The sequence below is a fragment of the Lagopus leucura genome, unplaced genomic scaffold, assembly GCF_019238085.1.
Source record: "Lagopus leucura isolate 7727_CA_CO unplaced genomic scaffold, USGS_WTPT01 Super-Scaffold_100022, whole genome shotgun sequence".
In the NCBI taxonomy this organism is placed as follows: domain Eukaryota; kingdom Metazoa; phylum Chordata; class Aves; order Galliformes; family Phasianidae; genus Lagopus; species Lagopus leucura.
The window spans coordinates 4,898,050-4,963,729 of NW_024962275.1; the positions used below are offsets into that span (position 1 = coordinate 4,898,050).

Sequence of the window (65,680 nt, forward strand, 5' to 3'; positions counted from 1 at the left end):
GCGGGAGGGCAGCGCGATGTTTTATAAATTGTACAATAAAGAACAAAAATCTCAGATCTTGGGAGTTTATTTTTGCAGAGAGAGGGGGGAAAAAAAGAAAGAAATTAATAATAATTAAGCAAACAAACGGAGGGGGGAGGAAGAGGAGGAACGGGGGAGGGGAAGGAGGTGGGGGGGGGGAGATAATAATTAAAAAGCAAACAGAAAAATGCCACCCCCGGAGCACCTCCAGGCTGAATCCTCTTTGTGTCCGCCCGGGGCGGCCGCGGGGCCACGTGAGAGCCGGGCGGCGGCGGGGGGCAATTCGGGACCCCCCGGCAGCTCCGCTTTGTGCGATATATTTAAAAAAAAAAAAGGTAGAAATGAAAACATTTCAACTTTGTCGTTCCCCCCCAAACCCTGGAAACGCGTGCGATGTGACTTCAACCCCTCCCCGGCGCTGCTGCGGGGTTATGGGGTCACACGAGCGGGGGGAGCAAAAAGCGGGGCCGCCCCGCCCCCCCCCCCCCTTTTGCTTCTTAAGTTCAACTCTTCTGGTGCCGGCCTTCCAGCACCGCAAACCCAGCGTGCTTTGGGAGGAAATTCGGCTCCTGTAGGTTCGTTTGATTCCTAATAGTGTTTCTTCTATTATTTTTTTTCGGAAAGAAAAACCTTTTGTTGTAAAAAGGTGGGTTTTCTGGTTCCCCCCCCCTCCCACGTGTGTGTTTCTGCCCACTCCAACTTCACGAGATCGGCACTGTGTGTAACTGACGACGTTGTGTTGGGGTTCGGTTCGGGGTTTTTGTTCGTTTGCTTTCCTCCTCTTTTTTTTTGTTGTTGTTGTCGTCGTCTTTTTTATTATTATTATTATTATTTCCTTTGTTTGTAACCTGTATTTCTGTGCATATGGCATTGTATATCACCGGGTAAAACTGTTCAGATTTGTTTAAAATTTATAATCTTAATAAAAAGTCGATTATAAAGTTGCTGCGCCCTCATTCTCCTCACCACCCCGCATTCCTCTCCGCCCACCCCCGACCCCCAAATCCCCCTTTATCCCCTCCCCGAGGCCCCCCCGGACCCGCAGAGCCCCGCGCAGGTTTGGGCCCCCGCCGCCCCCGTCCCGCACCTCTGCGCGTTCCCCGATGCGCAGGGAAGTTTTTTTGGAGTTGGAGTTTGTTATCCCCGCGCGGTGCCGCTGGGTGGTGCGTGTGGGTGGCGGTGGCGGTGGGTTCCCCCCTCCCCCTTTTTGCGTGCATCTCTCTTCCCCCCCCCCATCTCCACTCCTTCAAACCAAATGAATGAAAGCCGCGGGTTCTCCCGTCCCACCCCCGCGCTGACCGCGGGATGCGCGAATTACCGTCAAGATCTCTAAAAATCCCGTGCAAAACGCTCGCAGTTCCCACCCCCAACCCCGCACCGACACACGGACACCCGCAGAACCTCCAAACCCGCACTCTTTCCCTCTCCAGGAGATGGGGAGAGAAGGGGCGGCCAAAATTGGGGTTACGGAGGTGGGGGCTCTGGAGCTGAGCCTGGAGCGGACCCCCCCTCCGTCGCTCCGCGCCCACCGCGCCCCCTGGTGCCCGCAGCGCGCCCCGCAGTGCCGGGAGTGCGGGTGGGGGGGGGGGGGGGGTGGCAGCAGCCCCGACCTCAGTGCGGGGCAGGGAAGGGACCTCAGTCCGTTTGAGCCGGTAACGGACGGAGCGGGGCCGGGGGCTCCCGAACGGCACCGTGCGATCAGAACGGTCGGAAAAGACCCCCGGGATCAGCGAGTCGCACCGTCAGTCCCAGCATCGCCCCGACGGGGAAAGCGCGGCCGCAAACGGCGCGTCGGGGAGTTCTGCCCGCGGATGGCGATGGGTCAGCAAAGCCCGCAGCACCGCATCTCCTCCCCCAACCCCCGCACAGACGGAGGGGCCGAGGCTGTGCTCACTGAGCACACGATCCTCACTTCGCCCCACTCCCCGTATGCAGCCATTGGGGTTCTCAGGGGGACACAGAGCCCCGTCACTCACAGAGCCCCATTCCCACTGCAAACTTTCTGGGGCTCCCATCACAGTTTCAAAGCCCAAAATGGACAAACCCATCCCCGTAGGACAGATAACCAGCGGGTGAGGGACACTCCATAGGGACGTGGGTAAAAATCCCTGACACCGAGGAAGGAGCAGAGCTCTGAGCTCCGCGGAGCTGCCGCGACCCCAGCGCTGTCCGTTACTTATTTATTCCCAGCCCCGGTACATGACATTTCTCTGCTGAAGAGGCAGCAGAAAGCCCATCACAGCCTCTCCTGAAAGCAGAGCCTGGAAACCGGTACCTCATCTGCATATTCATAAGCACCTGATAAATTAATCATGATGGCAGAAGCGCTCGGGCTGGCAGGGAGGTGACAGGAAGGCTGCACCCCAACAGCCGCATCCCCTGCGCCTCTGGGCTCCAAACACTTCCACCCCTCCATAACCCACAGCCCGGAGCGATGCTGAGTGCAGTGTGGTACCCAAAGTCTGGGGCAGCCCACCCTGACCGCCCCCCAGCTCTGCCTCAAGGCACACTGATTCTGCCCTATGGTGTCACACAGCCATGGCTGAGTGTGACAGCCCAAACCCCTTGGCATCCCATCTCCTCATACCCTGTGACACACAGAAGTGGTTTAAGGCTCTGGGAGGGAGCTGGGCTGGAGCAGAGCTGCAGGAGGATCCCATTCTCAGGACCAGGAGCTGCTTTTGTGCTGAGTCCCTCAGTTTGAGGGGAATGGGCCACCTCCCACCCAGAGAGATGCTGCCTCCAGGGAACGGGCCTCACATCCCATCCATTCCCCACTTCACTCAGGGCCACAGTGTCCCACAGCTCAGCAGAACCCTGCAGTGGTGTTTTGGGGCTGATTAGAATTTTTAGGGCTGAGTGCTGTAACCCACAGCCCAACCACTGCCAGGCCCAGGACAGCAGCTGCATGCAGGGACATCACCGCACACACATCAGCTCTGTGCAACCCCACAGGACCCACGGCCCCGAGCCACGTGCCCCCCCTCACATTGCCCCAGCTCAGTTAGGAACAAATAGAAGCACGTTTGGGGATGTGTGAGCAGATGTCTGAGCTCTGCTGTGCACAGAGAACAGCAGTAGAGCTATAGGGACACTCAGCTGTGAGATCCAGGCAGCACTCCTGTGAGCGGCGTTTGGTGCGTTGGGTTTGGGCCCAATGCAGGTAATTAGCATTGGAGTGGTAATTACTCACATTTGGCCTTCCTATGTCCTGCTCACAGAGCTGATGGTTGTGATGCTGCTCAAGTGAAACCCACCTCAGGAAGTTAACGGGGGCTGTGTTGTAACCAAAGGCACCATCCAACAGAAAACAGCACAGGGAGCAAAAGGCAAAGCAGCAACAGAGCAGCCACTGCCAGCACACAAACACCAACACTGCAAAGCAGAAGCAGAACCTCCAAGCACTGACATCTCAGGGGCTGCAACGGCACTGCACAGATACACAGCAAAACCCACGAGGGCTCTCTGCGACAAGAAGTCACTGCCTCTCAGACACAGAAACAACAAAACCTGGTGTTCCCTCCCAAAGCAGAGTTCAGAGCCCAGCACACCCTGCTCACCTCAGCTCCCCAGTGAGTGGCTGCACTGCTCAGGTCATCCCACTCCCTCCTGGAAGGACACAAGAGGAGAAAAGGGGAAAGCAACCAAACCCCAAACCCTGCTCTTATCTCCCCTCTGCCTCCATGATTGGGCTGAGGGAGCAGCCCCACACCTGCCAGGGGCCATCTCTGAAATTAGCCCCCATCAGCCCTGCTCTTAATTGTCCCCAGGTGGAGGGAAGCAAACAGCCCACCTATGAGGACAGCCCAGGGCATGCTCTACACACCCCCAGTTTGGTTCATGAATCTTCCCCCAGTTTCATTTCTTTGTTTATTTCTACAGTACTCTCACAACGAGGCAGTGGCTTCTCCTTTCTCCTCCCCACACAGTAGCATTTGTACCTGTGTACTGCTGCTTTTTTTGGCCCGTTTCACCAGGTTTTACAGCATGGAAGTGGACTTTGATGTGAATGGAAAAGCTCTGCATGGAGGCAGCTCCCTCCCCACACCCCCTGTTCCTGAGCTCCCCAATGGAATCACGGAATCATTAAGGCTGGAAAAGACCTTGAAGACCATCCAGTCCAACCACCCTCCACTGCTGACCGCTGTGCCGCGTCCCTCAGCACCACCTCTGCCCTTTCCTTAAGCACCTCCATGGTCAGTGACCCCATCCCTTCCCTGGGCAGTTTCATCCTGCCCCATCTCTCTCCTTACCCACCCTGTGCCCCATGCACACTCCATGCCATGCTCCAGCCTTTGCCCCCCCCCCCCCCACACCCCTCACTCCCTCAAGGTCTATCAGAGGGTTTCTCTCTCCCTGCGCTGACAAAGGGCAGCACTTGGTGACCCTAACCCCAAATTCCCCACGTCACGGATACCCCAGCAATTATCAAATGCTCCCAAGCTCGCTCCATAAACCCCTTTGCTGCCGCTATTAGTATGCATTAACGTTTTATTGGTGTTACAGGATGAAACATCCAGTCGTGCAGCTCCAGTGGGCTTGGGGATTTCCAGCATCCTGCAATATGTATCCGTGCAGAGGAAATTAAAATGTGGATGGATCAGCAAGATACAGTCAAATCCTCTACAGTAATTTGGAGAAGACTAAACTGTGCTGCTAGAGGAGCATATTCCAGGCGATCTAATAGACAGCTGATGGTCTCTGTAACAGCCTTTTTGTAAGTTTTATTCCTGCCTGCAAGGGAGTTTTATCCAAGGGGAGATGTAATACCTGAAGTCACATTTTTAAAGGTGTCTGAATGCAGAGAAAGGCCGACGCTTTGAGGAACGGCCACTTCCAGCAATCAGCTCCTCCCCACATCCAATGAGTGACACACTCCAGTATCATAAAATCTAGTTGGAATTTCTTCATGGCCACCACAGTTCATAGAGTCTGTAGCCCTGGTAGGACATAGCGATGCTCAGGAATATTGGAATGGTTTCTCTTCTATCTATAGCACACTGTGTATTTCTTTTGTTCTGGATGAAGCTCGAAGTGTTGTGCCTACATGGAGGCCGCAGAAGAGCAGCGCCATACCTGGCACCAACCTGGGAGAAATCCACATCAGAATGGCTAATTTGGGTATCCTGACTGTGCACTGCTTGGATTTCTCTCTCCCATGAGTTTTAGAAACAGAAGGACCGCATGGAACCTCCTCTCTGTTTTCTCTTCTTCCTCCCTCCCTAAGCTCAGCAGATCCCAGGGCACAAATGTAACTGTAACCCACCCACATTGGGATCCCAGCCCCAGTTCCAATGTGCTGCGCGCCTGCTGAGGGATTCGGATGGCCTTTATTGGTACCATTGCAACTGGGAACATGGGGAATGTCCTGTTCCAGTTTCAGCAACAACTGCACACCTGCCTGCAGGGAGCGCTCAGTGCCGGCGTCCCCAAGCTTGGACTTTTCAGAGCAACCAGAACCCTTCCACCCCACAAAGCCTCTCCTGGCTGCCCAATCCAATGATGCCTCTCAGGGCTCAGCCCTTGCTGGAGCCCATAGAGCTGGGGCAGCCCTCCTCCAGCTGGGCTCATTCCAGTTCACAGTTTGGCACCATTTTTACAAGCTCGGTCCCCAGGACACTCAGGAGTCAGTGAGAAAAGTGCTCACTGCTCACTGCTGAAGGTGAAGCCACGTTAATGAGGACAAACATCTCTTCTCCTTGGTATTGGAGCATGGAACAGCCTCCAGAAGCCCTGCCAGATTCCACACCTGGGCCAGGAAAGCCCTTCTTTGAAGCAACAGCGAGACACCCACGACCTGTTCCATTGCAGAAGGCTCCCACCAGCACGTCGGCTCGGGTTTGGATGAGAAGAGAATACAGCAGCGATGCCACAACACGGTTCTGGCTTTTATTCCTACCACCACCACGTGAGGCTGCTCCTCTCAACTCGTACTTCATTTCTTACCGGCTGTCATGAGCATTTATAAAAGAGGGCTGCAAAGACAGAGGCAGGAAGGCCGGTGGTGACCTGTTGAACACAAAGCAGCAGCAGAACAGCTCACCACCGGCCCAGCACAGCCCAGCTCTGAGAAGTGCACTGAAAATCCCAGCTTGCTCAATGGGGAGAAACCCACACTACGTCTGCTGTGCTCACCAAGGGAGGCATCCAAATGAACGCAAAGATGTTTGACCCAAGATAACATTCCCCACTCCCAGCTGGGCACTCACACGCAGCCGGCCCCGTGCTGACAGAGAAGATAAGAAACCTAAGCACAGCTATGGCGGCTCCCATAGAAGAACTGAGAAGTTCCAGGTATAATTTTCTACAGACGTCCAACAAAGCTGCTGAGCTAAACTGATGCTGGAAGTGCTGAGTCAGCACCTCTGGCAGGACAGGAAAAACATCTGAAGGAAAAGGGTTCCAGTTCTCAGCCTCAGAAACGCGGCTCAAACGGCCTTTGGTCATGAGAATCTCTGATCTTCAAGAGGTATTTGGTGGCACATCAGCCAGGTGCCAAACCCCAGCCGGGAGGGAGGGGCAGATGGAGCACAGTGGTTAAATAAATAAATCAAAGGCAGCGCACCACGGAAAGAAAGAGGCTCGCAAGGGAGCAGCCTGGGTGTGCTTGCTTCATGCACTTCAACGAGTCAGTTCTGGTGCAAGCATGCAGCCAACGAACAGGCGAGTGGCTCTGCAAAGCATCTTCCCAGCACCACAAAGAGGGAACAAACCCCACGCAGGAGAGATCAACACAGGCACTGGTGCAAAACAGAGACTTTAATTAAAACCACAATGTTGGGGGGGGTTAAGGGGGGGAATGCTCCGGCCCCAGGCACTGCTGATGGCAGAGCTGTGGGAGAAGAGCTGAGCCCGAGAGCCCATGCTTACTGCTGGGAGCTGGACGGAGGCGAGCAGCCAAGTGCCACCTACAGAGATCCATCTCGCACGGTGCAAGACAAGAATGAGCTGCTCCAAGTCCACAAAGCCCCAGCAGAACAGAAGCACAGATTCAGGCAAGCAAGAGCCACCCGTGAGCCTCTTCCCACCTCCTTGGTGGATCCCAACCCAAGGGACACCGTCCCTGCAGAGCAGCTGCAGGGGAAGGAAGCATCTCCCCACCCTTTTTTGGTGCTGTATTTCATATTCTGGGTGTCCCTCCCACTACACAGGGAGTGGATGTCGACATTTCCACCCATCCTTTTACGTGGAAGCCCCATTTCCGTAGGATTACTGGGAGAGATGCGTCCCCAGCCCTTGGGCAGGTTTGGGAAGCCACAGGCTTTAGCTCAGCCCTCACCAGCCAGATGCCATGCAGCCAGTTACAGCGTGGTGACACTTGCCAGAAGCCACACAGCAAGGAGAGGGGATGCAGAAGGAAGAGCCTGAGGTCTCCTCCACCAGAAGCAGGCTCCCAGCAAGCGCAGGGCTCCAGCCCTATTCCCACTTGTAAAGCCAAGATGACACACACATCTCGTTAACAATTTGAGATTAGAACAAGACTTGAGTCTTTCATTATTTAAAACGCACATTTATAGTTGGTTGAGGCAGCTCAGATCCGTGCCCTGTCCCACCCAGCTCAGGACAACGGCAGAAAGCTCTGCTTTAGCTCTGCAGCCACCTGCTCCTCGCTTCCTCTTATTTAGCAATGCATCAGCAAAAGGCAAGCAATCAGAGAAGGGACACAGCTGCCTCCAGCCCCAGCCAGAGCTCACCCCCTGCCAAACCCAGCCTGGGAACCCTAAGATCTCCCCTCCCCAGATTTGTAGGCCACCTCAGCCAAGACATATGGACACAACAGCTCCAGATATTTCTGCCCTCTGAGCGATGCTGGTGCTGATCAGGACCACGGCTCCATTCATTCCCCTACCTCAAAGCTGCTGCTGGCACTGGAAGTGTGGCCCTGCTGCCTGGGAAAGCACCAGCAGGGAATGATAGAGGGAAGAGAGCTTTCTCCAGATAAAACCTGCTGTCCTGGGCTAATTATGCTTTTTATTTCCAGCACAGGTACGTAAGTGCATGTTAAGCTGCATGCTTATCCCCATGCTGCCTTCGCTCCAGAGATGCCTCCCTAAAAGGGCAGAGGAACATGCTGCTTTATGGGGAAAGCCATTGCTATAAGGCTGTCGCTGTAATTTATGACCAAGCAGTAGCAACCATGGCCACCTCGTGCCATTGAGGCCAGCCCAGCCCCCGGGCAGCAAAGCACAGAGGAGGAGGAGGAGAGGAGAGCACAGAGGGCAGGTTGGACCCAGATGATCCCTACAAAGCAATGAATGTATGTGAACGTGTGATTCTTTGTGCCCATTAACTACAGAGGGGAAGGAGCCTGAGCAGGTACCACTCAGCAGTCCTTGCACAGCTGCTCCCACAGAGCCAGGGCTCTCAGCTCTAAAACCAGCTCAGACCTCACAGCCTCCTTGTTTCACACGAGAGGTGGTGCTGTGAAAGGAAGAGCCAGGCACCCTTGCAGAAGAGATGGCGGAAGGAGGGAGGTGGCTTTCCTTATTAGGGCTAAAGGAGAGGTGGTACCCTGGGCTCCCCGCAGTTCCCCTTTCCCACTTAAGAACCAAGCAGAGGTGCCCTGCTTACAGACACGTGCAGGCTCACACCTCACCCACTGCAACGGTTTCCAAACCAAACAGCAACAGGAAACTTCAACGAAATTCCAAAAGGGAAATTGCTGTTACCAGTGCATACACACGTGCCTTCCTCCCCTCCACACCCCCTTCCTCCTGGGAAGGAAAGCAGAGGGTTTTGCTGCCAGACAGCCCCTAGTGAACCCCCTTCACTCGCCCAGATCCACACGCGGCAGCAGAGCGGAGCACAGCCCCTCAGTCACTTGTGAAACATCCTCATGGCAGGGGCTCGCAGGAGGAGCTGCTCAGGTCCCGTCTCCCGTGCAAGGCCGAGTGCTCTGGGTCTGTGGTTGCCGATGAGGATGTGCAGAAATGGATGGGCTGTGGAACGGGTGAGGTGATGAGGAGGGGGTGAGGGGAGGAGGAAGAGTGCCACGCTACGCCTCCGCTGCTTCGGCTCCTCCCGCTGTCTCCTTAGGATGTCACAGGCTGGATGGGGAGCAGGCTGCCGAACTTAAAATGCTGGATCACAGGGAACTTCTCCAGGCACTGCAGGAGGGGAAACAAAGAGGGGTGAGTTCAGCAGATGTCCCCACTGCCCGCAGGCAGACAGAGCTGCGCCCGGCCCTGGGTGCGGGAGGCAGTGAGCTCAGGGCCGCTGGCTGAGCCGTGTGCTTGCGTGGGGATCAGTCCCACATCCCTCACCCCACATTCCCAGCAGGCTCTTCAGTCCAGTAACACCTCGTATCCCCATCTCCTTCCTTTTAGCCAGGCTCTTTTGCTTGCTGAAATTCAGGCCGGGAGCATGAGCAGAAGAGGCGTGTTTATGTCAGCAGCTTTCTCTCTCACCACCTTCTCATTGCTCTAGCTGCTCCCTTTGAAGAGCTTCACCCTACAAATCCTTTGAGAACTGCAGAAACCCACAGGGAAGAGGCTCTCCCTCTCCAGGACAGTGCCCACGCTCCAGCTCTGAGCACCATCCTGCAGCCACAAGGCACTGCCCACGCTGCATTGCAGATTCTCAGGCCCTCAATAAATGAGCACTAGCAATTTTGCTGCCACAGTTTAAGATGCAATCCTATCCCCAAAAATCCCTCACTCCTAGAATTCCCACTCCCATCAGAGAGTAACGATAGGAGCAAGGATCACAGATCAATCTCACACACCCCCAGCTAGGCAGCTCAGCTCACAGCTGCCTTCTCCAGCTAAGATGGGCTCTGTGCTGGAACAAGAACATCCCTGCTGCTCACCTCCCCGCCACGGCAGGAAGACCAGCAACTGCTGTCAATGACCACGTCCAAGTTTCCCAAAACTTGCCTGTCAGAGCTGCTCAGAGCTTCATTCTTTGAGTCATTACGGATTCAGACTGCCCAAAAACTCATGCAGAGCATGGAATGGATTCAGATCCACACAAACCTCAGCAGGATGTGTGCATCAATTCAATAGCTACATCTACACTAATATCAGCCACATTACCCAGGGCTGTGCTGACCAGAAGGGCTGCAGACCTCCTCACTGTGCTGCAATGGGAGCTACTCTTCTACATGGGACATCGTGTCCAGCAGAAGGAAGAAGCAAGTCCTGCTACAAGTAATGCACATCACCTTCTAAGCTTCCCAAACGCTTCCCAAAGGCTCCGAGCAGCCAGCATTTCCCAGCACAACCACTCCAGCAAGTCCTCAGAGGAAACAGCACAGGATAGCAGTGACGTGAAGCAATAATGCAGAGAAATGAATACTGGAGATGCTGATGGCTAAAAATGTCATCCTAACTGGTTCCAAGGAGTCCCACGGAAGACCTGACTGGTTTGGATTCCTGATGGAGAGACTTTACCACCAATGGGAAGAGCAAGAATCCTCCCCATTTAACACACCAATAGCACAAGGAGAGATAAGCAGAGAAACTTCTCTCTCTATCAGGACTAGGACAATTTCTCTGGGTTATTAAAGGCTCCAGGAGACAGGACACTTCTGTGTCACCTGCAGGTGAAACTGATGCAGCCAATACTAGCTTGACAGAGGGAACAAGCTTATTCCCTTCTTCCTGTCATCCCAATTGTGCCAAAGTCCTAGCTTGAGACTCAACTGGGGAGTAAATTCCTGCATCATATCCAACCTTTAAAGATGGAACTGGGACTAGATTAGTTACAATGGAAAGTATTTCCCATCTGACTGCAGTGGAGAAGGAAAGGTCAGGAGACTCAAAAGCAGGCTCAGGGGAAAAACATCAAGGCTGCCACTTTAACCAGACTCTATTCTGTCGACTTCTTCACTTGTCTTTGAAGGAGAGAATAAGAAAAGACCTTGCACTTCCAAGCTAACACTTCTGCACCCATTATATTTATATTATAGACACATTTGAGATTTCATAAGTACACGGAGCAGAAGATACGTTGCCTTAAATCTGCTCTCTGTCCACAGACCCTGTAACCAGCATCCCAGAGAGCATGGATCCAGGCAAGAGCACATGGATGTGCTTAAGCATTGTGTTGGTTGTTTAAAGTCATCCCATAGAGGGGACACAGAAGAGCCAAAGCATTCACACTGCATTTTAAACAAACCGGACCTGGGAACTGCTGCACTTCTGCCAAGCAAGAGTGGTTTATGAGTGAGCATCTGATTTCTGCTGGTCTGCTCCAAGCGACTGAGCTTTTTGCCTTGCTGCCTCTGCACAAAAGCAGTCAGCACTGAGCACTTTCCAGTCACTGCCACACTGTTGGTTGGAGACTCCATCCTGGATTTCATCTGATCTAATTACAGTGTGTGAGCAGAGGGTGAAGATGCAGTAGGAAGAAGGGGGTGAGGAGAAAATCTTGCTCTCACATTAGCCAGCTTGACAAGAAAAAAAACACGTTATAAACCCAAACCTTCCCTCTTCCCTCCCTCCAAACCCAAGTACTGTCACAGATCTTCACTGAGCTCAAGGCAAACAGCTTTTGTGACAGTACGTGGGGCTGTTGGCTTACTTATCTTCTGCTAGCACTGACAGTGCCTAACTAGAGAAAGACAGCAAAGGTGAAGGCAACGCAGCTGGGAACATCCAGCAGACACTAATGCTGTGATTCTAAGGTGATGTCCACACTCACCCCTCCTCCCCAGCTGGGCAGGAACTGGCTGAGACAGCAGTGGGGTGGGAGGCTCCCCTAAGAAGATACCAGGAATCAGTGGGAACTCCCCAGTAAGTTTCTCCATCCAAGCAAATGTAGGCACTATGCTGTGCCAGGACAAAATACTGCTGCATGAGGACCATACTTAAGATCAGTCCTTTAAGATTTACTAATGTTCTTGGAGCAAGAAGCTAAATTTGAAGTCACACAGCAGTTCAGATCACTCAATGTCTTCCATACCTTATCCTAAATTTGTGCTGTTACTCTTCCCAGCAGCTCCCACATTCTCCCCCAACACAGCCACATCTCTGGGTGTTTCTAGAAACCCACCAGCATCAGGTTCAGCATTTCCACAGAGAATGTAATCTGCTATTTAACATAAAAACACTAACAACCATGGCCTCTCCCACGCCCTGACGGGTTCCCAGAGTTGTACTGTTCACAGACAGCCAGGTAAAACTGCCAGCACACAGTGACCCCAAAACACCAGTGAACATGCCCTTGCATTGTGGGCACATCCCTGCCAAGCTTCAGAAGGAACCAACCAAGTGGTAACAGGGCACGTCGGGCACCCAACCAGCACAGGACAACATGGGGTGCCTGGGGGATACCCAGAGGAGAGAGAACAAAGGCAGTGCTGCGGAGGAGGCAACAGCCCTTCAGCGGTGCTCTCAGGACTGGGGGCTCCCCCTGAGACCACTTTCTCTCACACCAGAGCCTCCAGTTCTGGGTTGCCAGGAACGCAGTGGTTCCGTGCTGGAGCTCTGAGCCGGGGCAGATCCAGAGGGGCAGCACAGAGGGACCCCTTGGGGGTCGACCCCCAGCCCTGCTCTCCTCCTGGAAGCTGGGAGGAAAGCTGAGCTGGGGGCGGAAGGAGCCAGCGGGCCTGGGAGTGACACCTCGCAGATTAGAGAGGTATGTGGCCTGGAACCTAAACACAGGATGTGAAGCACAGAGGAAGGGCTGGGGGAGGGAGCGCACCAAGTTCGGCACAGTTAACTCCTTTGTGCGCTAGAGCTGCCCGCCCAGCCCTTGCCCCACGTCCCAGCAACAAACAGGAGCATGGTTGGCTTGAGCAGAGACCACAGGGTGCAGGAATAACTCCTTCAAGCCCTACCCAAGGGGACTGATGCACCTCCCACAGTGGGCAGCTGTGTAATCCATTGCTCAGGCAGGGCCAGCGCAGTGCTGGCCTTCCAAGCAAGAGATGCTGCTTCTCAGTCAGTTCCTGCACAAGGCCCCAGTGGGGCAGTTTCTGTCCTGCTTCCCCAAGCTCAGGGTTAGCTTGAGCAGGAAGGAGATAAGGAACAGCCAAAATTGCCCAGTTCTCTCAATCAGGGTTTGCCAGGAAAGCCTGCAGAGCCCATGGAGAACCACCAAACCCCACTGGAGGCTGTGCCTCACTGATCTGGTGCACTACGTGGGCAGGACTCAAAGCCAACAGAGACAGGACAGAGCCAGCAGAGCAGAAGGCATTCAACCTGCTTTGGTGCTCCTGAAACATGGGATGGAGGTTTAAACCAGGTCTCCTGCAGCTGGGAAAACAGAAGTGTAGGAATCAGAAGGATGAGTGCATCAAAGCATTGGTCCTAACTTGGAGACCTGAGACTTGTACTATGGAACGACAAGAACTGGCAAAAGCCACGTCTGAAAGAAGGGCTGTTTTGGGACCGGTTTGTGGCAAACATTATGCAGGCAGGAGCCTTCTTCTGGCCTCTGCCAGCAGTACCTTCTTCTGAGCCACACAGCAAGGAGCACAGCTGGCTGCGACAGGCCCCTGCACCAACAGGCACGAAGTGCAGGCAGCAAAAGGCTGATCCGCAGCAAAGCAGAGACAAGGACCTGTGTGGCCATTGGGCAAGCATGAACCAGCCTCCCCTTACCCACCCGCAGTGCTCACCTCTGCCTTGTACATGCGGATGAGGCCCTGGTTGACCTTAGACCAGGAGGGTACGGCACTGATGTTCCAGAGCTGGTTGGAATGCTCAGCAAAGGGGCCCGTCTTCATCTGAAAGAGACCCAAGCAAGGCTGAGGAGCGGGGCCATGCAGGAGCTGTGCACCACTGGTGACTCACACTCACCAAGCTAACATTCCCACCAGCCCTGTGAGCCACACGCCAGCCACCCCACCATGCTGTCCCTCCTTCCACCCCGCTGCAGCCACAGTGCATGAAGCTCCATCTCCTCACCTCCCTGACAAAATTAAGCCTTTTCCTGCCACACTTCTCTAATCAAACCTTCCTATGCACACCTCCCTGTTAATGGCTGTGTTATAAAACCCCACATAAGTCCTATTCTCCCTCCAAGTAGAGCTTGGCTTAACGCTGTTCCAATTCTACCCAGAAACCTCCCTGTTCAGCACTGCTGGGCTTTCCAAGAAAATGACTCATTCCCCATTCAGATAATCAACAAGCAGCACAGACAACCACTGCTGCCTTCCCTGTATGCAGAGGGCAGTGCAGGTCAGCAGCAGCCCTGCGCCCACACCTGGGAGAGGAGGGGACCCACTGAAGCCCCACTCCAAACAAGCTCCAGAGCTGCAGCTTGCCTGCTTGCAGCCGCACACCTCAGGGTGTTTTTCTGTTTAAGCACTCTGGCGTTCCTCCTCCCAGGAAGAGGGGTGTGGAGGAGGAAGGACAAGGGAAAAGCTGCAATCAGGGATGGTTGCATGCAGATTCCCTTGGTGGCTCTCTCTCTTCTTCTCCACGAACAAAAACAGACCCTCAGGGAGAGGAAGAAATATAACGCAGCCTCTCTGAGTGAGCGAAGTTCCCATGACATCAGAAACCACAAGGCCGAAGCTCACGCTAGAAAGGAGCATGGGGAGAGAGGAATCTCTTGGATGCTTGCTCTCAGCTCCAACAACCAACTCCTTCCCTCCATGCACACAGAGGCCTGGCATGAGGGTGGGAAAACAGCCTCCAAACACAGTGCTCTAAAAGGAAGTGAGGCTGCTCAATTTGCTTTGGGAAACTGCTGCTGCCCTTCTGCAAGGTCTGCATGGCATCAGCTGGCAGTAAAAAAAAAAAAAAAGGGGGGAAAAAAAAAAAAAACACTACCTGGAGGACAACAAGCTTCAAACTGGCTGACCTCAGGCTGCAGCTGTTTTGCACAGACCTGTCCCCATTCCCCTCTATCACTCTCATGGGCAGAAGAATGAGTGATGAGCCACCGAGCCATCCCCGCTCCCCTCCGCCGTGCATGTTTCCCTTGCAGATACAAGATGAAACGTGCAGATAGACAAAGCACAACATCATTTGACAGAGCCAGCGTGCCATCAGGCAGGATTTGGCACTGGCAGGCACCACAGTACAGGCTGCACGTGGCAGGGGAGCAGGGAGCATGCGCGTGGCTGAGCCCCATGTGCTGGGCAGCTCGGTGGGCACAGAGCTTCCCCTGGTAAGGCTGATTTGCTGATATGCTTTTCGACGCCAAACCTTCCTCCAGCACTGCCATCCTTCGTATGGCACAGCTTGCAGCAGCCCTCGCACGCATGCTTTGCTTTCCTCCTCATTCCTGAGCTGCAGCAGACTATCAGGGGGCAGCCAGCTCAGCCAGCCGGCCCCGCGCTCCAGCCCTGCTGGCTCCATAAGCCCCTGGCACAGTTGTGACTGCAGCCCACTGGACCCTGCATGCCCAGCAAGGGGAGGCATGGCTATTGTTTCAAAGTGGGGCGGAGGGGAGAAAGGGGATGAGGGAGAAAATGAGCTCATTCCACCCACAAAGGGAGAAGAGGGAGAGAAACAGAGCGAGCTGGGGGGAACGAGAGCGGCAGCGAGCGCGCTGCAGTCCCGCAGTGACCCCAGGGGAACGGAGTGAGTCAGAGCAGCCATATTGAGCAGGAAATTACTCACAGACGCTGCGTTCCTGCCTCTCAGTTCCCAAGAGAATCAGCCTTTTGTAAATGGTTCCTCTGTCAGTAACTGGGGGAGGGGGACGGCTGAAGCTGTGCTTTCCTGTCAGCTCCTTCCCTTCCAGCCGAAACCCGAGCCCTCCCTTCCCAAACCTCCAAATTTAGAAGCCAGATTGAAGATGAAATTCTTGCTGCCTGCCCTGGGCTCTTAAAGCAACACGGCCCCGGCCTCGCGCCTCCACACGTCTCCTGCAGGAAGGTGCCTGGGGAGGTGGCTGTTTCAGCAGGCTTTGGTTTCAGCAGGGTCAAGAGCTGGCAGCCTCTGCTCTGGGTTTTGTCCCATGCTGTGCAAGGACAGCATCCACGCGGTTTTTGCAATCCTCAGAACCCTTCCTTGCATTCAGAGCACAGAAGCAGGCAGGATCCCACCGTGGCAGCAGCACTGCTGGCTCCATCACGTGCTGGGATGGTTCCAAACCAACCTCACACCCTGGGGCATCTCCCTGCAGCCTGCCTCAGCAGAACAAGCTGACAGCAGGGGATAGCTCAAGCTCTAGCCACCTCCATAAGCCTCCTGTTCAAGGACCAAGCATTGAAAACACCCCTCAGGTTAGCCAACAACAGGTCAGCTTGCATAAAGCTTGCTACCATTCCATGTGCAGCAGGGTGGCACCGCAGGGCAGAGGCTTCAGCAGGTTCAAACTGGACATCACCTCCCTGTTACTTTAAGAGTCTGAGGTTTAAATATACACGTGGCAAACACCACCACGGCATACATTCACATCCCTGAAACATCACCCAGAGGCTGAGAAAAAAATATCTCTCAAGAGAATATTCTCTTGGTTGAAAGAAAACAACGTAGCCTGGTCACAGCTTGCTGAAACAAAACCTGTTTTCAGGTTAGTAAAACCTACCAGACTCACAAGGGGACTGCTGCAGTGTTTGCTATTTGCTCTACACCTTTACAGGAGAGCTGTTTTCAGATGAATAGCTCAGAAGGAAATCATGTCATTCATTTATTAAAATCATGAATCCCTTGTACCTTTTTCCCCCCGTTATTTTTGTTTTGTTGTTGATTTTGGAGAAAAAGCAGCACTCAGGGCTGCCCCAGCCCCCCCTAGTGGCAGGAACAAACTTTCTGGGCATCTGAAGGAGAAAAATCCCATTTTAAAAAGAAAAACCTTATTTAAAAACAAAACAAAATAATAAAACAAAACAAAACAGTGCTTGCATGAATATGGATTGCAAACACTACACGTCTGATGATTCAGCTCGTGGCAATCTCTGCGGCTCACATCAGAGAGGAAGCTTCCCTGCCACCAGGTGGCACTGAGGAACTCAATAGAAAAAACTCCACGATCCTGAGCAAGTGTGCAAAAGAGAAGTGAAATCACTTAGTAAAAATGCCTACTGAAAAGGTACCTTCCTGCAGGCAAAAGCGGAGTGACCTGAAGCAGTCTGGTGCTGTGTATTTTAAACTGTTCACATCGCCTGTGCACTGCAGAACCCTCTGCACACGTGAAGAATTGTGTGCTCTGACATTTCTAACAGGCTAGTGCTCTGCCTGGATAGTACAGAGGAAGAAAACAAAACGCATCTTTGCTCCCACTTCCCATGAGGGTGAAGCAGGAGCGGATTTCCTGTCCTCAGCTCAGTCTCTTCACCATCCACAGCACAATTTAGCTCTGCACTGAAGGTGAAATCCTGCGAGCTGAACACTGACAAACCCTACTGGATTCAGCACGACTTGATGCTGCACCTCCTGGGGTTTGGGCCAAAGGCTCCTATGAAAATTTCCTACATGAAAGGCTGAGTTCACGCTCTGTAACCTCCCTTCTCATCTAATCAGTAAATGAGAGAAGCAAGGAGGGGGAAAAGCAAACAGAACAAAGGGGCAGAACTGCACTCTGTCCTTCGAAATTAATCCCATCAACTCCTCCTTGCCATGGACAGGAAATCCCTTGCCACAACAGAGCACGTGCTTCTCACTGTCCCTGCCCAGACCATGCAGCAATGTGGACAGTAAAAGCACGGCCAGCTGAGGGAAACCATAAACCCCTTAAGAACACTGCTGGTGGTTGGCAACACACTGAGTATCAGCAGCCCAAGGGCCCTACAGAATTTGAGCAGAAATGTGCTGCTGATAATGGTCCTGAGAACAGCTGGGCTAACGAAGCACTCTCTCCCCTCCAGATTATTCACGCGTTTAATGGAGAATCTGCTCTGATCTGGAGAAGACGAAACTGCACAGAGGTATGGGAGTCTGCCCTAAGCAAAGGGAGGCCCAGGCAGTGCCCAAGGACTGGAGGGAAGGGAGGTTATCTTGGCAAGCCCAGCTGTTCTGCAGCTCCCACTTCATCTTTCTAGCACACTTGCTAGCACCAGTCTTCTCCATCCAAGTTCCCACTGCCTGATCCAAGGCTATTTGTTTGCTCTTGTTACAGCTCCCTTCAATAGCAATCCACAGCCCATCTCCCCTGATCACACTTTCCCCTCAATATTCCAGTTTGAACTCCTTGAAGGAGAGCACCTCAGACACAACAGTGGTTTTTCTGCACAGCTCTGTTACAGCAAACAGAGGAGGAAGAGAAAAGCAGAGCCAGAGCTAACTGCCTAGTATGAGAAGAACTTTCCTGTGGAAAAATCCTCACCTCTGTAATGAAGAGGATGCACTCCAGGAACATGAAGTCCTTATGGTTTTCATTTACCACCTTCTCATCCACAAAGTGTCGAGGCTCTAGATTTGGATGGTCTGAAAAGAGTAAAAGACAACAGAAAGTAACCTGCATGACATCCCCTTCTGAGACCAAACTCAGACAGGCTTTGTCCCATCCCTCTTTCACATGAGGTCTCTCCCACCAGAACTTTTCAGAAATCAGCACAGAGCCACTGCCTACCACCTCACCTCCACTGCCTTAGCAGTGAAACTGGTAAACTCCCCAGGGCAGAAAACGTGTACTCTAGTGCCAAAACCAGAACTCCCTTCTCAAAAAGCTTGTAGTCATTGCAGGTGTACAGTACATGGAAGCTTTCCACCTCCTGGTCTAAGCAACTAGCTTTATTTGGAAACCTGAGAAAAAAATCCAAGCCCCAAGCAAACTCTGCTGCTGTATTACACACAAATCTGACACATTTGAATTTAAAAGTCAGTCTCAAGCCCCATTATCTCTGCAACCCAGACAGCCAGGGCAGAGGGCAGGCTGGGACATGAGCAGATTTTCATTAGTACCTATCAGCTGGGAACTGCCCCATATGAAAGGTAGAAACTGGAAGTCATCCAAGCCCCAGACGCCCTGGCTGCCAGCAGGTTCCATCCTGTAGGTCTTCTGAAGTTTTCGCATCACTTCTAGGTACCTGAGACAAAAAAGAGGGAAGACTTCAGACAAGGCTGTCTTTTGGACTCCAGACACAAAATCCAGATCTCTGCCTTCACACGGGAGATCCAAACAGACCATCCACTCTTGGAGGGCCCCACGCTCACTTTTGAACCCAACAGAAAAGCATGGATCAGGTTTAACAGCTAAATAAGCACCAAAAGTTGGTCCTGGGAAAGAGCAAGTGGCCCAAGAAGGAAAAGGATGAGCTCCCAGAGCAAGGCCCACTTTGACTGCAATCAATGAACATTCAGGATCACCTCTCTTCAAACAAGTTTTCCAAACCTTTGTAACCAGGTGGAAAATTAAAGCTGGTAGTACTATTGAAGGAGATTGTTTTCATGCCAGAGATGCAAATTGCAATAGATCTCTGGACTCCACATGCCAAGTCTGGTGGTTTTATAGTAATAAAACTCCACCTCCTGGGCTGGAAACACATCTTGAGGAGCAGTGAAGGCCTGCCAGCTTCGCAGATTACTTTTTTTAATGCCTGAAGAGATGTAACATCTGACCAGATATTTCTGACCATCACAGAACTTCATCCAAACACTCTTACAGTATCAATAACATTCCAGAAAGGCACACAGCCTCTAATAGATGATGTGCTATACTCTATTAAAAAGCACATCTGCTTCCTAAATTTGTCTTCACTTTTTTCACTCTGCCCTTCTGTGTAGACCAGCAAACCCTTCAGCACTCATGTCCTTTAGCTAGGCATAGAAGCCCTTGTTTTATGCAGCTCATATCCCAGCTGAAGGACCTCCTTATAGTTTCTCACTCCCAGATGGGTGTGGATGAGTGGAAGGAAGAGGCCACAATCAGCTCAACCTACAGGAGTACGATGTATGGAACACGTGGTAGTGTCTCACACATCTCAGACAGCTGGAAGGGGCTGCCTGGGATCTGCCCTCAAGTGGCCCAATGTTTCCAGCCCTTCTCCTTCTGGTATCTCACCTGTTAAATACTTTAAAGACAATGGCCATCTGGTCATCCACTCTGAGAACACCTATTTTGCAGAGGCAGCAGAGAAAGGCTGCAAACGCAGCTTCATGTCCTACAGTGAGAAGAAATGAGATGTGACACGGGTGTTTCTGGTCCTGAAGACAACCTTATGGCGAGTACAACAGCTCTTCAAAAATCAAAGCACTCACATTCCCACAGAGGAAACCCCTGTCCACTGTCCCTGATGTGCTGCCTTATCCTGCTACAGGAGCTGACAATATTTCATCCCCACACAGCACCCACCCAAAGTATGCCTTCCAGATATTCATAAGGTGGTTATTAACTCTGAGAGAAAAGTTCTTGAGGAAATGCAGCTCCAAGTGGGGGTGCTGGGAGCAAGGCAGGGCCTTCCTGGGAGCTCAGCACAGCAGTGGGATGTGGAGCACTGCAGAGTCGCCTGCTCAGAGCATATGAGAGAACTTCACATCTGCAAGTAAACAGATTTCCTCCCACTTAAAAATATCTGTGTCGGAAGGATGCAGATCCCATGATGCTGGCAGGAACAGACCGTCCCAGAAGGTACTGGGATCTCTGGCTGACCCTCTGCAGCTTGGCCCTCCAGCTAACAGCAGGGAAAAGAAACAACCAGCAAAATCAGAGCAACGTCTTTTTGTGGAAGGGGCCACAGAACCAGGATCAACAGCTCCATGTGGCAAAGAAGTGCAGCTCCCAGTGTAGGAACAAAGTACATCCATATTCCAGTCACCCTCAGTTAGAACACTTGGGACACTTGATTGGGACACACTGGAGGGGAGCAAAGGCTGAAATTCCTTCCCTGAGCTGACAAAACCCATGCATGTGGGTCCCTTTCCAAAGACAACATCTCCCCCTGGTGCCAGTGAGCTGCAGCTTTCCTAGCAAGCACTGCTCAGCTTCCAGCTCTTCATCCTTTAACCCAAGTCCTCTTCCTCCTCCCCTCCCTGCCCAAATCTGAAGCCATCTTTCTTTGTATCCACAGCATCCTACTCTTCTGACCTTTCGTTAGCACACCCATCTCAGCACACCTGTCCTCCAGACAGAGGAGCAAAGCATGCAGTAACCACATGGTTTCAAACCAAAGATTCTGCATTTAGGTCTAACTGAAGCCAGAGTGGTTACTCCAGCCTGCAATTCACTATCTTCCCAGGTACAAAATGCTTCAACATTCAGACTTTGAAGTCCTTCTCTAATCAGCAGTGTCACCTCCAAGGAGCACCAGACCCCGAGACACTTCCTGCTGTCTACAACCTTGCTCCCCTTACTTCCAATATAAGTAATTACATTTTATTCCTCTAAGTTGTCTGTTGTGGATCAGCTGTGCAATATTGCTATATGCAGTAAAGCTACTCCTACAGTTCATCCCAGAAAGGCCTGCACAGCTCGATTCATGTTTCCTCAGATGAGACATGTGAAGAGTGTCACAACCCACAACGAATGCTGGGTGAGGAAGAAAGTGTTTGTAGCAAACTGACCCAGAGAAAACTTGCTAAAACATATTTAAATACAGCCAGCAGCAGGCTCCAGAGGGTCACTACCCAAAGGAGAGCAGTCTCAGCCACTGAGCATGCTCAAGTAATAAATACCTGTGCCATAATCAATGCGGGTAGAGTTCCCCACGGATTCTTTCAGGTACACGGCCACTTCTGGTGCAGCACTGGCCAAATTTTTGGGGATCACTGTTGCCACCAAATTTTCTGCTTCCTGGAAGACACAAAAGACTCCTCCAAGTGAGTGTACATCTGTCACAGTCCCCACGGGCAAGACAATGCTCATACACTGATGCAGAGGGGAGATCTACAATGGTGCACTCTTACATATGTAAGAGCCAGCAATGACAGAGAAGAGTATTTGCCTATTCTAGAAGCAGAGAAATGGAATAACTCTGGGAGAGCTCATCCTAACACCTATCCAGGCCATGTGTATCCTGCAGAGTGGGGAAGAAAAAAAAAATACATCAGCTCAGTTAACCACTGGTTCACCCACAGGACCAAAGCATTAACAGAGCAGCAGACCACCTGCAAAAGGACATTCCTGCTTGGACTCTGTGCCACCTCCAGAGCTTGGTGCAGGGCATGTAGTCTGAGTTGAAGAACATCAAGCAGTTTCACAACCCTCCTCTGATCTTCTCTGTCATCTGTTCGCTAATAGTTACAAAGCAAAGGTCTTCCTTGGGCTTGAAGGACCCCAAAGGCTGATTCAGGACTTGGAAACTCATCAAAGAGCATTTACATGGACCATATGGTCTCATAAGAGGTGAAGACAGCAACAGATCAGGAGTAAGTGATATATATCAAGAGAAGGATCCTTCTCAGCTTGTCTGCGCAACTCCTTTGTAGACTGCTCACTTGCCTCACAATGATGGAATCACTCTGTTATCCCTGCTAAACATGCTGCCCTTCTGTAGGAGCTGCATTTAACATTGTACATGAAAGACATACTCACCTGGTCTAGTTTGGCATACCAAGTCCTGAAGGCTTTGTTCCCAAAGCGAGAAGGTTGATCCACTGGTGGGGTTTCATCGATCCATCTGTCAAGGGTGTTCAGAAGAGCCACCAGCTTTTCAATTGGCTACAGAGAGAAGAAAAATGAGGGGTCATGGTCTGTCATGAAACAGAGCAATTCCTCAGGCCTCTGCCCTGGCTTGGAATTGTTGAGGCCCACGCTGCCCTCCTCAAGGGTGGAGGGCAGGAACAGGATGTGCCAACTTTCCCCAAAATGCAGAATGGCCAGGCAATCCTCCCTCCCTCCTCAGATCAGCCCAGTACAAAGCCCAGCCTGAGGCAGTCTCTCCAGTCGCCCACACAGCCTTTCATCAGCTGCTACAGTACTATGCTCTAAAACCTCAGGGAGAAGAGCTAAAGCAAGCTCCTAGCTGTAGGACACACAGGGCTGAGTAGCAGGGAAGTGTCACACGATTCAGGGATCTCCAACAAAACTCAGTCTCTGCATCTTCAGGGTCCTGTGTGCCCAACACAGCACATACCATACAGCCACAGCACGTACCATACAGGTCTCGAAGGTAAACTTTCCTTCTCAAGGCCTTTAATTCTGTCCTGGAACATCTCAGGAGCCAGGATTTGCAGAGAGGATGTTTGCATTTGTACAGCACCCAGCACAACAGGGCCAAATCTCAATTCAGCATTCTTAGAGTAACCACATTGCTTCAAACTTGCACCAGCCAGACTGCTAAGGCAGCTCCAACCCCATGATAGCCAGTGCACGTTACACCTTGCACAAGTGCATAGGCAAAATGCAGTCCATCATGAGGATGAAACAGCCTGGCTTGCCCCAACAGCCTCATCAGAGCAAGGATGAGAAGCTCTGGGTTCTAAGAAAAACATCTCAGTACAAGAACAATGCTGATGGGAAGGCAAAGACAACAGCAAGGAAAGAGAGCTGATTTCTTGCATCCAGTGCTAGAAGGAAAAAGTGAGGAACGTGTGTATGATTTAGGAGAGAGTGACTGGACAAGGCACACCAGCAGCCACAAAGGAAAAGCAGCGAGACCCAGAGAGCCACACGCAACACAGTATGGTGTCTCAAGCACTGTAGGCCACTATTTTAGAAGCTTCAAGCAGTTTCATTAGGAGGCTCTGCTGACAACCCATGGAGCCTGCCAGAGGGTCTGGGATTCCCCTTGCCCAAATACAAGCAGTCAGTGAGCCATCAGATGCCACAGCAGCTGGCCAGGCCCTGGGCAATGTAGGCTCCTCTGTCTCGAGAGGAGATTCCTCCTTCAAGGGGACAAAGAGGACAGCAGAAACAGCGGCTGGTTTGACTTTGCTGGAGGCATCGACCGTGTGAAGCCGGCTGGTCTCCTGGGCTGTGGTTCAATTCTTCCTGCTGCCTGCCGGGAGGATGAAGAAAGAGCCGAGACCAGCAAGTTTCCAGCCCTTGAAGTGCTACTTGAAGGGGGTGGGGAGGAGACAAGGCAAAGCCAAGCTGGACAGCAATCCCTGCTCCCTCTGAACCCAGGAGAAACAGCCTCACAGCAGCACAGTATCCCTCTGGCAGCACTCCTTGGAGCTCAGGACGTGGTGGGATCAGAGAGTGGGGAGAGGAATCAGGAAGGACAAGGATCCACTCGTTCCACAGGACTTCAGCACTTGGCTGACGAGCAAGGCCAGGGGCTGAGAGGAAGGGCAACACCTCACCTGAGCACACCAGAAACGCAGAGCACCAAAGCACAAGTGTGCTGAGGGACAGAGGTCCGCTGGGGAGGCTGCATGCTTGTGCCAAGGATCTGCACAGACCAAGGCAGCACAGCCCTCTTTGCTTCAGCCCTATGCTGCCCAAAATGCTGCAGAAGCTCAGCACCTCCCCACTGCAATGGGTCGGGTTTGGACTCAGCTCCATCCCTTCCTGGCTATTGCATTCCCCTCCAATTAAGCAACAGCATCCTCAGCACCGGGTTGCATTAAATAATTAAATCGTGCTGATGATTTATCCGCCGGCACCAGCAGCTCATTACAAGCAGCTCCCGTATTTCAAACCCCTCTCAGCAAGCACTCGGAGCTGCCTGGATAAATGGTTGCTGAGGACGGGTTCCTTCCCCCTCCCCAGATCTGCCCGCAGGCCTCGGGGAGAACAGAGTCCAACCTCCCCTTCCCCACTCACTTGCTTTAAAAGGATTAAAAAGCACAGCCCCACTGAAGGCGGGTGAGCAGGACCCAGCTGCCGGCTCAGCCGTGCCAATAAATAATTAAAGAGATGCGGCTCGGTTTGGGCTCACGGCCCTTTGAAAAGGGGTTATTAAAAGCAGCAGCTCCCATTGTCCTGCAGAGGAAACTTGTGCAGCCGGGGCTGACCCCAGCAGGGGGAGGGAGGGGAGCAGCAGGGCTTACGGGAACACAACCATCAGCACCGCTGCAACCCTGTTTTGCCTGGCTGGGTTTTTAAGCTCTATTTTTGCTTTACCTTTCCAGTGATCAAAGCAAGGACAGCCACCGCGCCCCCCCTTGCTCTCTTTGCTCTTCCTGTTGTGCTGATTTCGCATCGCCTTGACCCTGAGCCTGCCGCCAGTCCCAAAGGAGAGCTGCAGAGCCTCGTGCAGAACAGAGACCTGCCAGCATCACTCCCAGCAGGGGCAGGAGGAGGTGCTGCAGAGGCATCAGAGCAGCCAGGGCCACCCGCAAGGAGCAAACCTGATCCTGGGATCCTACCAGAGTGGGAAGCTGCTGAAATTAGGCCATTTGCTGCTTCCCTTTACAGAGCAGAGCAAGCCATGAGGCCAGCCAGCTTCCCCCAGTACTGCTGGGCAGTGGGCTGCTTAAAGGGAAGGTCTGCCCCTCGCACAGCCAGCATTAACCTCTCCCCTTGCTGCACTGCTGCTCTGAGCAAAACCAGCTCTGAAAGCCCACCGCAGGCTGCAGCCCAGCACCCGCTGCACAGATCCCATGTGAGAATTACTCCCTGCAGGAGAAGGCAGGTCACGGCCTGCTGATGTCACACAGCCCCTGCCAGATACAATGCCACAGTGCCACACAGCCACCCAATGTCTCCAGCAAAACTCCAGATCTCTCAGCAGAAGAGGAGCAAGCTCAGCCAATCTCAGAAGGGGCTCAGCCCCCAAAGGAGCAGGCTCTCACTCCAGCAGGCTGTTTGCTACCGACACACACCACTACAGAACCTATTAAGCTGTCTCTTTCAAAGCAGAACAGACCATGCTTGCAAAGCAATACCGTCAGTCGCAGAGGATACGCATTCAGCGGAAAGGATTCCAGGAGGTCATTGCCAAAGGAAGGCATCTCCAGCATTTGATCAGGGAGGAAGATGGGACAGCACAAAAGCACATCAGCAGCAGGTACGGGCAAAAGAGAAGAAAGCAGAGCAGAGATGCAAGCAGAGGCCACAAGGGGCTGAGCCTTTAAAAGCAAAGATAAGCAGTTTGATCTACAAACAAACCTGCATGAACAGGCAACCTCATCAACAAGGCGACCCAGGGGATGCTCCACCTGTGCCTCCAGTCACGGGTTATTGCTCTCCCCCACGCGAGGGGAATGGGACATGTTCCCTGCCACATCCCCAGCAGCCAGGATCACATCTCTTGTTTATTGCCCGTACTGGGGCTGTGGGTGGATCAATTCACTCCAAGAGGGACCCGTGCACAGACACAGCCTGACAGCCTCTCCGAGGGGGTGGAAGAAGAGGGAGTTTTTGTTCCTTCCTTTTGTACATTTTTAATGCTTTGTTTCCCTATGCTCTGTGAATGAGCAAGATTGTGACAAAGGCAAAACTCAAAGGTGAAATACAAACAGTGGAAAGCAAGAGTGGCATTTGACGGCACATTCTACCGAATTAAAGGAACAAAGGCTGGACACAAAGCCTGTTAGAGAGGCATTCGTTATCCCTGATCCCCCCCATGAAGTACAAGCAAAGTTTCTCATTCACACATCGTTCCTTGAAGGGAAGGCTGGACTTTACATGCCTGTTCCAGACACAAATGGCTAGGTTAAAGATCGTTGTAGGCTGCCTTCCCACACAAGAATGAATCTATAAACGCACAGGCCCAGTCTGCTTTCCATTCCACCTAGATCTTCTCTAGCCAGACCGTTCCCAGCTGTCTTGCACAGCTGCGATAAGCTCAAACAGTAAAAAGATACCAAAGAATCTCCTCATTCCAACACGGAACAAGGGAGGAGAATTCAGCATGCAACATGGAAGCACATGCTCTGCAGATCACTGCAGCACCCATAGCGACCTCAGAACAGTCTACACGTGGCTGGAGGAAGGCAACAGCAGCAGGGAAGCTGCCCTCCCTCCCTCCCCTCTGACATCCCCACTGGCTCCAAAACACTATGCCATGTCCCTGACAAGGACATTAGAACAGGCCCAGCACCACATAGATGAGGTCACACAGAGAGGCAGTGGGAGAAGCAGGAGCAGTACAGACTTCTCTGCCTTTTGGCTGCAGCCAGGAGTTTTTGTTAGTTTAGTTAGTTATCACATCTACAAAACAACCCCGGTTGAAGCCAGACTGTAAAATCAGGGCCAAAGCACATCCCTTCTGAAGCTTCCTTTCCATCACCAGTTTCTGTCCATCTGTAGCTTGCTCCATTTCCTACCAGCAAGCACACAGTGCCTCTGCACCAGGCTGACATTTACATCCCCAAACACAGCCCAACTATATTTATTCTCCCAGATAAGTTGTCAGCTCATCCCTTGCTTAGGAGATAATTACTGTAGAGACCAAAATAAAAAAATAAATCAAAAGCAGCAAAAAAGGAGAAACAAGCAGATCTAAACTCCCCTCCTACCTCTGAAACGTTGTATTCACAGGTCAGTTTCCTGCCCTTGACACCTTCGTTCAGGGTGAGGATGAAGCCCATGTAATCTGCGTATGCCTGCAAACACATCCAAAAGAGCAAGGTGTCAGTGAGTACCCACAGTCTGTTTGAATAAGCACTGCAGCATGATCGTGCTCCTGGACACCAAGGGAACCCTTCCCAGAACACAGCATTGCTTTCTTGGAGACAGCCAGGGCACAGGGCTTGCTGTGAGGTTATTGCTATTTCTGGAAGACCTTGAAGGCAGATGGTGATTGCACCAACTCTGCATTGCTGAAAAAATTATGGAGAGAAGAATTCTAGGAAAGCTCACACCGCCCTGAAATCCTTCTCTCAGCTCCCTGCCTCTTATCAGGTCAAATTCACACTCCCTGGCTCTGCAGAATCTCTGTGGTGTCCAGACAGCCCATTTCGCACTGCTTCTCCCAGACCTGTCATTATCTCCTCTTTTCTCCTTCTGTTCTCCTGCATACATGCATGATGGAGAAGTGGGAGACAGCCCAAATTCCTCACCGCTGTGCTGCTTTTGAAATATCATATGCAGAACAGCTCAGTAGCTTTAAGTCTGTGGAATGGTTAGAGTAGCACACTGCCAACTCTTGCTCCTTGGGACCCTGTCACACCAAAATCCAGAGAGGAGCAAGTCCTCAAACCCAGAAGATTTAATAAAGGAAACTGCAATCCCCAAGTTTGCTAGAGAGCTGGTTACAGTAAGGTGTTCATAAGACATTAAGCAAGAGTTTGTTCCTAAACAGCAGAACAAACAGGAGAAACAAGTCTGGGCCATCACTGCCATCTCTTAAAGGCAGAGAACAGAGAATCTGCCTGTTCCACCAGCCCCACAGACACTATAAACAAAAATTACCCAGTAAATTGAAGGCTTTGGCTCTAGAGCCCTTTCCAGTACAGCACAGTGGGAAGGCACCAGGAATCAACTCACTCTGATGTCGTAAGAAGGCCAGACAGCCAGATCACATTCAAGCTGAATTCAAACAGCGCTGGGTAAAAGCTAGTACCTCACAACATACAGGTTATGCAGGGTGAAACAGTTACCACTTGGCATGCCAGCAGGGAGCAGTAATAATTCTTACACCTCTCTTATCTCCTTCAACTTTGGGGCTCTCCAGGCTCCTTTGAGCATTTGACACCTCACTGCCAAGTCATTTTCCTACAAACAGGCAGCGACTCCTGCTTTAACACACATCAATTAATTTCCCATGGCTTGCCCAAACCTGCTGCACACCTAGAGGCAGTTACCAGTCCAGACTCAGCTGCCACTATAACATAATAAGCACTTACCAGTTTCCCCTGAACCCACAGACATACCTGAGAGCGCTTCCACTTGCCCATGTCAGAAACCATATTTATCTCCTTCCTGGGGATCATGAAGCTCTGCTGGAGAGGAGGAGCCATCTCCTCTGAATTGCCTGGGAGGTGCAAGAAAGAGGTGAAACAGAGGCAGTGGGTGAGCAGCAGCCCTCTAACCTTCCTCTCATAGAAAGCAACATTAATGTCCCAGGAGACTGAAAGCAAACAAATCTATCTCTGCCCATGCCTTTATCTCACCAAGTCCTGCTCGCCAAGCAGTATCCTCTCAAGGATACTGAAGCTTGAGGGCTTCAGAAGGTTGCATTACGTCCACTGTCTCTACTGAAGATGAGTTCCCCAATCAGAGAGAGAAGCCTGCAGGAGCTAGCAGTGATAGCATCCAGCTAGTTTCACTATTTCTAGGGTGAACAAGCCTCAGGTCATGCTCAAGCACTAAGCTTTCCTGACAAACCACCTGTTCTCAGGGTGCTCTCCCTGAGCTGCATTCCCCTAAGAAGTACAATTCCTGCAGACAACACAAGAGCAATTCAGTAGATGGCAGCCCAGAGCAGCGCTCCCCATTCCAGAAGCACTGAGGATGCTGGCTCGCAGCACCTTAAAGATCAACACTACAAAGATCATTTGGAGGCAGTTTGCAGTCTTCTCTGTAAGCATGACTTCTACCATGGAATCAGTGACTATCCCAGTTGGAAAGGACCCACGAGGATCACCGAGTCCAACTCCTGCCTCCACACAGCAGCACGAGGCAGCAGAGCAGACAACTGTTAAAGAAACCAAGGGCTAATGCAATTTCATGAATTCTATCAGGGCCAACCTGCTCACCACATGAACCCCAGAACACCTGCAGGCCTCTGCCTGCTCAGCACCTGGAGAAGCACCTCAGCAACCGCACAGCGCAGTGTTCCACGGCACCCATTGGAACTCCTTGAAATGTCATTATAGGCTGCATTTCCAGAAAAATACCACCCGAGAGCAAAGGCAGCCCTACCCCTGTGTGTGCAGAGCAGGGAAAAGAGAACCCAAAGTCCTGGGAAACAGGGAGGATCTGCTATCACAAAAGTTTGGGAAATCATTGAGGACGGAACTTCTGCATGCTGCGAGCTCTCTGTCTGAGGACCGATGTCAGCTCCTCGCCTGTCCCACCTGCCCGCGAGTTCTGCTTAACAGAATGAGATTGAGGAACCACGCAGGAAGGCTGAAGGGGAAGCGTGGCTCCGCTCCTCCAAAAACCCAGCCGACAACTGAGAGCCACCGCTTCGGAGCCCCTTTTCAGAGCAGCGTCCGACACGAGCACGGCGGATTCCTCCGGGCCGAGGAGCCCCGGCTCGCACCGCCCGGCCCGCCCCGCGCTGCCGGCCCACGCTCGGCTCGGTCCGCCCCGCTCCCCGCAGACACCGCTCCGCTGCGGACACGCAGAGAGGAGCGACGGCTGTGGGGGTCCCGCTGCCACGAGATGAACCCCGATCCCCCGCCAGCCCTCGGGGCACCGCAGCCCCCGGCCCTGCCCTCACCTGCCCGCCGCTCGCTCTCTGCCATCTTCCCGGAGGCCGCTGCCGCCGCTCTCACCCCTCAACTCTCACCTCTCACCCCGGACGCCGAGGCTGCCGGCGGCCATCTTTAAGCCGGGCACGCACAACCCGGCTGGCCGGCCGTCTGGCTGGCTGGCTGACCGACAGACCTCCCTCCCGACCGCCAGTTGTGCCGTTGCCTACTCAGAGGGTGTGGAGGCAGCCGTGTTCGAACGAGGCGCCTCGCCAAAGCACGGAGAGGGTAGCCGGCAACGGGAGAGCCGCCTCGCCGCTCCGCCTGCGCTCGCTCTCCTGACAGCGGTGTTGTGCCCTTTCCCAAAATGGCGGAGCTGGCTTCGCCCCGCACCAAGATGGCGGCGTGGCGGCCCCGCCCCTTATTGGCCGAGCGGGGCGGCGGCGCCCGGTGTCGCCGGTGTCCTTGCGGCGGGCGGCGGCGGCCGGGAGCGGAGCCATGCTGGGCTGCGTGGCGAGGGCGGCGGTGAGTGCGAGGCGAGAGGGACGGGATGGAGCGCGGGGTGCGTGAGATGGCGGCCGGGCCTCGCTCCCAGCCTGAGGGGAGCGGGGGGCGCGGGTGGTGTCCCCGTGTCGCTGAGGGGTGCAGGGAGGGGATGGCAGCCTGCAGGCCCTGAGGCCCGCCTGGGCCTTGCATCGCTGCTGGGCAAGATGTCCGTTAAGGTTGGAGAACGGCTCTCATATCTCCAGGCCCAACCCCAGCCCACCGACATGTCCCTCAGTGCCGCATCTCTGCGGGTCTGGAACACCTCCATGCATGGTGACCCCAGCAGCTATGCAGGGTGGGCAGCTGCGTCAGTGCAGCACTGCTCCTTTGAGAAGAGACGTTCTGGACACGCTCTGGAGCCTCGATGTCTTTCTAGGGGCCCAGAACTGAACACAGCACTGAGGTGCAGCCCCACCAGTGCCAGTATGGAGCCACAGTCACCTCCCTGCTCCTGCTGGCTCCACTATTGCTGATACAAACCAGGGTGCCATTGGCCTTCTTGGCTACCTGAGCACACTGCTGGCTCACATTCAGCTCCAGATTCTTTTCCTCTGCATACCATTGCAGCCACGCTGCCCCAAGTCTATAGCACTGCGTAGGGCTGTTGCGGCCAAAGCGCAGCACCCAGCCCTTGGTTTTGTCAGAGCTCACTGACACCGTTGTGGATGTCAGGGCAGGAGGCAGTGTAGGATAGCGTCAGCTCTGTGGATTCACTCCATGAGGTGCTTTCTCAGCACTGGTTGCCTCAGGGCTGGAGGGGGCTCCAGTTTCTAATTTAAAAAGACAAACACAATCTGACACTACACGTTGTGGCTGTGCTGGGAATCAGACACCGCTCTGAAATCCATCCCGCCCCCAAGCCTGCAGGTGGACTTCGCATCAGCTTTACACACTCTGGAAAAGGTCACTTGCTGTACTGGAACGTGGCCTGGGAGCATTGCCAGCCTGCAGGCTGGATCCATCCACACACATTGCACTCTGCTGGTGTTTGTTTCCCCGGTGCTTGTGGGGAAAAGGCAGGCTACTCACTATCTCTGCTGCCAGCTGCCTCCTCTGTTCAGCTGTGATCACTGCTCCTCCTTGTATCAAACATTTGAGTTTGACCTCGATCCAAACGAGCAGAGGACAGACATAAAAGAGAAAACATAAATCTACCCTGTGTTTTAACTTGTGTTTTCAACTAATTTAGTGTGGGGTTTTCTCTGTTTGCTTGTGACCTTAGCTGTGTTTAAAGCCTGCTTCTGTCTGCCCCTCAGTTGCCCAGAGGAGCGTAATAGACCTTGGGACTGCACCATGTTGTTGCTCTGCTTTGGAGATACCTTTTTGTTTATAAGGGTTGACAACCCTTTACTTCCCAAAGTCTCGCAATAATGATCCTACGTGCATGGAAGAAGAGCAGGAAGATATCATCTTTAGCTCCAAATGCTTTCATTTCTGCCATGGCTGGGGACCCAGAGCTATTGATTGAAGAGCAGTCAGCAGGCACAGACCGGGCAGTGCAGGGCTGACAATCAGTGACTGAGGGAGGGCTTCCTGGAAAGGTGCCTTCATGGCATTCGATGGCGTGATTACCCCCAGCTCTCCCTGACCTGTGCCTGGCCTTGAGCCCTCTGATCGGAGCAGTCATGTGGCAGTTTGCTAATCAGGTGACGCCCTGCACGGGCAGCCCGTTGTCAGGGGGAAGAGGAAACCAAGACAGGCCGAGGGAGAGCTTTACGATCATTTCTGTCCTCCCAGCCATGGATAGCAAGCAGAAGCAAGCAGAGAAGGTACGGTATCCTCACGCTGCCACGATCAACTCCCTTCATTTCTTCCCAGCCCCTCTCTTTTAATGCTTGAGTAATTCCCCCTTCTCTTGTTTTTAACCCTCCTTCCCCAAACCTTGATCACATGGCTCTTATCGTGTCCTGCAAAGAGCATAGTGCACTTTCTCTGAGGGCTCAGCACCATGCAGAAAGCTTTGTCACTTTGCAGATTTTTCTTCTTCTCTCTGCTTAACTCCTGGGAGCTGGGAGGTATGGGGGCACTTACTTTCTTATTGCCTTGCAAATAAGGTTAAGCAAAAGGCACTTTGCATCCCACACTCCTGTAGAAAAGGAGATCACCTGGTGTGATGCTGTCTAAGGCTTTCACTCACCTGTCTGATTCCCAAAGCCTGTTCCATCACCCACAATTTCCTGAACAGCTCCCAGTGATTCCTCTCCAGAGGTTCCTATAATTTGAACAGCTCCATACTGGTACAACTGAATAGAGGCTGTCCTAATACTGCTGGGGCTTCCACCGACTGGGAGGTTCACCAGCACAAAGAAGCACTGCCCAAAGGCCAACACAGCCAGTCTTTCCCTGACCATCACTTGTGATAGACCATCCCTGGCCAAAGCAGAGGGGTTTTAATCCTGCCTCAGGCTTAGCTCACCTTAACTAAATCTGCCCCCCCTCCCACCTTCCAAAAGCCTAAAGTGTAATTTGTTTTGTTACAGAGCTCTGCTTAATTTTTTGACCTTCTTCTATTGTGTATCCTGAGAAGCAATTACGTGGCTTCTGACTACCTAAGATTAAGTTTCTTTCGTGACTTACTTCCCACGGTATGGAAGTTTGACTTGAGAAACATGGAGATACTCAGCTAGAAGGCACCCAGACAGCAGGGATGTGTTATTATCCTTGCAGTGTTTCCTGCACTGATTGATCAGATTTCTCTTGCAGCTTTTCTGAACGTCTTACAACCATATAGAGATTAGAAATTGCTGGAGCATGCAGTCATAGATGTACACCTTGCATTGCTTCTTGTGCTCCGTTCCTCTGATGAGATACCTTCAGAATCCGGGACGGGGACTCCCAGACCCAAGTTGTTTGTGACCCCATGCACATCAGGGGGAAGTTCTGTCTCGACATTTGCTTTGTGCTTTACAGGCCAGGCCCTATGGCCTGCTGAAGCCAACAGCTTTAGGCAAGATCCCAGGCAGATTTCTACTTCATCAAGAAGCATTGCCCCCTCTCCCCGTGCCGCCACTTCAGCAGACGCTGGACCGCTACCTGCTGACCCTGCAGCCCATCATCAGTGAGGAGGAGCTGAACCACACGCAGGAGCTGGTGGCTGAGTTCCGCAAGCCAGGAGGTGTTGGGGAGAGACTGCAGAAAGGCCTGGAGAGGAGAGCGAGGAAAACAGAGAACTGGGTAGGTTGGGACTCTGGCCCCAGGCTTTGTGTGGGGGGAGAGGCCTGATGCAAGCCTCTCCAGCGTCCGCTGGGATCTGCGTTCTTATGGCACTGTCTTCATGAGCAGCCTGCTGCTGGCCTTCCTAAGATGTGCACGACCCTCACCAGGGCTTGGGTCACTGCCCCTGGCTGTGGCTGCTGAAGCCCTTAGCTTGTTGGCATCACAAAGCTGGCACTAAGGAGTTGAAGGAAACTTCCTTTTTGAGCCCTGCATCAAAAGCCCCTAATGCTTCACTCCAGTGCCCCTCTACCATAAACAAAACATAAAACCCAAACTGTCTGTTTGCAAAGTGTGGGGCAGAACTGCGGTCAAGGTGTTGAGAGCGTTCAGCTTGGCTTGGGTCAAAAAGCAGCAGATGCTGTGCCTGCATGTTGCCTTTCTCCATGCCAGCTCTCGGACTGGTGGTTGAAGACAGCTTACCTGGAGTATCGCCTGCCAGTTGTGGTTCACTCCAGCCCTGGTGTGGTTTTACCTAAGCAGGATTTTCAGGATCGACAAGGGCAGCTCAGGTAAAGTCCTTTTCTGCCTTCCCTTGGGCTTCAGATGGGATGAGCTACCTCTTTTGGACTGGGGGTGGGTGTTCAGGCTGACTGGGAGTAGTTGGCATGCTATAGCCTGTCCATGCTGTGCAAGAGGGCTGTACAGATAAAGAAAGGCTGGTAGGCTGTAAGGAATCCTGGCTATAAGGTGAAGAGTCTGGTGGTTCAGGCACTGAACTGGGACTCAAAACTTAAGTTTGTCTTTGCTTGACAGCCCTGACTGGAGGCACTGTGAGGATATATCTGACTGACTAAAAGCTAGAAGGCAGTAAGACTGTGTGTGCAATTAAAGGAGGCATGAAGACTAGCCTAGGTGTGAAAGTTTGCTAGTTCTGAGGGACAAGGGAACCTGCTGCAGGGACTGTCTCCTGTTTTGTAATTTCATTTATGGGTTAGAAGACCAACAGTCACCAGTCTCTCTCCATGACCAGAACTTTTTGCAGTTCTGCCCTGCCTTTTGTCTTTTGCCAGTGAGCATCAGTGTCCCACAGCTAAAACCAGCCCACCGCTGCCCATCTGCAGCAGATTCTCTTGCTCATTCCTGAACCAGTGTCTGGTTCACATCTTCTCTTCCCTCCCTTTAATTTTTAACCACCACTGTAGACGTGTGTTTCAAACTCCATCTGCAAAACGTTAGCATTGACCTTTACACAGGACTACCTCTTGCCCAGTTATTGCTGCTCCCTGCAAATGAGAAGTACCAACCAGGGCAGCACTGCTGCTGTCAGCTGTATCTGCTCCTTGGATACACCTGACCAGCAGTACAGAGGGTGAGCCTTACAAGGACAACACAGAATTACACAAACACCTCTGAAAAGTTTTGCTTGTATTCACTTTTGTGTGGATAGCAGATAAGACTTGGAGAACTACCACTGTTCCACCCCAGGGAACTGAGCAGCCACACAATAATCTGGGCTACCCTTGAAAATACAGTTCAAAGTGTCTATTTTGTGACTGCATAAAGAAGTTTGACAGCATAGCTTGAAACTAAAGCTTCAGAAATCAGAAAGCAAGTTTAGAAAGTGTTCTTTAGTCCTCAGTCTGTCAAAAGAGACTGGAAACAAGTCAGCTAACAAAGCTCTTCCCCTGAAGCTCTAACTCTGCTCCCAGGCTGTTTCCTCTCAGAAATGACTCCCTGACTTCTGTTTCTTTGCTGTTTTACTTCCTCAGATTTTTCAGTAAGGCTGGGAAATTTTCACTGAAAACTACCTTGGAAGACACGTGCTGTGTTTGTTTAACAGCCCGTAGGTTCTTGGAGTCACTTTGATCTTTACTAGGGATGGGGAGGTTGAGCAAATCTGGATGACACTGCATGCAGATGCCAAATGCTGCTACTACTTTAAAGCCTTTGAAGTTCAGCTGACTGCAACCTCTTGTCACAGTGACCTCCTGCCCCTTTCCTCCCACGTGTGGTTCAGAGCTCCCAGGTCAGAAAAGGCCAACTTGTCACTCCCAAGCAAAGCAGTTTGATGTGGCTGGTCACTAAGAACTGTTTCTGTTGATCCTAGTGAACACAACACCTCAGTGTCAGTATGCAGCACGCCTGCATTTGTTTCAGATCCTCCATTGCCAAAGGAGTGCTCTTAGGGCTGCATTAGCAGCAGAACATGAAGCAGGTAGGAGCTAGATCAGCACTGATGAGTCCTCAATGCAGAGATGTACAGCTGCAGCTTAGCTTGAAACTCAGAGCTGGCCTCTGGCCAGGGAAGGGCAGAAGTCCCCTTCATGTTGTTTTAATGCTAAGACTTGGATGGGAGAAAAATCATCACACAGCAGTAGAAAATGCTGCTTTTAGAGGGTTATTTATATATTCAGACTACACCCTATCTTGAGAGTTGTCCAGAATTCCCTTGTTATGTAATAATTGTGCTAAAGGGCTGGACTGTCCAGCAATCTGAAATCACACCCCCAGAGTGGCTGTATCAGCTAACCAGAGATGGACACAACAGGGGCTTGGCAGAAGGGATGAACTTGTACAGAGCAGAGAGAAGGCTTTGCTGCTCCTCTTCCTTAGCTAGCTCCTCTGCCCCAGGTGCCCTGTGTTGGAATCTCAATTTGTTACATTTGATATTTTTCCAGGTTTGCTGCAAAGCTGATCGAGGGCATCCTGGATTTCAAGACCATGATTGACAAGTGAGTTAGCAACTTTTCTGACTTCTCAGGTGTTCCTTACTGTCACAGAGAGGCTGACCCTAGTCAATGAATCTCCCTTCCAAATAAAAAGCTTACAGCTAGCAGCAATGCTGATTACAGTATCTCTTCAATATGTGCTGCTAGCTGTCAGGGTTACCACTGCTAAAGAATAAATTTACTTTCTTCATGTTCTTTGTTTACCTTAATGCTCTCGTTGGCATGCATACATGTTTAGAGGGATTGAGCCAGACAGTCTTGTGGAGTTACATACTTCTGTTTGCCCGCAGAACAAGTTACAGCTCAGGCTGCAGGAATTTGTCTCTCTTCTTTTGGGTTTCTGGTGTTGCTCATCTTCCAGCTAGCCTTAGAGAAACTTGCTCCTCCCCACTCCCTCTCTTCTAAGCACCAACTGAATACACCTTATTTATGTTCCCAAAATAGCATCTGCCAACACATAACCAACATCATACCTTTGCATCCAAACTCAGCTAAGGCTCGGGGCCAACCATGGAAAGGGTAATGGGAATATATTGCTAAAGTGGTCCATTGAGGCTAACTCTTAGCTGATTCATCATAGCTGGCCCACTAGATTAAAGCTGAAAACTTCCTTCTGCTGTTTTACTGGAAACAATACATCTCCCAGTATTACCAGGCTCTTAATTCAGCTTAGCAGACAGCTAACACAGCAGGAATGGGAAAAGATGAGCCTTTTGTATACCATCAGCACACACGGTTAGGTTTTGCTGGAGGTGATAGTGGCTGCGCAGTGGCTGTTCTGTGTCTGTCTTGTGTGAGGAAAGCAGGCCCTCTCACTGCTATATTTTCTCTTCCATACCTGGATATATCTTCAGTGAGACCCTCCCAGTGGAGTACTTGGGTGGGAAGCCCCTCTGCATGAACCAGTACTACCAGATCCTTTCATCCTGCCGCATTCCTGGGCCCAAGCGGGACTCCATTGTCAACTACGCCAAGGGCAAGAAGCAATCCAGACACATCACAGTGGTTCACAACTTCCAGGTAAGAGCAGCTCCTGGACTTTCAAGGAGGTTTGTTTAGATGCATGCGTCCCTTTCAGTAAGCTGTGCTGCTGGAGAAAATGGAACAGAAACTCTGCCCACAAGGTTTGCCTCAGCAGAGATTCACTCCTGCTTCCTTTATTCCCTTTGGCTTTAACTGAACAACAGCTGGGATAGACCTGTGTAAGCAAGAGATGAGGCAGAAACCTCTTTTTCTTGTCCCTGCAACCCCTGTCTCTCAAAGCCCAGACTTAGGAGGCTGGGACTCAAGTTGGAAATTGGTAACAAATTCTACCACTGTAGGCAAATCTAGGAAATAGAAAATCCTTGTGTTTTGGCCCTCATTACCACGGCTTTCAACCTTCTTAAAACCTGGACTGTATTTATGTCCTGAAAGGAAAGTAGGACTTGGTTGGTCTGTCAATTCTGAATGCCTTTCAAAGGTCTGCTTTCAAACTGAGTTCTTTGATCAGGTCTTACCTCTTCAGAGTGACAGCTCATTCTTTTGGCAGCTGGATAATTAAGATCTTCTTTCGTTTCCTATGTCCTTGTCTGTTCTCATCTTCAGTTCTTTGAGCTGGATGTGTACAACAGTGACGGCAGCCCCCTTACCACCGACCAGCTCTTTATTCAGCTGGAGAAGATCTGGAACACCTCCCTCCAAACAAACAAAGAACCTATTGGAATCCTCACCACCAACCACCGAAACAGCTGGGCAAAAGCTTACAACAACCTTCTGAAAGGTGTGTACAGTCCCTAACGTCCAAGTGCTAATGAACACTACAAATGTTTGAAAACCAACCTCACTGCTGTGCTCTGCTCAATTCTTTCCTTTGGAAAGCTTTTGGAAACATGTACATGAACTTCCCACCCCAAAGCAGCAACCGGATTGCATTGCAAACTGTTGCTTTATCTGTTGTAGAAGGTACATGAGTGAAAGCTGAAGTTTGGTGAATTAGACCCAAAATCCTGGAGTTTGTTGGGTTGTAAGAATTGCAAATCATAGAATAGCTTAAGTTGGAAGGAACCTTACAGATAATCCAGTTCCAACCCCTGCTGTGGGCTGGTTGCCACCCACTACATCAGGCTGCCCAGGACCCATCCAGCCTGAGAAAAGGAAGGAACTGTATACATTCATCTTTAACCCAGCTGCTATCAATTTACATCCCTAAATAATACATATTACACTGATGTACCATAGGGATCCAACACTGCTCCTTCAAACCTTCTCTTTCAAATTCCAGTCTCTCTCCACTCGAAAGCTTTTCAACTCCCTTTTCTTATTTTTTGTTCCTTTTTTCTCCCAGATAAGACCAACAAGGAATCTGTACGTACAATTGAGAAGAGCATTTGCACTGTCTGCCTTGATGCACCGATGCCACGGGTGTCTGAGGACATCTACATGAGTCGTGTGGCCGCTCAGATGCTGCACGGTGGAGGCAGTCGCTGGAACAGTGGGAACCGATGGTTCGACAAAACCCTTCAAGTAAGTGCTGATCTCAAACGATTCTGAATAGATGAGTCTGAGCTTCTTCCTGAGACTGAAAGGGGCCAAGCAATCCAAGACACCTTTTGCAGGAAAGCTTCTCTAGCACTGAGTGGAGAAACAGAGGAGATAAGCTGTGGAAGCTGACAGTGTGAGATCCTTCAGTTTCCCTTGCTGTCAACTCAACTTGCTTCAGGGACTTTGCATTTCTTTTACTGCCTCTGCCCACGCTTACTCAGTGTAGCTGTTCTTTGTGTTCCTTGTAAATCAATTTTCTGCCTGCGGTGAACAATGCCTTGTCTGCTTGGAGGCAGCCCAAACATAGGGAGGTCTGTTTCTTTTATTTTCCCTAGGCTTGTCACTTTTCCAGTTTCTGCTAGAAGCTGCCCAGGTTTTTTTTGTTGCTCTTCCCACTCCCCCCCAGCATCAGCTGCCATCCCACAGCATCCTTCTGGTCAATTCTCCATTCAATCAAGAACATTCATGAGCAGCTGCTATTTGAGCTTCCCCCTTATTAGTTCACCTATCCTGGCTCACAGATCAAAGCTGTGGTTCTTTAAAAGATTGCCATCTCTGCTGAGGCCTTCACGTTTTCCGTTATTTTGTTCCTATTTGGAACTCTTCCTTGATGGGATAAAGCTGAGATGTTTCAGGTAATGCAAAAGTAAGGCTAAGTCAGCATATGGTGATATTATTCCTGTATTACATGTGCAACTGAAAAAAATCAAACCCATTGAACTACTCTGTACTGCCAGAGCACACCAATATAGCTGTCAGGCACACTTCTATCTAGTTAGTTTTTCAAAACTCCTAGCAGTAGTATTAGATCTTTCTAGGCCTGCTGAAAGACTTCTGTGTGTTACCTTTGAAGCATGCAGGAATAGGTTCACTGTCCAGTCTGTTCCAGAGCAGTGAGGCACTAACACCTCTCTCTGGATAGCTCGTGCTTCATGTACTAGTCATTTTCCTTCCTGATCTCTCATAGTTCATCATTGCTGAAGATGGCTCCTGTGGTCTGGTATATGAGCACGCTCCCGCAGAAGGTCCACCCATCGTTGCTATTCTGGATCACATTGTGCAATACACGTGAGTCCTGCCTGCTCTACCATTCCTCAGCTTTTGAAATAAGGAAAAGCTGTTATGGCACCTGTTTCCCCAAGACCATGCCTCTTCACAGCTCCACCAAGAATTTATTCTTGAGGAAGGGTATCGTATGCTAATTGGTGATGGCTTTTCTTACATTTATAATGAGAATTGAGCAGGCAAGCTCACGCTGCTTCCATTTTTAGGGAATGTTACTCTTCAGAGTCAACGGCACTTTTGCCTGGTACCTGTTCCTTTTGGGCAGGAGGCACTAAAGAGATTTCACTCATACTCTTCAAAAATCACTGTAATAGCACTGTGAAGAGTTTTTCAGCACGTGGCAAATCTCCTGTGCACTTCTGCCCCTGCCATTATGTTTAGCTGAGTCTTGTGTCAAAGGGCTGATTAAACATATCATTTCTCTAAGCAGGAAGAAACCCGAGCTGGTGAGATCACCAATGATTCCTTTGCCAATGCCCAAGAAGCTGCGGTTTAACATAACTCCAGAAATCAAGAATGACATAGAGAAGGCAAAACAGAACCTTAACATGTAAGTACAAAGCACTGGAGAGGTTCTGGTGAGTGACTGAAGGTTTAACTCATGTCCCCATTTCAAACACATCAGCCTTCCTTCCCCCACTGCTGCTAGGGAGTTTTTCCAATGACTTACTGGGTCAACATTGAGCCTAGCTGAAAAGCACATTAATGCCACCTGCTAAGAGGAAACTGAAAGGCATGGAAAAGGGGCAATTGTTTATCCATTCCACTTTTGCTAAGAACAAAGCTTCAGCAGATTCAGCTAGGGACACTGGAGTATACACACAGACATAAGCCCATCTAACTCAGTGTAGATTTTTAGCAATGACCAGAAAAACTCACCTCCATGTCTAATCAAGCCTGACTGTGATGGAGCTGTCAGTCCCTATGTAGATCCAAGTAGCCTGTTCCTTCTCAGCCTCAGGAAAGCCAGGTTCATGCATTTATGTTTCAAAAACAAGCAGCAGGTGAAGGAACGCTTCCTCTCTCTTTCCTTGCAGCATGGTCCAAGACCTGGATATCAAAGTGATGGTCTTTCATCAATTTGGGAAAGCCTTCCCCAAGTCAGAGAAGATAAGTCCTGATGCTTTCATCCAGCTGGCCTTGCAGCTAGCATATTACAGGTAAGACCACCAACTCAGGAGGTAGCTTTGCATCCTCCCCACCTTCAGATCAAATACACGAGCTTGACTCTTCCCCATCTCCCAGGATGTACGGCCATGCCTGTCCCACGTATGAGAGCGCCTCACTGAGGATGTTCCGTTTGGGCCGCACAGACACCATCCGCTCTGCTTCCATTGAGTCTCTTCAGTTTGTGCAATCCATGGACAGCCCTGACAAATCGGTGAGGATTTCAGAGAAGTAGCATGAGAGGACTCCATAGCAGGAAATAAGGGAAAGATGCTTATTTGGCTATGTCAGCTTTTTTCAGCTTTGCAGAACTGCACCTGGTATCAAGTTGAGCTAAAACGTATCTTGGAGTATACAGTTACTCACCTTGGATTTAATTTAGCTTTCTTTTGAGTGGATTGAAAGCTAGGGAAACAACAGGTGGATGTTTCTAATCCTCCCAAAAGGAATCAACTCCCTTCTAATAGTTTGCTTAGGCACCTTAAGTTTTACTACTGATGGATGGAGAACTCCACTTGAAATAACATAACACAGCCAAACAACATCATTTTAAAATTAACACTAGTACAGACACACAAGGCAGAAATACCCCTGTCCTACAGGAATGATTGAAAGGAGGTTAGCTGTTCTGTAGAAGAACTTAAGATGTGTGTGTTCCTTTCAGGACCAGGTGAAAACCGACTTGCTGAGGAGAGCTACCCAGGCCCACAGGGAATACACAGATATGGTAAGTGACCTCTGTGCAACCATCATTGAGGTTTTACACAATAAATGAATAAAAACAAACAAACAAAAAAATCCAAGACCTAAAGAGCTTTATCTCTGTGGCACAGTGATGTGGCCAACAATGCTACTGCCCGAATGCTTTCTCCTCTTTAACTAGTTGTTTAAGAGCCCCTTGTGATAGGAAAAATCAAAGAGCAAAACAGCTTCTGTTTTCACTGACATCGTTTCTGATTAATGCCACAGCTGCAGGAAAACACCTTAAACCAGAGAAAGCACATAGGCAGGAACTGTAAAGTGGGTTCCACCAGTATGTTTATTTTCACAGTCTTTACAAATGAGACTGAGCAATGTCCAGTATTCTAACTTTGTAGATGGATAGATACTTAGAAAGGTTTTTACTGTTGGTTTGTTGTTTTTTTTTGTGGACTTTTTGTTGGTGTTTTTTTGACCCAGTGATGATAGTGTTACTCACTTTGCTGCAAGACAGGTTTTCACCTGCTCTTCCATCCTTACAGGCAATAAGGGGGAATGCAATAGATCGCCACCTCTTGGGCCTGAAGCTTCAAGCTATTGAGGATTTAGTGAGCATGCCTGAACTGTTCATGGACACAGCATATGCTGTTGCAACGCACTTCAATCTCTCAACCAGCCAGGTAGGACTCATTTAAGCAAAGATGGAAGTGGTCTATATTTATTACCACTGTGTTTCTTCCCCACATTTCTCCCTCATCTCTTCACAGTATTTTAAAACTGCTACCAGCCCCAGTAAAACTGCAGATCTAATCTGCAGCTGCCCGGCCTTCTCTACTCCATAAAACACAAGCATAACCAAGGCTGAGATAACCAAAAGCGTTTGGTGCACATGGTACCAAGTGGAGTTAGGTGCCATCTGCTGTGCTCCGGGTCTTACTGAACAAGTTCTGCTTGTGACTTATTAGAAGCTGATATCAGAGTTTTCTCCTTTGTAGAGCCACAAGAAATCACACTGCTACTACACAGCAGAATCCAAGATGTGTGTGCTGGCAGGGGGAGCTGAGCACAAGGTTCTCCTTAGAGCATTTTCAGGAGTTTCTTCTACTGTTGACATAGTTAGCCTTTGATAGCTGCATTTTTTTGCCTGGGTAGTTAGAAGTTTAATCACATTGTCTCCACAGGTCCCAGCAAAGACAGACTGTGTGATGTGTTTTGGTCCCGTGGTTCCAGATGGCTATGGAATCTGTTACAACCCTATGGATGAACATATCAACTTTGCCATTTCAGCATTCAACAGCTGTGCTGAAACAAATGCAGCTCGCATGGCACATTATCTTGAAACAGCACTGCTAGACATGAGGAGCTTGCTCCAATCTACTCCCAAATCCAAACTGTAAGAGGCAAATACGATGTAAAATCCCCCACGAGAGAGGCTGTCTTTCTTGCACTGAAGTTCCCAGTTCCTCAGAAAATGATTGAGGGGACAGCCTGTCCTGACTGGAATCTAGGAGGGCATCATTTGTTTTCAGCAAGACAGAATCTAATATCTACAGATATGTGACTGTGGGGCAGAGGAGATGTTGTCTAAAGCCAAAGCACAACTGAGTGGTCCTCTCCCATCACTGCTAAGTGCACCTTCCTGTCCTCAGAGAGGACTAAAATCTTTTTATGGAACTTACTGTAACAGAATGTAGAGAAAGCACAGTCCTTACCAGTATCTACATCCATTTGGTGAAGAAGGTAGTTCTCCAGGAAGAGCAGGGAATGTTTATGATATGATGGGACTACTGCAAGACTAAGGCTTTTTCTGGTTTAGGCTTCTGAAGAGAGCAGCATCTTTGCAACTCATCTGAAGAGTTCTTTTACTGCAGCCAAACACCATCATTGAACAAAGGGGAGAAAGAAGTCAGAGCAGATCCTGTCTTGTTAAGAGTGCACTGTACTACCCGTCCCAGGCACCTTATCATTACATACTTTGCAGCCCTGGAAACGTTCCCTTCTTCTATCTTTAAGATGCTGAGATCTTTCCATTGCACTGACCCAACGACAGTATACTACTCACTACAAGCTAAGGCAGCTTTGTTTGCTTTGTTCTGGGCTTTTTGTTCAAGCTTGCTGTTTGTGGGCCCAGTCCTTCATCTTCAGACTGCGTAAAGCTCCCCTTCAGAGCTTCCACAAAACTTGTCTTGCACAGGTTTTATGAACTTCAGCTTTAGGTACCTTGCCCTTTATTGAGATGAGAAGGAACTGCCTGTGCATTTAGCAGAATAGTTGCTCCACCGTAGTTTTACTTTGCAACTGAGGAAAAGAAACAGATGCTGACCTTCTGTTTACTAAGTCTAAGGGCCACATGCCTATTCTCCTTCAGGGCACACATGTTAAATCTAACATGGCTGTATAACTTGCTTTCAGAAACCATATATTTATGCAGAATGTGTTTGGCCTAAATTGTGGATAAAGAGGAATATTTCTGACCTGGAATTGCAGAATTCACTTCTGGTTTTGGCTCACAGAATTCAAATCTGTTGGCGCCAAAGGCAAAACAGCTGCAGAACATCCCTTCTTACACACTGTTCTGCTTCTAAGAAACACAAACACTTGAAAAGCAGGAAGAAAGCTAAGAATGCTCAGGCACCTTGAGCTGTTTGTCTGCTGTAGCAGCCATTGTTCCTGCAGTAACAACACTTTTTTTCTGATACTCTTACATTTTCTTCTTACTGCAGTGTTATTCAGATCTGTGCCATCTCTGTTATGTGGAAGATAATCTTGTAACAGTGCTTTCATGTTCAACTGAGACAGTAGAAGATTATACAAAAAACATCTACATACAATTTTTGCACAGGAACATTTTCTAAGCACTACTTCCAATCAATCTGCCACAATCTAAGCTCCCTTAATTTTTATTTAGTAAAACTGAGTGGTAATGAAGAACTCTACTGCTTCTACTGCTATTTCAGCAACAGGGATTTAATATTTAAACTGCACACCCTTCAAGATAAGATGGTTGGGACATCACAGTAAACAAGATGCGTTGTAAATCTGATGGCCTGTACTGTTAGAGCAAAACATTTGATCCTAATTGCTACTTTTATGATCACAGATATGATCAAAGTGCCTTGGTAAACAGACATGAGGAATTTTGCACTAAATCAGTTTAGAGAAAAATACTGTTCTCATCTGCTTTGAAAAAGACACAAGTCAGAACTGTTGCAGTTTTTTTTTTCCTAGAAGGATATTGTTTTAAAGCTTCATACACCTAAATAAACCTTACAATGGAAAATTTAACTGAAACTCACCTGCACAGCCAGTGATTGTATGAACTGCCACCTTCACATCATTTACATGGATTTAGTTGATCTTTTAGAAGAATCCTGAATGGAGTGCAATAGTCTAAGGAAACAGTGGGAGCACCAAAAACCTGTGAACACACATTCCTGCTCTCTTATTCCTCTGCTGTGAGGTAGACTGAAAATTACAAGAGGATAAGCAGTATTATCAGAGAGTGAGTGACTGTAAGTACTACATAAAAGACCACACCTTGCTGAAAGAACAGCTACTTTTATACTTTTTACTTTGAAAAATGTATTTTTTTGTTTGCCAAAGTAATCTTCCCCTCATGCTGGATCAACATCTGTGCTTGGGGGTGAGTTACTTTCCCATCTGCAATGCCTTGAACCACTGATAATACAGCACTGTCATTTCAGTACTTGTAAGCTGCCCCTTTCTCCTTCTGTCTTATGAAAGGAAAGGGCCTTAAATAAAGTGCCTATTAAAGATTGAGCAGAAGTAATGCCCTGCTGTGACTCTATCTCAGAAATGGGACTGATATTTCCTGGCTCTAAATCTAGATATCCCACCAGCTTCAGCAGAGCGCAGCTGTGAGAAGCAGAGTATCACACTGAAAGACAAGGTTATTAAACCACTTTATGCATCCTTAATGACATAAGGAGCTGAAATTCAGATGAAAACTTGCTTTCTGATGTGCTTGAAAGGACGCTGAAATCATTACAAGGTTTCTCTTTAAAAAGAAAAACGTACTTTATTGTGCGGGTTCTAAAATGTGATAGTATTCCAATTCATACCTTCAGTTTCTCCAGTGTAAACTTACTGAATACTGTTCTCCTCTCTGTTTTTGATTGTCTGATTGCTTTAGTGAGAGATGTCGATAGTCTTAAAGATGCATTCAGTACGAGAAACAAAACTTCTGGGAAAACTACTGATTTGGAGCAAATAAAGAAACGCACAGACTGAGAACATTCAACAAACTCCTGGGGTTTAAGTGCAATTTATGATACAGCCTGGTAGTGTTTGCATGCTTTGCTGGTTAGCTGTATTAAGTTCTGTTTTGATAATGTAATTCATGTCGTGCAGTTTTGAAATGTTCTTCGAATAAACTGAAACACAATAAACAAGTCAGTGCTACAAAAATACTTCAATCTGCTTCAGTACTGCCCAAGTTACAGTCCTGCCCTTACAGGAGAGTGTTCACAAGTGGGGACAGCAAGAACAGTGAACCACGATGTTCTGTCACCTTCCTTTTTATTGTCTTAGAATCTCCATCCAGCCCTTGAGTACAGGGGAGGAACTTGAAAGCATCTGCTTGCAAAGCCATGTATTCCAAAGGAAATATTGTTGTTTCAGAAAACTAGTGGCAGGAGACTTCATACGAGTTTAGAGTAAGGCAGAGCTTGAATCTTTTTCCTGCACAGCACCATTTAGTTAAGAAAATCCATGGGATTGCTAACAAATTTCTACCATCAAATATTGCAAAGACTTCTGGAAAGGTACAGCAAGAGTAGGTGGAAGATGCAGATTACAAACAAATCACAGAACACAGTCTATTACAGTGTCTTACGAGAGCTCTTCTCCCTGTCACACCCCTAAGCATTACTGCAGGAAGCCTGGGTTTGAAGGCAGCATGAAGAGGAACAGCTTTGTACCCAGTTCTGCTCTCCATGAGGACATGTAATCCCTTCTCTAGTTCAACTGCTGCTTCCACACAGTTTTGCCAGCTGGCTTTCAGCTTACAAGAAACTGAAGAAGTGCCATCCACTCCTTAAGCACTTTTCAGCCTTTTCCTTAGGGAAGAACCTGCGATCCCCCTTCTGACTTTGTAAGTTCACTTCTAAGTGATGCAAAGAAAAAAATAAGTCCTAAGTGATTAGTACCAGCTGTCAGACTCATTCGTAAGATGCCACTATGTTACAAGGCTTACGTGATGTTCTATCCCAATTTTAATACAGCAAGTCCAGTTCCACGTTCCCATGAAAGCTGTAAGATGCCTCTTCATTTGGGTGCACCTTCAGAGCTGATCTAGTGCTCAGGTCCTTCAGACGGTAAGAGAAACAGGACCGCTCGTGTTATGCAACAAGTTAGAACAGTTCTTAAACCTGACTCAATGCAACTGAAAAACAATTAGTTCACTACACAAAGCTACCTAAACAGAGAAATTTAAATGGCTTCATTCCTGAACTGAATCAGGATTGCTACTTTCTACTCTACAGTTAATACTCTGGTTGTCCAACAGTTTGTACAGCAGCCAACTCCTGCTCCTTATAAACACACAAACTCCTATGGCAACAGGCACAGATGAAAACTTAAAAAAAAAAAAAATACAAAAATTTTAAAAATCAAGACGAACAGAAACATCTCACTTCAAGCAGCTTTATAATGCAGGAGTCTGTTTAAAGTGAAGATATTAAAACAGGCAGCAAGACTGAGATGTGACAGTCATTTTACCTCTGCTCACATGACTGCATCGAAGGCACACCAATGACCTTTGAGCCAGAAGCTGTCCTTTATCTGTGAAAGTTCAAGTCAATTGTGCTTTGAATAAATATTTCTCTGTACTTGCACTTGAACTGCTGCATTATATACTAGAAATACAGGAAGTGTCCATGCACAGCCCTGAAGCACGTTGAGTATAGCCCTTGCCAGGTTAACTCACGGATGGCTGAAGTCGTAGGCATCACCAGCACACACAGATGGCAGGCACACTCCCACAGAGACACAGCACCCAGAGAGCTGACTAGCCAAACAAAGAATCCAACGGAAGAAGGATGGAAAACAAAACTTGTTTGTAGGAGTTTGGTATTCAAGGTTGCTCCTGCTGAACCCTGAGCAACCCACCATAAGAACTGGCAGGAGTATCTGCTAGAATAATTCACCACTTGAGTTCACAATTGGATTCCAACGGGACTCTTTAAAAATTCACACAGCAGCTGAGCTAGCTATTAGTTGTTCACCTTATTTGTCTACAGCTGTCATTTTGTTCATCTTTAAAATCCTTCTAACAAAAATAATACTAATAATAAAATTAAAAAAAAAAATCCAGTGCTTAAGACAGAAACTAGCAACTGAATTTTGTAAGGCTTTGGGCTGACCCTTACTGGAGCATAGCATTGCTTGTAACCAATGGGTTTCTAGTGCTATCAGTAGCACACCCAGTACAACAGACGCTGTACAGATCCCAACAACCCTGAGGTAATAAAAGAATAAAGGAAGAGATGAAATAAACATGAGATACGTATGGTAACCTTGCCACCTAGAAGAGATTCTGAGAAAGACACCCTTGCTAATTACATACCAGGAGCAGCAGTGGAAAATAATAATAATAATAATAATAATATCAGTGTATTTCAGTTTTCCTTTGTTTTACACACACACTCCCCTTAACAGAATCCGTGCAGGCTTCCCCACAGAATCATCACTAGTGTTTTAAAAAAAAAAATAATATTCAAATCTTTAGTACTTTCTGTCTGTACAAAGTGCAGTTGGAATTGATTTTGATCACCCAGGCTGGTTGTAGAAAGGGAAGAAACCCTCCTCTCCCTTCTACCTCGGTCACGCCATCTCAGTTCCCCTCCCTCCTGAGAAATGTTTAAAAACTAAAAGCTCTAATTAACCATGACCAACTGGAGATTAGTTTTGTCATCTTCCTCCAAAAAGAAAAACCCCCAAACAAAAAAGCAAAACAAAACACACAAGGCCTCTCCCACCCCAAAAACAATTGCTCCATTTAAAAAAAAAATAAATAAATAGTGTGTATATTTCATGCTAAAGAAAAAAAAAAAAAAAGAAGAAAAAAAAAGAAAAAAAGTCACAGAAATGATTTCTTTTGGTTTTCCCTCCCCCAAACATGACACCAGGCATTTTCACCCCCTTCCCCTGACGTAGACATGATGGTACATTCCAACCGGCAATGTGCATCTGTGTTGAAAATGAGTTTCTACTCCTGCACGGTCCCACATGCATCAGGGAGCATCCAGCTAGCTGCTAAAGCAGAGCAAAGGCTTTCAGGTTTTGGGTATGGTCCCTGCCTGTTCCTTTGGTCCGTCTGTTTAAAGGCTCCTCGCTGCTCCCAGGTCTCTGCTCTTGTCTGTCTCTGTTAAAACGCACGCTCTGGTCCCCACACCTCCTGAGTCACTGGAGCTTCGTACCCAGCTTGCGCTGTCTGTTTCTGCAACACCACAACAGAGGACAAGGTGAGACAGGCAAACCAGTGGGTAAAAGACAGAAGGATTAAAGCAAGGCTTTGCACAGCTTCACACAAAACTGCCCCCATCACACTCTGCGGGGATTTCAGTCCTTCCTACTCCCTACACAACAGCCGCCATGTTCGAAGTGTGCACAAGCTCACGCACAGATGCAAGATTAAAAACACCTGCTTGCAAGGAACATGGACTGGAAAGCTGGCATAACTCCATAAATTAAACACTAACCTCCCCAGCAGATCCACCTTCCACATGCAGTAGTTGCCTACAACTTGGGGTTTCTTACACTGCTCCATCCACAGCAGCCATTATTTTCTAATACGTAAGAACCACATCTCAAGTCAAGCTAGCTACAGCTCTTGCTCCCTCACCTCAGATCACTTACCTTGCTTCTGCTCTTGTGACTGTATATTCAAACCACAGGATGTTAGGAATGAGGCTGGTGTCTCGGATTAAAAAGAACTCTGAAATGGGCCTGAAAGTAGAGAAGGTGGTAGAAAGTGGAGAAATCAGATTTGCTCTCTACCCAATTTTGATCAGAATACAAAAACAAAACAACCCTAATACATAACGACACAGCATAAAATCTGGTTCAAATATAACATTGCTATTCTATTATCCTTCGAGTCTGGGAAGAAGGCTCCTTGTTAAATTCAATCAGAGAAAAGAATAGTTTTTTCTTTTCTCATATAATATTTTTGGACTGTGTTAAGTTTAAATGGCTTTGTAATCTCACTTGGTTGTCAAACTGATTAAGAAGTTGCTCAAAGAAGTTATGAAGACTCTGCCCCTGGAGGTGCCCAAAGCCAGGCCAGATGGGGCCCTGGGCAGCCTGAGCTGGTGGGGGACACCCAACCACAACAGGGCTGGAACTGGGGGGGCTTTAAGGTCCCTTCCTTCCCAAACCATTCTATGATATGAAAAGCTACTTCTTAACCAATAGTCTGCCACAACCTACAACTTTAGAGGGGCCTTACAAATGTGTTTCTTAAATGTCCTCTCTCCCCCATCCATACGTGATCTTTTGTATAGACATGCAGAAGAAAACACAGAAGAACATGTTATACAGCTGTACAACAAAGCCATCAAAGCTGGAACAGAACCCAGGAATTCCCATTTCTAATACTTATAACATAGTTAACAGGACTTTGATCAGCCCATGGAGACAGGGCTTCTACAGCTACAACAGTTTTAGAAACTAAAGTATCTCTGCATTTTTCCTTCAGATGCAAGATACAATTTTTACACTTTTTTTTGTACTTTATGGTGTAATCAATTCATTTCAAGAAACTCATTTAATGAGCACAACGGTGATCTAAGAAATGCAGACTTGCAGGAATAAAACCTCACAGAACAGAGACTCACCATGCAGCTATCCTTGGGAAGAGAGGAGTTAGTATCTCTTGTGTGAAGGCAAACCAGGCTATGGCCATAACGCTTCCTGCCACACCTCCATATAAGACTTGGCTCCAGGTGTGGTAAAGCAAATAAACCCTGCAGTGGAAGAGAAAAGTCACCAGGCAGGCATTAAAGCAAGAGTAGGTGCAACTCAAGGCTGGACTCACTCAAGTTCTGAGGAAGTTATCCTCCAGATGTCAGAAGTGGATATTTTACTTCATTTTTCATTAAAAAGTTGAAAAAGCTGGAATACAAACTGTGCCTCCTCTGCTGCAGCAGATTCAGCTTACAATTTCTATGTTGGGCTTAACTGAATAATTCACCACGTATCACCACGATGAGCTGAAGAACTGCCACTGTAGTTCCCATGAGAGACTTCTCCAAAGCCAGCAGCAGAAATCTCCTTCAAGCCACCAAGGCTTGCAGACTTGAAACATTTTTGTCTTAGTTTTGCAGCTCTCAAGTGTGACAACACACAGGCTGCACAACCACAGAGCACCTACTGCAGTTGCAACCAACCAGAAAGCTGTGTTGATGGTTCCTAAAGTTACCCCTGCACACAACCTACATGAATCACACTCAAAATTCTTCTCCCCCCATGCGTGCAGCCATTAAGATCACCTTAGTTGACCGGCTTTGCAGAAAGATTTCCTCACAAGTTAATCTTTATTTGAATTAGACCATACATCTTTTATGAAATTGTCCTGCCAGTTTTAAAAGCAACCAGTAATAAGGAGGCAGCACTAGCATGCAGCCAACTGTCCAAACTACTCTGCTGTGGAAGATTCAGGCTGGAAATAAGGCTGTATCTGTCTGCTTCCACCCACTGAAGCACATCGTATTATTTGTTAAAGGAAAAAAGTAAATCATTATCAACACTTCATTTTCATTACTCGTGATGTTAACATAACTAAATCTTGCAAGTCAAACAGCTATAAATGTCTGTAGCTAATGCTCAAGCAAAACAAACAGTTTGACCCACTGTAGCAACCCACGTGCTGCAGATGCTGGTGTGCCAAGCCATGGTGCAATGCTTTCATGATTAGTGCTGGAAAGAGGGCTAGGCAGTGAGGCTTGAGCATGGCAATGGAGCCAGCAGGGAGCTGGGCACAGGCTCAGGTGATCTCACAGGTTTCATAAATGCATCTGTGAAGCACCACACACGTAGCACCTTTGTCTCGTTATTTGAAGGGGCTCATGGCAACGCAGCAAAAGCTCTCTCACTTGCACAGTCGTAGAGAATTACATCAGAAACAAGGGACAAAGAAGGACAGCTCTGCGGGCTGTTAAAAGCCACAGGGGTGTATGAGAGCATAAGACAAACAATTGCTCCATACCTACTATATGAGACTAGCAAAGCCACTGTGACGAGGCAGATGGACAGCACATGTCGCCATAGTAAATCCAGAAACCTCGCATTGTTTGTTTGGTGCATTCTGAAAGAGATGGAGAGCCATTAGCACAGTGGCAGGAAGCTGAGGAGTCCTTGTCACTACTCTCACTACTTCTGAAACCCTAGGAAAGCTCTGCTCCAAGGGGTGATGGGCAGCTCAGTATCATCCCAGCATCAGTCTGTCCCACTGGCAGCAGTTACACAGAAGCCAGAAAGCCATACTTCTCTCTTCAACTGTTTTCAGGGATTGCTGTGATGGAGCCAGAACGCTGACAATTACCACAACTGATGTGAAAGGCACGTGCCAAGCATATGCAACAAGGAGCTAAGACCTCAGAGTCCTCCACTGCCCATAAAGCTAGAAGGAACAATGAATTTTGCCCTTCACACTTGGAGCCACAAGACAGAGCCATGCCAGCAACATTTTCAGAACAGCACAGCGCAAAAAGACAGTACTTGGTATGGGAGATGAACTAAAAGGTCATGCAAGTGGGAAAAGGTATTACCTGAGACCACAGACAACCCCAATGACAAAACTGAGCAGATACATGAGAAAGTAGCTCTTCTTTCCTCCTCTCTACTCACCACCCTCCCCTTCCCTCACACTGATGGATCATCGTGGCTTGTAAGAAGCAAATTAGGAGACCTGTACCCAGACAGGCATCAGGAAGCCCACCCCTACCCTTCCCTTCTCAGCAGTGGTAACCACAGTCCTACATTCCAATAGAAACACTTCATCCACACAGCAAATTGTGGAGGGCCTCAGATTTAACTACACTGCGTGCTGAAGCAGCACACAGCAAGGAAGCCACCTACTGGAGGTGTTTCAACATATTAACAGCCAAAACCTGATACTGAACTTTTACCTTAAATAAAGGAACAGAAATGAATAGACAGAGAAAAACCACATGAACTGGGAGTGGCTGGACGGCATCCCATATTTTGTGGTCACTGTTGAATGGGCTTCTGGGAAGAGAAGAAGAAAGAGTATGGTCAAGGTCTGCCCTGTACACGGCAACAGGAACACTCCAAAGGTAAAGCCAAACAACTCCACTGGACTCTGCGCACACAGGTTCACAGGACACATCTCTGCCAGCCTTCTTACACCCAAACATCCAAAGCCAACACGAGGCAAACAGGAAAGCACCTTCTAACACCCCACAGCTATCATTCCACTCAAGGTCAACCAACCCCATGCCAGCAGCAGGCCGTACCGTACCTTCACAGGGCCGTGGCTCCCGGATAACATTTTTTATTAACCAGTTCACTCCCTCGTTGAAAGCCAGCCCTCCCAAGAAAGAGATCTGTGAAGGCAAGACAACTGTGTCATCCTATTTAAAAAGATTCATCTACTTACCAGGTTCTCTCTGTCGAGAAACCCCCAAGTCATGCATTTCTAATTTTCTTTTTTGACTACCAGTATTACAACCAGCAGCTTCCCAATACTCTAGCTGAGGAAGAAAAGCATTTATTTTTCAGTCTCCTTTGTGTATCTGACAACACATTGGGCACACAAAGCTGTCAGCTGATAATTCAGAGGACAACAATGACACGTGTACAGCAATAACGTTTGCACACTCCCATCAGGAAGCACAGAAAGAAGTACTTTTAAATAGAGCCTGTTTGAAGGGATCGTCTGTCACATTCAGCCAACAGGGGGAGCACACACACCACTATTTGGGCAATTAGCTCAAAGAGCAATTTTTTAGGCTTTCTGGCTTTTCCCCTCTATGAATGTTTCCATCCTGAAGCTGCTGCCTTCAGCCTAAAATGAAGTCACATTCTGAAGATTGGCAGCAATCGCTGTTCTTCTTATCACACAGTTCATCAGCAGTAATAATAGGTTGACGGCCGGACTTGAAAGGTGGAAAAGACCTCCTAAGATCACCATGATTTCCTACAGCCCCTCGAGCTTAAGTCCTACTGCTGTGACAAAATTCCCAGCTGGTGGTGACACTGACTCCTCAACGCTCAGCCCTACTTGAGTTTCCCACTCTGTGTCCTGATCTACGGGCAGCTGGTGCCTCACACCAGTTCACATGAACTGGGAGCCAACCTCAACCCTTGGTGCATCACTGATAACCATCTAACAAGTGTTAGATGATAACAATCATCAAAAATCTGTTGATTTTCAGACAGTAGATGCTCTAGGTTATGTTCAGCCTTGGGGCAGCAGAAGAGGAAAAAAAAAAAAGTTGGATTGTCTAAATTTAACAGCTGTCTTTCCTTCAGTTTAGGAACCTAGAAGTCCCACTCCCAGGTCCCCTGAGCCACTGGTTCCCACGACACCATGGCCTTGTATCAGGAACCTGCTGCCAAAATCCCTTCAGTGGCCCCATTTTATCTGTTTACCGAGAGCAAATTTTACAAGTGCTTCATGCCTCCTGAAGAGCATTTATCCATGACATTGACTCCCAACCACCTGTCAGAGCAGGCAAAGCACTACTGAGGAGTCCTTTATTGCTCACTTGGACAGAAGTGAAGTCTCTTCCGTCCCTGCTATTCAATGCACAGCTGGGAAGCAGCCCTGAGACAGATCCAGTCCCGCAGGAATTTGTAGGTTTTATTTTGAATCTTATTTTGTGCCTCCCTGCTGTTCAGAGAAAGCACATCCTACTGAGTCAGACACCATTTCCTGCACATTATCCATCTTGCAAACCCTGCCGATGCTATGACCCTCATGGATTTTGGATCAAGGTAAAATGCTACTATATCCCCCCATGAAACAGCACTGAATCTCAGATATCTCTCATTGATGTTTGTGCACAGATCTGGCTAAAACATAGCACAGAGTAACAGAACATCAAAGACTAATCTTTTAGCCTTAACAAATGGTAGCATCTCCTGCTGTTGACAGCAGGTCACCTTACCTAAGCTTTTTTTTTTCCTGTTTACAGAGAGCAAAAGTGTGAAAACAGGAGCACCATGTCACAAATGCCAACATTTCTGTTGTAAGGAGAAGCTGGGTAGGGAGAGAAAAACTCACCGTGTGAAGCTCTCTCTTGAATATGATGAGTGTTACAAAGCCAACAATAATGAATATTGGACCAAGACTCAAATAAGCTAAAAGCTGACCAGAGAAATCACCTAGGGAAACAAACAAGAGAAACAAATCAGCCTGAACTTCACAAGTACTTGTCACCAGGATGTGGGTCAGCTGCTGCCCCGAATGGCTGAGAGCAGAGGGGTAAACTCAGCACTGCAGCACGTCTCCATTTTGCAGACTGACAGCAACTGTGGAGCCCAACGGGAGCTGAGGCAAGGAAGGCAGCAGTGCTCACATGCAGGTTCAAAAGCGGGGATGAGAGGAGCTTGGCATCCTTCAGCAGAGATTACTGCCAGCCAATTTACAACAGTGACCACGGGTGTGGGCCCAGAGCCACTTTAACCCAGCAGAAGCGCAGGCTGCTGCAGAAGAGGCAGCATCTTTCCCTCCCCGCATTCACACTGCCTGCCCGTGCCAGCAATTACCAGAAAACACTCCCCAAACAAATCCTTTCCCACTCCCTTCCTAAAATGGGTTCGTTTTCAGCTGGATCAGCTTCCTAATCTGTCTCACCATGTGTCTGCATGAACACTAGCATTAGCAACACAGGGAGGAAACAAATAGCTAAACACTGCAGATGAAGGGAGGAGGGGAAAAAAAAAGAAAGCCAAGGATTTTTTTGTCAGTAGCCCACTTGTGTCATACAGAAGGGATACTGGGCCTGCACCTCACTAGCAAACAGTGTAGTCATCCCCTGGAAGAATCCAGGAGATCTCACAAGAAGACATAAGGCACTTCAGACACATGTCTGCTTTATGCTGAACTAGCATGGACACAGGAAGGGGAAAGCAACATTGCAGAGCTATGCATCACAACCCAAGTCTGCCCTGCTTCTGTTCCCTGAAGAATTAGATTTGGGAACAACTTCATCACCAAGCAGAATTCCTACATGTTTTAGTTTGTAACGCCAGTGAAATCCAGATTTGCAGGATAAACCCCCAAGAATACTGGGGTTTGGTTGGAGTGAGGTTATATTTTGTTCATAACCTGAAAAGTGTTAGAAAACACTCAATTTGGAACTTTTCTTATGACACGTGGCAGGTTTGCTCTGCAGCAGGTGGGTTCCAGAAGCCACCAAAGCAGAACTGTGACCTATCATGGTAATGCAAAGTGGAAGTAGGTGCATCAGCTGCCTACCAACAGAGCATCACGCCCCTAACGGTGTTTCATATAAATTACACTCCATGAACTGACCTTAAATGAAGAAGAAATTCATGAGATAAGCTACCAGACATCCCAAACTGAAAGCTTTAGGAACACTTTCCAGAAGCCTCAGTTCCAGTGTCATCAATACAGGTTAGTTCCTCACTGAGGAATCGCCACGTTTCAGATCACTCTCTGTAAATCCATGGTACGTAAGTATTTTGGTATTGAAGACATTATTTTGTCAACAGAAACCAAATTATTTGTCTTCTGGGGAAGGGCAGGGGGATGTCTCTTACCTGCTCAGACAGAGGAATACTTCAGGATGTTGCCTTTAATTTAAAAAGCACCAGTAACATCATATTGAGGATCCTCCATGATGCTATCAGAGAGCATTCCCAATAAATCAAACCACCAGCACACACTTCCCACCTGAACCCAATACCACAAATCAGTCAACACTTAACTGCCCCTTTAAAACAGAACAGAGACAGTACCCACAGCACCTCCTATTGCTGTGGCCAACATAATCAAACAGGATCACGTTCTGAAGCTGCTCTTTCTAGATGAGGTAACAAAATAGCTGTGCATTAACTGAAGCCTGTGCCCTGCAAACTGCACCAGAAACTCAATAGAACCATCATAAGAGCACTTGCTAGATTAGCAGGTTAAGGCAGAGCTAGGCTAACGGAACCAGCTCTGCAATGACTGGAAGTGCAGGCGAAGGAGCTGGGAGAGCAGGGCTGTGCTGAGCGCTGCTCAGAGCCCCAGGGAATGACAACTTGTATCATTGCTGCCCACTCTCACGCTCCAGCACACTCAGGGAACTCTTCCCAGGGAGCGGGGAATCGCAGGAGAGCCGGCAGCTTCACATCCATCAGATCTAGCAAGCAGGTTCCATTATGAAAAGAATTCCTCAATTTTGCTTCAACTTGAGAACACAAAGTAATGCCTCCGGCCAGGGAGAGCACACCTCATGAGCAGCACCAAAATCTCTGGAAACTGCAAGAAAAAAATATATTTAATACACAGCCTGGGTTCTTATTTGTTGTGGTTGTTTTATTTTATTTATTTTTTTTTAAGTAAATCCAGCATCATTTAAGGAGGAAGATGAAAAATAAAGAACCTAACTACCTCAATTATAGGCATCCAAGGGATGAACAGAAGGAACACCACTCACAGCTCAGAAGTGCACCATTTCTTCCACCTTCATTCAGCATTTACTTCTGCTCTAATTCAACATTTTACCCAGCATTCTGTCAGGGGAAACACGCAAGGTTTGCCACACCAGCTCAACCTGCACATAAGAAAAATGTGAATCAACAGCACTACCCACATCCTACCACAAGACCTGGCTTTACCACCACAGCTTCCTATTGAGGCATCTCCTTGTGGCACTGCTGCTGGTCTACGTGCAAGTTGCACAGACAAACACTGTATTTTGTTTCATGTGCATTGACACCAGTAAGAATTCATGACTGATTTCCATTTGCTCTGCTTGCACGCATCCTGCTGTCACAAGCTGTGCAACAACACAAATATTTTCAGGAGGCTTTAAACTACACCATGAGACACACAGACCTCAAACTTGTGCAGAAAGATTGAACGTAAAACCCAGCATTGAAGAAACCAAATCATCGGGTTTTAAAGAAATACTGAGGTGTGAAATGAGCCCCAGCTGGTGAGCTGCCACCCCGAGCAGAAAGCAGGGCAAGGACCTGCAGGGCAGACATGCTTATAGGGGCATCACAGGCTGACCGTCAGCCAGCTCTGCACACTTGCCACTCCACCTCTGCCTGACAATAGCAAACACACCTAAGAGAACACAGGAAGATTCTCAGTCATTCTGCAGAGAAAGGGTTTGCCACTGCAGGGTTCTGTCCTCACAGCTTGTCAAATGTGAAAAAGACAAGTCCCAAAGCTTTAAGGATCCCAGCTGCACTGAAGGATTTTTTTTTTAATCCCAAACAAACCAGAATCTGCGATTCTCCACCAGTGAAACTCAACCTACAGGCAGGAAGTCCCTGAAGATGTGTTTTAAGTCTGCAACACAAAGTCATGCCATGCAAAGTAATGCACACGGAAAAACAACAACCCTAATGATACACACACAGCAGTGGGATTTAGTTTAGTTAAAAATCATCTCTGGCTTAGCATGAGCCAACACCTTCAGAGCAGCATCCAGTGCACCGGAGCAGTCCAGAAACCAAGGAGAACATTTTAAGAGCCAGAAGTTACTGAGCTGAAATCACTAAAAATTCTTACGTGATTCTTGATGTAACGTAACAGCAAACACAGCAAAGGCAAATAGAAAGTGGATCAAGATAACAGAAATGGAACAGCAGCCACTCATATCAAGGAACTCCAGTTTTCAAGTGAAAAGGAAAAATAATGCAATAGCACTGGCTCTTGTATAATACAGAGAAATAGCAAACATTTGTTACGTCTCAGTGCACGTGAAATAGAGAGCATTCAATGAAATTACTGAGCAGTGAGCTTAACAGCAGAAAAAACATCAAGCTCAGTGCCACTGGTACTGCAGAGATCCAAAGTGGAAATGGGTCCAAAGAGCAATTAGAGTATAGCTTTTACGGACCCATTAACGGACATCACAATCCTGATGCAATCACCAGCTCGTTACTGGAAGATACACAGAAGAAGCATTACTCCTGCCCACCTGCCAGGGACCCCACACTGTGCCAAATGATCCCTTGGTTTCACAACAGCACAGTTGCTGCTATGAAAAGTGACAGCAGGATGTTTTTAAAGACCATCCCCCCAAGAAGCATGCTTTAATGCATTGTCAAGTAGCACTGCCATTGTCTGTCTTTTCTCTAGCTTTGACTTCGATGTTTTCTATCAATAATTTTTCCGTTAGGTTCTCAAAAATGCCATTATTCCATCTGTTTGCAGATCATTCTAGCAGAGCATTTATCTGTTGTTCCTCAAAGCTGACACTGCAAAAAGCTTCAAAGACTGTGCAGCCACCCCAGCACCACGAACGACCATCTGAAGTATCTGTATTGACAAGGAAACATTAGAGAGAGGCAGGAAAGATGAGCATCCTTCTGGATGCACCTGTCCCTTTCACAGCCACTAGCAGAAACCCAAGAACAGGCTTCCTCTGTCAGACAAACATCAGCCAAGACCGATGTTCAGCTGATCACAGTGGGAGGCCACTCACTCGCTGCAGACAAAAGCTGGGGCAACAGCAGCTCTGTGCTGAAAGTCTTTAAAGACAAGAGATTTGAAGAGTCAGTTGCCACCATGGCTCAGCTCGCTGCATGCCAGGCCAGCAGCCCCAGGGATCAGCCAAGAGCAAAAGAGTTTGTCACACGACGGTACGTGATGTGCCAAGAGAGTTTAATAATTTATGTTGGTAAAAGCAGGATCTATTTCTCATTCCAACCCCTCTCTGTCAGCACAAGGTTACATCAATTCCACCGTACTGAGCATACTGCTCATCATTATTTTATAAATATATTATCTAGCAGCTTTAATGGATCTGGACTTAAGCCCTACACAGACAGAGCATAACAGCTTTCTAAATAAAGTTAGAGCACTTCCCCTGAATCCAAGGCTGACCATCTTATTGCAAAGCATTTTTCTAGATCAGCATGGATGAAGACACTTCAGTACCTAGACATGTTTTAATCTTTCAGTCTTCTGTCTCTGTTTTTGGGCTTCCAGAATCACTCATTTGACCCAAGCCTAGCACAGTGCTCTTCCCTGTAACACACAGCCCTGAGCTGGCTGTGATTTATCTGCCCCACACAGTCACCTTCTGCATTGGACTGTAAAAAAAAAAAAGCAGTCAACGATGAGAGAAAATAATCACATTGTCACATTCCTCCAGGGTCCCTTTCCATCACAAACTAATCTATGATTATGACTCCTTAAGGTCTGTCGGGCGACCCTTACACTGCCAAACCTGCAGATTTCAAACACCCTCATTTCCCACCCCTGCCCAAGGAGGAGCACACAGCACACTGTGCACTGTCAGGTTCAGGTAAAGAAAGAAGACAGCGACGTGTCTGTGCTATGAGGAAAGATTCCCTCTTTTCCCCTTAGCTTTCACAGTGGCACGCTTGAAAAGCAGGTTAGCAGAAGAACATACGGGGTGAAGGAAAACACAGAAAAGGAACGAATGATCTTTCATGCACAACGTGGGGAAAACCCTGCAAACAGCCATGATGGGGAGTGCACAGGAGCTGTGTTCCTCAGCGCTCTGTCACACATCTCCCAGCTATGCCGGCACCTCCAGCCCTGCGGACTCCAAAGAGCTTCAGCAGCTTTTGGTACTGCGCTTCTGAGGGCAGCATCAGGAAGCAGAGCCCTGCAATAAGGCAAGCCTGGGGAACAGTGAGACGAACCAGCAGCACTAACACCACCTTCAGACTTTGACCAGACCAAAGATTAGTGGAGACTAATGCCCTGACACTTCACGCACTACTTTACCTTATTTTTGGACTACGAGCATGAAAAAATAAAGTCTCTCTGCCTCAACACAGCGCAAAGCACCTGAAGAGCCCCCAGACCCACCCGCTGCCGCGACACCCGCGGTGTGCACAGACGTTTACCGCCGCACACTGGGACCTCAGAGCTTCACGCAACCTCACCGAAGGGCGGCGGGGAAGGCGGGCCGGGCCGCAGGGCCCTCGCATCGCTGTGGGGACGGGAGCTCGCCCCCAGCTCCCCTCACGGCCCCATCCCCGCAGCCCCCGAGGCACAGCGCCCCGCGCAGCGCGCATGCGCCGAGTCCCCCCTCGCGGCTCACTATCCCGCAGCAAGCTCCACCGTCCCCCAGCGCGCACGCGCGCCCCGCCGCCTCCAGGCGCTCTCTCAATGGCTCACTATTTGGCAGCCGCCAGCCTGGCCCTCAGAGGTACCGTGGAGCGGCGGGCGGGGCCCGCCCAGAGGAGTAACGCAGTGAGGACCGGGGAGGTCGGGCGGGGGCGAAGCGGAGCTTTACCTGCGGGATACTCGACGTGAGTGAGGGAGACCGGCCGCCACGGAGCAGGGAGCGAGCACTCTCCGACTGCGGCCATCTTACCCGGATACCGGGCCGGGCCACCACAGCCAATTGGAGCGCAGTTAAGGGGCGGTGCGACCAATGGGCGGGGGCGATGAGAGCAGCGAGCCAATGACGATGAGCGGCAGGTGAGGCGCCGGCCAACCCAGAGCCACCCAATTAAAAATCGAACCCGGGGAGTGGCGGAGCCAATAGGCTGCTAGCATCGCTGCCCAATGGAATGGGGGCGCAGGTAGCCGGAATACCAATCGAGAGAAAGGCGGGCCTCAGCATCCTCCCTCATTGGAGGGAAGAGCTATGCAGATTAGCCAATCACCAGCTTCCATTGCAGCCCTCTCTTAGCCAATCGGCTGTGGCGGTTGGCGCGGGGGGCTGAGGAAGGGGCTTGCGGGCGGGGACGCTTAAAGCGGCCGTGTGGGGCCTGAGGCGCCCCGTCCCGCTCAGCTCCTGACGGCAGCGCGCGTGGATGAGGAACAGGGGACGCCCTGTGTTGTGAGATTGCTGCAGCTGCACTGCATCATTTCACTACTTAAAGCATAACGTTTCATTTTGCACTACGCGGGCACCAGCTGTGAGCTCTGCTGAAAATTCCTTTAGAACTGAAGACCCAATCAAAATGAACGGTCCCGTTATGTGGTCACAGAGCTACGCTTACCTGGAGAGCCCGAGGACAAAGCAGGACACACAGAGAAGGGAATACAGACAAAAAGAGCTCGCAAAAGGCAAATATACCTGAAGAGCAAGCCAAAGTTAATTACAGTTAAAAATAAATATTAAAAGTGCACAAGAGCAGTGCAGGAAGTGACACACAGAGGCAAGAGGCAGGGGATGGGTTGTCTCCTGTACATCAGGACTGGGCTATCCTGGCCTGAACACATTTTTTCCTGCAGCTTTCAAATAGCAATTGTATCCAATTCATTTTAAAAGCTTTTCAGGTTGGCACTGATCTTGTCATAGCGAGAAAAATAGCATCGAAGACTCATTATTTTGGAAAGAAAGAAAATATTTACTGCAGAAGTTCATTTCATTTCAGAGGAGTGATATAAGAGAGAGTGAGTGATTTACTGCTTTCACTATTTGAGCTAAATAAATCTCCTCCTTTCCCCGCTCTTGAATATAGAGTTGTGCTGGCGGAGTGGATTACATTTGATCTATGTACCATGACAAGTACTGAAAATTGTGGGCTTCATTGCTGCGTTCACCCACTCCTTCCTGAAGATAAGAAGAAAGTGTCAATACAGAGAGCAGCCTTTGCTCCGTTCCATCAGCATAAGAAAGCACAAAGCTGCTCTGAAGATGTCATGAGTATACAGTCTGACACCATGGAAACCAAGGTAAACCCCTTTTTAACTCTTTCAGCTAACATGCTGGGTGTGGCAAGAGACAGAAGTTCTCCTATTCATGAACATTTTATTTGCATATATCACAGTTCATGACAGGCTTGCATTAATGCTAACAGAAGCTTCTTTTAAGCATATGGTTGAAATTTCAGTCACCGTGGAAGCAAGCAACCTATGTGACTCAATCTATTTTCTGTGTCGTTTGAAAAGGAAAGTATTTAAACACAGTGCAATTGCCTCAGAGGAATAAGATGAGTTTGCTGCATCGCTCAGCAGATGGTCATCTCGAATATCAGCCCACAGTCTTTACTCTGCTTTTCTTTCACATAGGTTGGGAGACTGATAAGGATACTATAAGAAACCTGGACAATGTCCAAGAGATTCTGCTCCTTACTGAGATTATCTGTTATCACAATCCCAGACAGCTATCCTATGCACACCACATGTAAACACAATCAAACCACCAAGAGAAAAAGACAAATCTGAAAAATGAAACCCTGGAGTTTTCACCCACTGCTCGAAGTACAGTGAGTTGTCATGTTTATTTTATAGCTTGTTGGATCTCAGGGTATAGACTATTGAGTAGAATTTCATACAGACAAAACTATGAGAATTCACTTGCTCTGACTTTAGCATTTTGACTCTAAGACAAAGGAACTTTGCTTTATACTATTGCTCTCCTGGGAAGGGTGTTGCCACAACTGCCACCTGTATTGGAAACCAAGGTATCAGTTTCTAGCAGGTTTCTCTAGGTAGTTCAAGAACAAAAACCAAGATCGTGAAGGAAAGTTTTATTTGACTTATTCAACTTGTAATGCCCACATCCTAAGATAAGAGGTATTAGGAAGAAAAAAAATAGCCACAAAGCAAAAAAAGAAAAAAAAAAAAAAAAGGAAGAAGCCAAACACAGACAGATATTTACACCTTTAGAACATCAAGAAAAAAAAATAGGCACAAGTTTACATTCATTAGTTTCAGATATGGCCGAGAAACGTTCAACTGAAGAGGGGTAAATAAAATCCTGCTTTCCTCACATCCTTGCCTAAGACAGCACAAGTCATGCTTTTCAAAGCCACACTGATCTTGTACATAAAACAAGGCAAATAATCCTCATTTTTAATATGTTTTTGCTTTAAAGATCACAGAGCCCCTCCTAGAGCCATTCAGTTTAGTACATACATACTGAAGCACTGAGTATGTGCTTTGAGCGCTAGTGAAGCTTGTTACAATTCCCATGTAAAATGTGAGAGTCATGCAAATCTGTTTAAGTATCAGAAACTAGTAAAGGATTTTATTTCATAGCTGCTAAGCCTTTCAAATCTTACAAGTGTCAGCAGAGAATGATTTAACCCTTGAGAAAAAGGGTGCATTATAAAAGAGGCAAATATCTCTCGAGATCTCCCCACATACATATCTCATCTACTACTAATACTGAAGGATTCCTTTGCTAAACACAATATGCTAGGGAAAAAATTTCTGCTGTTCCCTTACAGAGCTGGAGGCAGACAGCTGCTGAGGCATCACCTTCTGCTGTGCCCTGCGAAGCAGGTGAATGTGACGTGGTTGCCGTTTCAGCCGAGCCCTGCTCTAGAAGGATCGGTGGAAACAGCCCCAGCGCCTCCAGCTCACATCCAGAAGGAACTGAATGCAGGAGGGGGCTCCCCTCCGGTCAGGGCTCTGAACCCACTGGTCTCAGCAGTACCGCCTAGAGGTGCCGAGAACGTTTTGCACTTCATCCAAAGCCACACGGGATCAGGCAGGAATGACATAGAAGCTGTGGGGGTTGGGGGATGTAGGAAAGCGTAGCATTCTCCTCAGGCAAAATAGTTTGTCTCAGCAAACATACTTGGCTTGAGCAGGAACGATTTAGTGCTGGCAGGTGGAAGGGAAGAACTCAAGCTTCAAAAAGCTGCAGATGTTCTTCAGGAACATCCATCTTTACCTTCCCTGCAAGGGCAGCACATCCCACTTGGAATAAGGGCTAAGCAAGAGAACAAAACTGTAATAAAACTATCTTTCTTCCATGTCACTGATTAGGAATTTACAATTTCATAGTTTAAGAAGCTACAATGCAAGTTGCATTTGCTTCACAAGGACCCTGTTGTAGTGTCCTCCCTTGTGATGTGAGCCACCAGTGGTCTCACCCATACACAAAGCAGGCAGGTTGCCCCGAGCACCAAGGCCTAAAGGCACCCAAAGTAGTAAATAAATATACATAAAACACAAAAATCTGAAATGAATAGCACTGATTGTTTAAATTTACAGTCCATCTTATTACATTGAACTAAACATTTTAGCATCTTTAAACCACTACACAAAGCTGCTGAAGTTACTCTGTTACAAACCTGCCATACAAGAGCATAAAGCACTAAAGTATTTTTTGGCAAAGTAACTTGCTTCCAGAATTTCACATACATTCAAATCACAGTGTACATACAACAGGTGTGTCACACTTATACGACATCCTCTATTTTCTCACAGTATATTCTGCCAGAAGCAGGCCACCTCAGAGACCTTTCCTCATTTCATTTGCTCTCTTAAATCCTTCCTATACAATCTCACTCAGGTCAGCTGCTCCTTACTTCTGCTTCAATGTTGTCCTGTTTGTTGCATTAATCTTGTCTCCAGGATAAGCCACATCAGTCTGATGTGTTTACAGAACAGATGTTACATGCTCTACCCTTGCCCTCTTGCAAGCATTCTGGGAGCATTATTTATGCCTTTTACATCCTCATGTTTACTTTTTCTCTGCTTACTTCCTGCCTTAACAACAGAATCCACATTAGGTTTCTGAAGAGGAAGAAAAATTTTATTCTCCAAGTGCACATACTGATTTTCCATTCCTATGGAAAGTCTTACGTTGTACTTCTTACATTCTACCTCCCCCCCCCGTCCGAAACCCCACATCGAAAGAGAGGTTAAGGAAGGAAGTAAGCAGAGAAAACACACGCAAAACAAAA

The 65,680-nt window shown here is 48.7% G+C and overlaps 3 protein-coding genes across 4 annotated transcripts; 1 reads left to right on the top strand and 2 right to left on the bottom strand.

Annotated features, from left to right (window-relative positions):
- Nucleotides 1-5,896: 5,896 nt before the first annotated feature.
- On the bottom strand, nucleotides 5,897-30,318 carry PTPA (protein phosphatase 2 phosphatase activator). The gene is made up of 10 exons (XM_042878934.1): nucleotides 30,020-30,318; nucleotides 28,506-28,606; nucleotides 27,150-27,236; nucleotides 22,336-22,461; nucleotides 21,477-21,594; nucleotides 19,867-19,966; nucleotides 18,768-18,892; nucleotides 18,190-18,290; nucleotides 13,586-13,693; nucleotides 5,897-9,128 (listed from the first exon to the last, which is right to left on the bottom strand). The coding sequence occupies exons 1-10, from the start codon at nucleotides 30,042-30,044 to the stop codon at nucleotides 9,054-9,056; spliced, it is 966 nt and encodes a 321-aa protein (XP_042734868.1). The 5' UTR covers nucleotides 30,045-30,318; the 3' UTR covers nucleotides 5,897-9,053.
- Nucleotides 30,319-30,357: 39 nt separating this feature from the next.
- Nucleotides 30,358-44,098, top strand: CRAT (carnitine O-acetyltransferase). 2 transcript variants are annotated; one of them, XM_042878936.1, is made up of 15 exons: nucleotides 30,358-30,515; nucleotides 32,203-32,305; nucleotides 33,447-33,710; nucleotides 34,143-34,261; nucleotides 36,371-36,424; nucleotides 37,276-37,441; nucleotides 38,009-38,183; nucleotides 38,748-38,926; nucleotides 39,912-40,012; nucleotides 40,440-40,559; nucleotides 41,047-41,169; nucleotides 41,255-41,390; nucleotides 41,841-41,903; nucleotides 42,418-42,555; nucleotides 43,057-44,098. In XM_042878936.1, exons 1-15 carry the CDS (start codon nucleotides 30,358-30,360, stop codon nucleotides 43,270-43,272), a joined length of 2,115 nt encoding a protein of 704 aa, XP_042734870.1. In that variant the 3' UTR covers nucleotides 43,273-44,098. The 2 variants fall into 2 exon arrangements, with proteins under 2 accessions (XP_042734870.1, XP_042734871.1); XM_042878937.1 differs by lacking the exon at nucleotides 32,203-32,305 and having other exon boundaries at nucleotides 30,471-30,515.
- A 4,385-nt stretch (nucleotides 44,099-48,483) lies between these two features.
- Nucleotides 48,484-61,427, bottom strand: DOLPP1 (dolichyldiphosphatase 1). The gene is made up of 8 exons (XM_042878938.1): nucleotides 61,321-61,427; nucleotides 55,146-55,246; nucleotides 53,379-53,463; nucleotides 53,026-53,125; nucleotides 52,104-52,202; nucleotides 50,734-50,862; nucleotides 49,754-49,843; nucleotides 48,484-49,334 (listed from the first exon to the last, which is right to left on the bottom strand). The coding sequence occupies exons 1-8, from the start codon at nucleotides 61,394-61,396 to the stop codon at nucleotides 49,298-49,300; spliced, it is 717 nt and encodes a 238-aa protein (XP_042734872.1). The 5' UTR covers nucleotides 61,397-61,427; the 3' UTR covers nucleotides 48,484-49,297.
- Nucleotides 61,428-65,680: the final 4,253 nt, after the last annotated feature.

Coding starts and splice junctions, on each gene's coding strand:
- CRAT (XM_042878936.1), top strand. CDS start 30,358: ATGGCGGAGCTGGCTTCGCCCCGCACCAAGATGGCGGCGTGGCGGCCC. Junction 38,184..38,747: donor TTACAACAACCTTCTGAAAG/GTGTGTACAGTC, acceptor TTTTTCTCCCAG/ATAAGACCAACAAGGAATCT. Junction 41,170..41,254: donor TTGCAGCTAGCATATTACAG/GTAAGACCACCA, acceptor CCCATCTCCCAG/GATGTACGGCCATGCCTGTC.
- DOLPP1 (XM_042878938.1), bottom strand. CDS start 61,396: ATGGCCGCAGTCGGAGAGTGCTCGCTCCCTGCTCCGTGGCGGCCGGTC. Junction 53,126..53,378: donor GGAGCCACGGCCCTGTGAAG/GTACGGTACGGC, acceptor TTCTCTTCCCAG/AAGCCCATTCAACAGTGACC. Junction 49,844..50,733: donor TTCCCAAGGATAGCTGCATG/GTGAGTCTCTGT, acceptor CTCTACTTTCAG/GCCCATTTCAGAGTTCTTTT.
- PTPA (XM_042878934.1), bottom strand. CDS start 30,044: ATGGCAGAGAGCGAGCGGCGGGCAG. Junction 27,237..28,505: donor GCAAGTGGAAGCGCTCTCAG/GTATGTCTGTGG, acceptor ATGTGTTTGCAG/GCATACGCAGATTACATGGG. Junction 9,129..13,585: donor TCCGCATGTACAAGGCAGAG/GTGAGCACTGCG, acceptor CCCCTCCTGCAG/TGCCTGGAGAAGTTCCCTGT.